The sequence below is a fragment of the Canis lupus genome, chromosome 12, assembly GCF_011100685.1.
Source record: "Canis lupus familiaris isolate Mischka breed German Shepherd chromosome 12, alternate assembly UU_Cfam_GSD_1.0, whole genome shotgun sequence".
Classification (NCBI taxonomy): Eukaryota; Metazoa; Chordata; class Mammalia; order Carnivora; family Canidae; genus Canis; species Canis lupus.
Genome location: NC_049233.1, coordinates 41,459,776 through 41,531,864, shown reverse-complemented (window position 1 = coordinate 41,531,864; position 72,089 = coordinate 41,459,776). Strand labels below are relative to the sequence as shown.

General features: G+C 37.3%; 1 long non-coding RNA gene across 1 annotated transcript; it reads left to right on the top strand.

The window, feature by feature from the left end:
- Window positions 1-16,027: 16,027 nt before the first annotated feature.
- LOC102155357 lies at window positions 16,028-48,018 on the top strand. The gene is made up of 3 exons (XR_005367958.1): window positions 16,028-16,137; window positions 43,183-43,311; window positions 47,882-48,018. It is a non-coding gene; the product is annotated as an uncharacterized LOC102155357 (long non-coding RNA).
- Window positions 48,019-72,089: the final 24,071 nt, after the last annotated feature.

The following is a 72,089-nucleotide window of genomic DNA, read 5'->3' as shown; positions in this document are numbered from 1 at the left end:
CACGTGGAGTCCCCATGTGGACAGCCGAGAAACCCGTGCTGGGATGGGCTTTTGCACTGGCTTTGACTCTGCCTCGAGGGGGCAGGGCATCCGAGCTACCGAGCTACCTTCGGCGAGCAGCATCATTTATTAATGCTTCGCGCTTGAAGCCATCCTTTTGCTATAGTGCCTGGGAACACTGCAGTTGAGCTCATTTCTAAAGAAAAAGGAAGGAGGCCATTGGAAAAATGTTTCCTCTCGGACAGACATGCTGATGAAAAGTTGCTTGGTGCCCGTCCAGATTGCTGTCTTTTGCTGAATTTTTAATCTTGTTTCTCTTGGATGAGCCCCCACTTCTCTGGGTTTGACCACTGATACATGCGCCGGGGTTATTCTATTCTGAAACTATAGATTTTTGTTTGAGAGGGGCAGACGCTGCACCTGGAAAAACTGGCTAGGGAAGGAGCCGTATTGTTTTATTAACTCCCTAAGCACAGTTTCAATTCTTTACAGCTTTCTTGAGAAATTGTACTAATAATAAAACACGTTTTCAGTGAGCAATTATAGTTCACAGAGTTTTCCTTACTTTGCTGAAAAGGCATTACCTTCGAATGGATGCCAAAAAGCAAAGCTGTGCATTCAAATAGGGAAGGGGAGTTATGTGTTTGAGAACTACCTAAATCACTCCTGTAATTTGCAATGCCAAAGAGGGAGTAAATGTCCTCATGTAAAATTCAAAAGAAATACAGGGACGATATCTCCCATAGCAACAGCTGTTTTAGAAGTTCCAGCATGATTAACAAGCGTCTGTTTCATCTTTTCCTTTGTTTAAAATCAGACCACAGCCTGCTCAATCCCCAGGTCAAAATAGTACTAAGACTTGACAAAAGAAAAATGTGGTTACTATGGATTTTTTTTTTTTTTTTAGTTTTTCTGATCGTTCAATTATTTGCCATATTGGCCATCTGCTTTTAATTAATTACTAGCTAACCATGATTAAGAAGCTGATTGTTTTAGAGAATCAGAAACTATTAGTAAAATCAAGATACTCTATCTTCATTACCACATCGATTAAGGGACAGAATACATGTCAGTGTAGTAATAGCTGCTGGAATTTACTGTCAATTTGCAATGTCATCAAGGCATTCAACTTCTAAGTCTTCAATGGGCATATCTCACACCTTGGTTCCCTCAGATAGCATACTCTGAGATGGAAGTTTATGTGGGAAAGCTCTTGGAATCAACACCCGTGGAAGAAAGAGGACTTAGCAGAGAAGTTGAGCTGCACTACAGTCCCAGCACCACCAGTTGGCCCAACAGGGAGCTATGGCATCAGAAAGGGTTCAGAGACCAGTGGGCCTACATACTATATGTTGATAGGCCATTGGATGTGGGCTGCTCAGGGCAGGGAATCCAACAGGATCCCAAAGAGGACTGAGAGCTAATGACCTTCTAACAGCACTCCCACCACCAAGAGAATAATTTCTGTAATCCAGAGAGGGATGAAGGGGGCAGTGCATCACATAGCCTACCATGGTACATATGCATAAAATGCAACATTCATTATCTTTTCAATAGGAGACATGGAAACAGAGAGAATAGAACATCTAACCTAAGCCAACTCAATCAATATTATACAAAAATGATGAAACATTTTGGGACTGGGAATAAAGCATCAGCTCAGAGTCACAATATCTACTAGTTCTTTAATATATCTGGAAAAAGGACAAATTTAAATGCATTGAATTCTCATTAAAAATAACCACTTCTGAGAAGAGAAAGATATTAAAATACAATTACTCAAAGCATATGAAAATTAAAATATTCCCGTGTCAGTTTCTAAAGTAAACTCCCAGGCAGAAGTTATTTTAATGATCCAGCATCCACATGTGCTATAAGTGTGCTTAATTTGATAGATGTAACTTTTAGAAGTGCCCTGTGTAAATGCAAATGCCAGCTATATTAATTATCCTTTTAGAGTCCACCTGTGATTATAGTGTGTGGATTTAAAATACAGTTTGTATACACAAACATTCTGTCTCCTTTATAAATGTTTATAGACAACATTATTTAATAATTAGTTGTATCTTTATTTGATAGCAATAAAATGTAAATGGTCAAGAACACTGGGAGTTAATATACAGATTTTTTTCCCATAAAGAAGCATTTCATAAAAGCTAGGCATAAAATAATCCAATTAAAAAATAAGCAGAGGATCTGAATAGACATTTTTCTAAAGAAGGCATACAAATGGCCAATAAGTATATGGGAAGGTACTCAACATCACTCATCATCAGGGAAATGCAAATCAAAACCACAATAAGATATCACCCACCCCTGTTAGAATGGCTATCATCAAAAAGACAAGAAAAAAAAAAAGAATTATCGAGGATGTAGAGAAAAGGGAACTTGTGTGCACTGTCGGTGGGAACCTAAGTTGGTGCAGCCACTGTGGAAAAACAGTATGGAGATTCCTCAGAAGATTAAAGATAGAATTATCTTATGATCTAGTAATTCCATTTCTTGGTATTTATCTGAAGAAAATGAAAATGCTAATTTGAAAAGATACATGTATTCCTATGTTCACTGCAACATTATTTACAATAGCCAATATATGGATACAACATAAATGTCTATTGATAGGTGAGTGGATAAGGAAGATGTGAGATATATATTTATGTGAGATATATAAAATGGAATATTATTCAGCCTTGAAAAGGAGGTAATCTTGCCATTTGCAACAACATGGATAAATCTTGAGGGCATTATGCTAAGTGACATAAGTCAGCCAGAGAAAGGAAAGACAAATGCTGTATGATCTCACTTCTATGTGGAAACAAATAAACAACAAGAAAAAAAAAAAAACATTTTAAATGACAAATTTGAACTTACAAATTCAGGTTGATGTAGTCTTTTTTTTTTTTTTTTTTCTGTATAGTTCCCCATGCTGGGACAGATTCTCCTTTCCCTTAGAAGTTAAATACTTATATCCATTGCAAGAATATCAAAATGAAATCCAATTGCAATTTTAATAGCATGTTACCTAGTGAACATAATAAACAGCAAACACTAAATGTCCTGGAGAAAGAGGAGCTAAACTTTCATCAGCAGGTTTAATAAAAACAACATTGAGAAGTTTTACATATTTGCTCTACACCTGTTCACTCTTAAATTTCCCAGAATGTTCCTAGAACCCAAATGAATCTCTCCAAAAATAAGTAGAGAAAATTTGAAGGAAAAAATATAGAATGTATATACAAAGAGAATTGCCAAAGGCCAGCCATGTTATTACAAAGCACCAAGATAAACACAGAATGAACATGACCCTAAAAAGTTGCAAATGAGTATGTTTTGCCGATTTGGATGTACCACCTCCGAGTCTTCAGTACATATAGTTACTACTCTTTTCTCTAGAAATAGAAACATAGCCACTCTATATTTATGTTCTATTAGTGGCTGAGTTTTGGAAGCCATGCCAAGAGGATTCCAGAAATGAAAAAAAAAAACATTTTGTACGAATCATCTGTTATAATCCTCCATAAATCTACATCATTACCAAAATATGACCAAAATTGCTATATAAATACCAAAGAATTGGAACAGAGGAGAGGAAGGGAGTATTATGTCAGAATTCAATTAGTTCTAATATGGAAGGAAAGCCACATTCATCTGGGAGTCCATGAAAAGTTCTTCTGTTGCTTTTGATGTTTTACTTGTTGTTATTGTTCTTTTTAATGATACGCTCACTTGAACATAAGGCTGATTCAGGAAAAGTTCCATGGCACAGGTTTGCACCCCATATTGTGACCACATCATTGTGCGGTGATGTGCTCCATCTTTCCCCCAACCCTTGCATTTCAAGGCTTAATTTTAAATGGTCTTAATACTTTTAGAATATATGTAGGACATACATAATGAAGAATATCATTCATTTCAATCATAATCCTCAAAATAATAGCTTTTCATTAATTTGTAATATATGTTGACTTAATTTTCCTCTAGAAACTTTTCAGCCAAGTTATGTACTCATTCCTAAAGTTTTAGATACAAATAAATATCTCATTTCCTTGAGTTTAAACATAACTGAAAGTCTCTTGGAAAAAGATATAATTCAACATTTTTTCTAATATTTTACTTCTAATTGTATTAGTTTCAAAGGTTTTACTGAAAAATCTTTTAGAAAAAAAAACTACTCTAGATATTCAGATAGTGATATTTTAGATCATCCCCATTAACTTGTTACCCAGTACTTAGGTCATCTCCTAAAAACCTAACGCTGCACACACATGCACACACATACATACATATATACACACACTCCCTATCATAGCATTGGCACCTATTAGGGGCCTGGTAAGTGCTACATCAGAATGTAGTGCAATTCTTTCTAGCAGCATGAATTCAAACCAACAGAGGGGGGCCTAAGGGGGAATGGAAGTTATTTTTTTTAATTGATCATCTACATGGGTCACTCTGAAATAATTTTCTGAGGGACAAGCATTCAAACACAATTCAGTAGCTCAATTCTAAGACCAGAACAATGTTAGTGAAATGTGATCAAACCACATATGAAGAATAGTTTTGCAATAGAGTCGAATAAGATTGAAAATCTTCAGCAAAATAAAAAGCTCTGAGTACCTACACATACATAAATTCTGCCATAACCTCTATTTTAAAGATGGTAAAATTAAAGCTTAAATGAGTTAGTTGGATAAATTGCCCATGACTCCACTACTTATAAAATAGTAGCCTCAATCCAAATCATGCTGTCTGACTCTAGAGTCCACATTCTTGTATGATGATTATGTAACACAGAGAATAACACACACATGCATACTGTCAACCATTTTTATTCAATGGTATTTCCTTTATTCTGGGATTTAAAAATAATAATAAATGAAACTGTCTTTCCATTGGCACATGCAATTTTTTAGAAAGCAGACATTACAAATATGTAGAGCAGTTAAATAATATGAAGCACTGTATGATTAATGTCTATGCCAAGTATGATGGACTAAGAATTGTACAGAGGTCAAAATACAGCAGTAATGTGGCCTGGAATTATTATGAAAAGGCTTCATAAAGACAGTGGACTTGAATTGGATCCTGAAATTAAATAAGAATTGGACAGTTTAGTTGAGATATGAGGATATTCCCACCTGGAAGAAAATTACCCAAGTAGCTTTGGCACATTAAATAAAATTAAATGAACCACCTTAGTTGAATAAAACATAGAGAGAGCACATAAAGTCAATAGCACCATATAGAGGCAATTAACATCAACTATAGTAGCCACACCTGGGTGGTTCAGTTAGTTAAGAATCTGACTTTGGGGCAGCCTGGGTGGCTCAGCAGTTTAGTGCTGCCTTCAGTCCAGGGCGTGATCCTAGAGACCCGGGATCGAGTCCCACATCAGGCTCCCTGCATGAGCCTGCTTCTCCCTCTGCCTGTGTCTCTGCCTCTCTCTCTCTCTCTCTCTCTGTCGCTCATGAATAAATAATAAAATCTTAAAAAAAAAGAAAAAGGAATCTGACTTTGGCTCAGGTCATGATCTGAGTCCTGGGATGGAGCCCAGGAGTCTGCTTCTCTCCCTCCCTCCCTTTCTGTCCCTCCCCCAGCTCATTCTCTGTCTCTGTCTCAGTCTCTGTCTCTGTCTCTCAGAAGGAACAAAATCTTTTTAAAAAATCAACTATAGCTAAGGTCATCTATTTTGAATAACACCAGTTAAATAATGATATTTTAAATACTGTACGATTTGAGGTGCCTGGGTGACTAAGTCATGTCTGATTCCTGATTTCAGCTCAGGTCATGATCTCAGGGTCATGAGAGGTAGCCCTGTGTTGGGCTCTATGCTCATCGGGGAGTCTGCTGAAGATTCTTTCTCTCCCTCTCCCTCTGTCCCTCCCCCCACTTGCATGCTCTCTCTCTCTTTCTAAAATAAATAAATAAATCTTTTTAAACAATTAAACATAAATCAATGCTGTACAATCCTATGTTTATTAAATTCAAAAACAGGCAAATTTAATCTACTGAAGTAGATATCAGATTAGGTGATTACCTGTAGGCAAAAGGATATTTACAGGGAAAGGATGCATGAGAACCTTCTCAGGTGCTGGAAATAGTCTGTCTTGATTTGGATGGTGATTACCATTACATTTAAAAAGTCACTGAGCTCTACATGTAAGAATTGTACATGTACAAACTTCCTACTTGTGAGTTACACCTAATTTAATAAATGAATAAGGGCTAGTGTCTGTGATAGGACACAAGTTTTTTTAGTGTAAGCTGTATTTAGCATTAGAAAAATTTTCAAGGTAACCTACCTCAACTCTGTCCTTCACAGATGAGGGAACTGGCATCAAACAGATACAGAGATTTATTTGCCCTATGTCACACACATATTCAGAGGCTGAGATGCGTAATTGTTATTGAAAGGATTTCCATGGTTTGGTCATGCCTCCAAAATATATTTCATGTGCCACATATTCCAAAAAGAAGATCCAAATGTACCATTGAATTCTTAGTGATATTTATTTACTAGTTTCCTTTTTTTTTTTTTTCTCACATTGATCACATTTATTTTTCCTCTTTATTCTTGGAATCTCTAGACTAAACATTCCAATCTTTTCTTTCATACCTATTAATAGGAATACATGTTTTCCCTAGAGGTGTTATTTCACATGTACTCACTTAATCTTACCCATTTCCTAAAAATTCAATAATGGTACCTGTTCAAACTTCAAAGAGACTCCCTCCATTCCCCTGAAAGACTCTTTACCTAAGTCATCTTATACTCATCGCATCACCGTATTTTAACATTTAAACTCTTTGCTCTTTTTGCTCAATAAAGAAGAAAATAATGTAGATACTAATATGGATGGCTTTGCTTTAGGCAAATGTGTCCTCTCTGATTTTTTCACCTAATTTACCTGCCATTGGTATCTCCCTGAAAAGTAATTCAGAGGTATTTCCCATGCTGCTCCCAACAAACACCCTCTATTCTCAACTACTTCTGAGACCTTGACAGTAAAATCTGCCCATGAGAAAACTGCTAAGTGTCTTTTATTTGGATGTTTTTTCATTTAAATAGAATAGATTGTTTCTCAGTTCAAATCTGCATTCTCTAAATTTTATACTTGGTGCCCGACTATCTCTGTTTTTTATAGGGGTCTTAATTTACCCAGATACATTAAGGTAAGGCTTATTGAAAAAGTTTAAAGAAGACTACATGTCATGATACAAGTGAATTACTTGTGGAACAATCCTTTGGCAGATTCATAAACTACTGTAAAGTGATCCAAATACAAATATTTCAGAGTTAACTAAATGGAAGGTGTGGGTACACTTGTAATCATATTCACAGATGACTGCAGTCCAAGTGCCTGTTTTTTACAATCAATTATTTTACCTGTAACTGGAGACATTGCAATCTGGTAAAAAACCATTCCAATAATCTTCAGAAGAATAGTTTATGATCAAATGCAGCAGGTGCCAGAACATTGCTAGGCACCGCACACCTTCCCTTGAGTTGATTTGGTTCATATTCTTCTATGTTGATGTAAGTATGACAATCCACATGACATCAAATTCAGAGGCTTCTTGGGCAGCCCAGGTGGCTCAGTGGTTTAGCGCCGACTTCGGCCCAGGACATGATCCTGGAGACCCGGGATCAAGTGCCACATCAGGCTCCCTGCATGGAACCTCCTCTCTCACTCTCTCTCTCTCTCTCTCTCTCTCTCTCTGTGTGTGTCATGAATAAATAAATAAAATCTTTTAAAAAAATGGATCCCTTGAGCTTAAAAAAAAAAAATTCAGAGGCTTCTCGATGAGCTGTGCCAGATTCCTTCCATCTGGCCCTTCCAATTCACTTTCCACTCCAATCCGCCCTGTTCTGTGTCCAGGAGGCTGATTTTAATGGACTTTATCAAAGAGCTCCCTGCTTGCTGCCTTCCCATTGTGTCGGTCAGTGGTCACCAGTAAGATAGTGGAGAAAGAAGTCTAGGCACTTTTCTTCAGGTCCTTCAAAGGAGGATCTATCCATCTTACAGAATCCCTTGAATGAAGGTCACTTTCCTGTTAGTCTGCTGTGTCCTAGATTACCTATGTGGTTTCTCTGTACCGTCTCCACATCTTTTTAAACGGCCCCTTTATACACTCTCTTGAAATAATGCAATTTGAGTATGCCATCTGTTTTGTGTGGAGAACTTGACGGAGTTTCACTGAGCACATAAGAGTCACTTTGGAAATCTGGCCTATCTTAAAAGAAGAAACATTTCGTGTGCACCCTCCCCAAGTTCCAAGAAAGCACAGTGGCACTTCAAGTGAGTACGAGGCTGTTGCATCCACAAGACTGTCAATCCCAACCTTCTACCCCAAACCTCTCATATAAACTAGAGTGTTGTACCTACACCCAATCAAGTAACTGTGATATATCATAAGCTTGTCTGTATCTCTGTTTTAGGGGAAATTATTTTAAACCATAAACCCCTGAAAGTAAGTAATATGTGACTTTTTCAGTCTTCCCTATATGGTAAGATTTATGGACTAACTCACAATGGTGATGATTGGTTAGAAGGTAGAAGTCACCCCTGCTAATAACTGAACCAGGATGTTTCCTAACAGGATATCAATAGTGTTTCCAGTTAGACGTGGACAAGGCCAACAGAAAACAGTGTTTCTTTTTTTTAAATATTTTATTTATGTACCCATGAGAGACACAGAGAGAGAGAGAGGCAGAGACACAGGCAGAGGGAGAAGCAGGCTCCATGCAGGGACCCGGACACCAGACTGATCCTGGGACCTTGGAATCTCAACCTGAGCCAAAGGCAGAGCTCAACCACTGAGCCATCCAGGCATCCCAGGAAACAGCATTTCCAAAATGGTATCTCCAAGGCCACATGGTAGCTGCACAACGAATAACACCTTCCTCTGAGTTGAGCATCCCCCAATGACTTTCTGCAGCCCGGCTTCACTCTTCTTGCCTCCTGCACAAAGACCACAGGAATACCCGCTGCTACACTGCCCCTCCCCTTGACAGCATCAGTAGAAGTGATGGCCATTTCCTTTGATCCCTCCAGAGAATCCCACAGCACTAGCCTGACCCCTGTGAAGAGCACTCCCCACCCTCTCTTACTGAGATGCACCCAAGTTCCTCTGCGCTGTCTATTCTCCGTGCTGCAGTAAGCTAAATAAACCTCACTTTTTGGATAGAATGGTACTGTGGGACTGCCGGAATGGAATCCAAGAGTAGATGCTCTATCTCTACTCCTCAATCCCTTTTCCATTTTTATGCACACTCTCTTAGAGTGTCTTTTACTTAAAATGGCAACCCTTGCTTGGTTATTTATAGAGTGCTTAAAATACCCGGGAATTTACATTCTACTAGAGAACCCTCACCAATGGCTGAAAGATGCAGAATTAGAACTACTCCTTCCCCCTAACACCGATCAAGACAACTCTGAGGTTTACCTAAGCTCTTTCCAGAGCTCCCCTGTGAGAAAGTGCCAAAGTTACTCTTAATAGGACTTTGCATGATAACACAGCTTTATCTATCTGCTTCCTTTCCCTTCCTGGTCTCACTTCCCCACTACCCTGTTGACAATTCCTGGGAAGTTTTCTAAACATTTTCACATGAATTCTCCTCTCAGGGTCTGCTTCTGGAGAACCTAAATTAGGGCAAATCCAACCTAAATGTTCGATGAGGCCTTTGGGGAGAAATGATCTTCTCACCTAATAGTTAGAGAATGTATAAGAGCTAGGCAAGTAGAAAGGTAAGGAATAGCATAAAAGACTAAAGAGACAATTCAAAAACAAACAGAAAAGGACACAGAAAAAGAGGTCATCCATAGTCTGCAGGGATCCATTCGCCTCTCCACATTGTGGGAGCAAACAAGTGTGAACAGTGAGTGTCCAGTCAGGGCCAGATCATGAAAGGTTTTTTATGTCACCTTAAAAGTTTGAGCTCTGTCTCATGACTGGGAGAAAAATGATCAAATTTACATTCTGACCCACCATGTGGTAGCTGTATGGAAGATAGAACTAGCCAGAAGTCTACTGCAAAAATTGCAAAAATAAATAAATTAATAACAATAACAACAACAGCAGCGGTGGCATGCACTGATCTAGGATATGAGTCGGAAGAGAGAACTTCAAGAAATGAATCGAAAGTCAAATTGTCAGTCCTAGTGGGTGTGGGTGCTGAAGGGAAGGAAGGACCCACAGATGACTCCCAGGTTTCTAGGCTGGGAACTAGGTGGATAGTAAGAGAATCTGCTAATGGCAGGAAGAAGAGCTGGTTGCGTTGGTTCCACAAAGGTTTTACTTTGACATGTGCTGAAATTGAACAGCCCTCAAAATTCACAGATGAAAATACCCAGCCAGCAGCATGAACTAAGAATATGAGTGTCAGGGTAATGTCTGAAAGGAAAAACAAGTGGTCATCCAGACCCCAAGAGTAGATGAGCTCACTCAAGAGTGTGTGTAGTGAGAAGAGCACTAGCATGAGGAAGGAACCTCAGTGTGCTGGAAATCTCAGCATTTAATGTGCAAGGAGAAGAATGGGCTGATAAAGGAGAAGGGGCCCTAAGAGTTAAAGAGATTTGAGGAGAACCAGAAAAACATCTCTCCACTTTCCCAATCATCAGTCTGCCCATTTTTCCCCTTCCTGCAATGTCCAGACATTGGGACACTGGCTCAGGATAACAGCAAAGTTCCTTTAATATTTTGTGCCCTCAAATATTCTCATGGCCTGCAAGGCCTCTACCCAAAGAATAGCTAGGTAAACAAATTGGGAGGACACTCCATGATTCTCTGTAGATGGATCCAAAGTGCTGAGAGAATAAGCAGTGTCATTTACATACTGATGTTCATGCACTGAAGCTAATCCATCTCCTAAACTTTTCATACTCAGTTGTCAAAACCCAGCTTTCCCTTTAGTGCCCCTTTAAAACAAAGTAGGAACCAGTTCTGCAGAAGAGCCATGTATTCTGGGAAGACTTAGAAACTGCCTTTCTCCCTAGCCATCATCAAATTAGTCACTTGTCAAATTGAGTCATGGAAGAAATACATCAGAAGCCTGGAAAAATAAATATAGAAAGAAAGAAGTAGGGTAGTGTGAGAATGGTTCTGACCACAACAGATGTTAATAATATAAATTAAAACAATACTGCCGCTGAATCAGGTAACTTATATCCAACTGAGACCTATTCTATATCAAGTGCATGCTCTATACCAGTCATTATGCTTGATGTTTTACCCGTATTTGCTTGTTCAATATTCAAAAGAACACCTTGAATAGGAAATCATATAATCCCATTTTTAAGAATAAAGCACATGATGGGTGGCTGGGTGGCTCAGTTGGTTAAGTATCCAACTTGGTTTCAGCTTAGATCATGATCTCACAGTGGTGAGATCAAGCCCAGGTCAGGCTTGCACCCAACATTGAGTCTACTTGAGATTCTGTCTTTCCCTCTCCTTTTGCCCCTGTGCCCTCTCACACGCTCTCGCTTGCTCTCTCTCAGAATAAATAGATAAATCTTTGGAGAAAAAAAATAAAGCGATTGAGGGTAAATAAGAATCCAAGGGTCACAAAGCTAAGGAGCAAAAGAACATGGATTTGAAACAATGTTCTGTCTGGCACTATAACCCATGCTCTTAACCACCAAGCTACATTGCTTGTTCAACTTTTCTACCCTGGGGCCCTTAATGCCAGGATTAAGTTTGGAGATAATAACAAAGCACCAGAAGAGCACATAGGAAAGCCTCAAGTCTAGTTTAGTTTTTCATACTGCAAGGACAAAATATTCACCTCTACATCTCTACATCCCTACCATAGTTCTGTGGTAGAACTTATTAAAATGCAGACTTTTTTAATGTATATAAAATGTTTTAATATATGATGAAGTACCAAGTCAAAACAACAAATGACTATTGCATCAAGAAGACAATGTGAATTTATTTTAAAGTTAATGAAGACAAAGAAATTTCAATGTTAAACTTCAGTAGTATGACGTAAAATTTTAACAAAGTAAACTGTACACAAAGGAGGTGTTTCATAAAATATTATCAGAATGATAAAGAGGAAAAATACTTAAAAACATTTAAAAAGTGATTATTTTTTCAAGCAATTAGTCTTGAATTTTGGGCATGCCAATGATGAATTAAAAAAAAAAAAAAAAGAGTCACTCACTGCCCCATGAGACCAAGAGGAAGGCAAGTTAAGCTATTGGAAACTAATATTCAGCTTTAATGGTGAGCCTTGTGCTTTCAGCATCTATATTCAAACTATAAAACCTTTGCAAGGCAAGCAGGGACCTTGCATATAAAGGGCAATCACACATTTATAGTCCAGAAAGATCTTTCTTGTGAGAACACATTCTACACCCTCACTACTCTAGAAACCCTTTGTTCTCATACAATTTGAAGATGCAGTTTTACAGCCTAAAATTCAAGCCCTTATGTGAAGAGAGGTGCTTTTTAAAGAATACATCCTCAGTCTGTTGTTTGCCTCCTGCATGCTGACCCTTCTTGGGTTTAGGATGACCATTTTCCGAGAATAGAAAATTTGGTCTAAATGAGAAATACTCTTTAAAATTGCATTATTGCTATGTTGGTTTTTCTTTGTAATTATGGTTGAGTTATTCCATAAAATTTACTGCTATGACAGTCTTGTAATGGCAATACAGTCCAACCAATTTGTTATTCACTGGAGAAGATGGTAAATAGGCTATGGAATCTAAAACTAAACCAGTGTCTTTTGCTGAAGACACTGGTTAGGTTTTTCCAGAAGCTTTTGGTTGGGTTTTCCATAGGAATTGGCCTACAGGCAAAGCTGAATTTGAGGTGTCCTAGAAATAGCATGAGAAAATGCTTTTCTAGCCTTATTTCCATCTTAAATTATGAGCAGAACTGTGTGTTGAAAGGGAACCGTTTGTGTTGGACTTGAGCAATGAAGGAGGGGATAAGAAAAAAAGATGGAAAGACCCGAACAAAAGTAGGCAGAATGCCTGGAAATAAATATGAAAAAAATATATATATATACACACTTTAAAACTATAGACTTAAAAAATGTATAGCTCCCAAACTCTGAAAATGGGAGTCACCAACTGGCATAGTTTTGTTTCACAGGTGGTATTACAAAAGGCATGGGTCCATTGCTACCTAATTTGAATCTGAAATATAAGATACTACCATATTAAAAATCCTAAAATTCTTCTTAGTTCATTAAGGCATTCATTCTTCATGAAGAATGCTTTAATTTGCCTGCATATCCACACCCTATTATAGTCTCTTCATTTCCCTCTGTCCTCCTTGTTGAAAACAAATGAAATAATGAAGTTAATAAGTGTCCAGCTTAAGCTATTTCATTAACATTAAATAAAAGTCAGTTCACTTCCAATCCCCAAATGCCTTTTGCTTCAACCTCTGAAATCCAAGTCCAATTGAACATGTGACACCAGACCAAATACCACTGTGTCTAAAATAAGTAATAAAAATGTCATCCACGCCCTCTCTGAAACTTGGATTCTGTGTATTATTATCTATTTAAGACTTTTATTCAGTTTATAGACAATGTCTCATTCATGAATGAAGAAATAATGAAACTGCCTAGATCAGACATAAATATAGCACCTACTGTAAATAGTGGAGGAAATAATACATAGAACAAAACTCCTCCTTCCAAAATAAAACATGATCAAACAGAGTATTAGAATAATCCCACCTATCAAAGAAAGGATACCAGAAAACTGGTATCAGAAGAGAATTCCCTTTTGTTCTTTCTTGTCACATCATTTAGGTTAGCTTGGGTAACTTACTTAATCCTCTGAGCCTCAGTGTGCACTGTATAAAATGAGAATAATAATACCTGTTGGTCAGGGTTGTGGTAAGATAATCTTGGAGGGGGAAATCACCAAATTTACCAACAACCAGTGTTTGTAAAGTGTGGTCTTGCACCAGCAGTTTTAGCAACATCTTGTTAGGAATGCAAATCTCAGGTCTCACCCAAGACCTACTGAATCAGAAAATCTGAGGATGGGGCCCAGCAATCTGTCTGAAAAGTCCTCCAGGTGTAAAAATCACTGATTTCTTTTTAAAATATGATCTGTACTATTTTCATCATAATGAATCCATGTGTGAAACAAATCCGCATATGTATCCATACAATCCAGTTATTAAAATATTCAAATATGTAAGGACTTTTATTATTTTATAAATATGAGAACTGTAATGTTCAAGCGATTTGTACTTTTTATACAGGTTTACAGTTTTTCAAAATAGATCATATTATAAAATTATATGCACACATACAAACACAAACATATATAATTTTCTCATTGCTTTGCTTTGTGAATTTGGAGATGCAGGCCTATTCGAAGCAAAAAGTTCTTCAGTCTGCTCTGGATTGAAAAACTTTCAGTGTCATAGCCTTCCAGACTGTATGATCCTTAAACTCACAGGTGTCATCTGGAAGACATAGACCTCTACCATTCATGCTTTGTTTTGCTGGAGTTTCCAAATTCTGGAGTCCCTTCTCTTTCAAGAGTCCCACTTTCCCTCAATTGATATGTTTTTTTTCTTGTTCTTATTGATTTCTGTGTTTTACCTTTTAACCTCTTTTTGAATGTCCTATAGAAAGAAACTAGAGAAGCACACTAATGATGCCACCTTTTAATACAGCCTGAATATTACTGAAAAGAAAGTTTCAGGTCAAGTAAATAACATCCACACTTCTCGATACTGTAAGTTTATCAGACTAAGTTCCCATTCAGCAAAGATTTATTCATTGAATGTTGGATAGGTTGGTATTTCCAAAAAATGGCCTTTTCCATCCACTTTTTCTCATTCTTTTTCAACACATATAAACAAATTTGAAGGTTCTTTCTAATGTAACCTAGCAGTCATAACACAGACTTGGCAAATAGCAATCTGAGTTCTAGATATTGGAATTGAAGTTAGATAGGGTTGAATTCTGTCTCCAAAATCAGTCAAGGAGCAGAAAGGATATGAACAGCAAGGGAAAAATCAGAATTCGGATTCATTTCTCAAGTTTATGCTGCATTCTCTATTGGTATAACAGAGTGAACTTCCAAATCTCTATCTATGCAAGTTGAGAAAGTGAGAAAATAGGAGGTGAATTCAGAATCACTATATTATAACAGGGTTTCTCAGCCTCAGAACTATTGAAATTTTGAGCCAGATAATTATTTGTTGCTGGAGTTATTCTGTGCATTGTAGAATGTTTAGCAGTATCCTTGGTCTCCACCCACTAGATGCCACTAGCATTCCCTTCAGTTGTGAAAAATAGAAATGTCTCCAGACATTGCCAAATGTCCCCTCGGGAAACAGCACTGCCCCCAATTGAGAACCATTTTGTTATATTCAAATGTCTATATCTATATTTAGATGGAAAGAAAAAGAAAGAAGAAAGAAAGAAAGAAAGAAAGAAAGAAAGAAAGAAAGAAAGAAACAAACCTTCTTCTAGAAGATAAAGATCAAGAAGTTAAAGAAAGTTTACAAAAAAGGGTAATATAGAAAATATACCACATACTGTTGCCTTTACAGTGTATAATACAAACTATATGAAATGGATAAGGGGCAATTAGTTGAATATAAACCTGTCATTTGTTTCAAGGAAATGGGCACAACCCAGGTGGATGAGAAATGTGATTTCAGCAGTTTCTCTATAATCAGTGTCTCAGAAGCACAGTTGAGGACTGAATTAACCATATCTATTCTCTGTATTCTGATACTTTGACATCTGGGGCCTTGCTGACCCTAGAGGGACTGACTGTCCCTCAAATTCCTAGAGATAGTCAACTACTTGCCCATGAATGTGTTTTTCAAATGCAAATCCATCTAGAGTTCACATCTAAACTATCTTGCTTATTTGGCTCTCACACTCCAGGCCACTACACATCTTCCATAATTACCAGGGCCACATACCAGACAACTAGAGACAGGCCTTGTACTCTAGAGTATGTTGAAATTATTCAAATTATCCAATCCTAAACCTGCTTACTCTGCCTTGTCATTCTTCATTCTTCCCACAGAAGCCACAATAAAGATTCTTGCCCACAGCTCTCTCTCTCTCTATGCCTCATAACCAACCCCAACACCTCTTCAAGCAACCCCACTGGAATGGCATGCCTATTGGAAACTGTGAGTAAACAACTGTCTTTTCAATAGGAATTGTTTCCTAATCTGTTAGCCTTACTATACCTCACATTTTCTATTCATATACTCTATTTTCAAATAAGGAGCATAAGTCACAAGATGGCATCAATTACTGGTTTTGACACATCCAAAGGAACAAGACTTGATCTGATACCCAAAGAGAAATGACACTTTTTAAAAAGGGACCATGCCTTTCTGCTCTTTCTATTCTTAAGTTTGTGGTTTTATCATTCTTATTTGCTAATGTTGTATTTTACCAGCTTAGTTTCAAAGGTGTTCTGGGGAGAGAATATTAGTGTAGATATAAGAAAGTGCATGGGCTGTGGGTATAAATAAAACTAACTTTGAATCCAAAGTTTATTCTAGATCTTTGGGGTCCTTTTCTGTTTTCACCCACCTGCTTTTACTTTCCTGTTTGTAAAACAAAGATAATATTAAAATAACTATTATGATATAGGATTATTTTAAGGATTATATGGAGTTGTATTAAACATGTATTCACTTAATAAAATGTAGCCTATTAGGTACCAGGCACTGTACTGCTTTTTTATGTTATACAGCGTAATGTTAGGGATATAAAAGCAAATAAGCAAATGAATAAATAAATGAAAATTTCAGTTGAAAGATACAGAACAGAGCAAAGTGTCCTGGAGGTATGGGCCTGATTGGGATGTGCTTTAGATATGATGGTCATGTAGACTATCTCTGAGGTCACTGACTGGCCAAGTGATGCCTGAAAAGCTCCTTCTCCTTTCTGAGTTTCCATTTAAATACCTGTAAATGAACTAAATATATGGAATTGCTGCTAGCAAACAATATTTAGTAAGTATTTAGCTATTATGACAAAGTATTGACTATTATAATGGCATTTGTTAAAGTTTATATCATTCTTAATGTAGACTTTGTGTTTCATCACTCTCAACAACTTCTGTTGATAATTTCATAAAGTCCCAATCTGAATGAACACCAATAAAAAATAAATTTATTTTAAAAAAAGTCCCAATCTGAAGAACTTCTCTCTGGACTAAACCAGAATTCCATCTCTAATTCCATCTTTAGTAAGACTTATTTTGATAGAGTGTGCTAGATGTCACAGCAATATTTAGCATAAGGAGTTGTTATCCAGAAATAGACACCTTGAGGATAAGAAGTAGTGTTTATAATTCATTTCCTAAACAGTGTTTTTAAAAATATTGGTTAAGTGAACAAAGAAGGAACCACTAATGGAGAAATTTTCAGCCATATTTTCTTTAAAGCCACTTCCATTTTTCTCCAAATTTCTCTATTCGTCTCTTTTTCTTTTCCACCTTGCTAGATGTTGTAGGTGAAAATAGTCTCTATATTTAAGGAGATTAAGTAATTCTCATTATCTTAACTTTAAAAAAGAACTTTAGTAAGAAAACACATATTTGCTAAGTTTCCAGTTACTTCCAAAATATAGTGTCATCGGAAAAGGAAAAAGAAACTTAAATAGTGCAGAAATTATCAAATAAATACATATTCTCAGTAGAAAATTTAATTTTTGACCTCATTCTTATGAAAGAAACATTCACTAGGAAAACCATTCCATAATCCGTATGTAGGATAAGGGTCCTTCTAGGGAAATCCAAATTTTATAGTAATAACTTAAAAATTAATAGTATTGAACACATATAATATGTGTCAAGAACTCTTCTAAATGTATTACCTTCGTTATCGTGAAATAGATGCTATTATTACCTTAGTCTTGTTGTGGAGAAAAGTGACAGAGATAGTAAATTAATGCCTATACAGTCAAAAAGCAGAAAAGATTGACTTGAACTCAGGCAGTTTGGTTCTCAAGTCAATGAATTTAGCTCCTATCCTATTCTTTCTCTTAAAAGCAAATAACCGAAGACTATACTTTCAGGGATCATTTCTATAGTTTGTTAAAAGCAAATAACCTCAATATCAATTTCAAGTCCCAGGGCTATACAAATCATAGGATTTCTACAACTAGTATTAATATTTAGGTTTTAGTCTAAAAAAAATAACCCCACAAAAGCAACTGACATCAATTTGTTACTTTCATGGACAATAGAGCAAGTATTTAAAAATAAACACTTCCAGTTTCTCAAAAAGACCTTCATATGTTACTTTAGTTTTGCCTTTTGGCATATGTGTAAACAAATTACACAGCATTATAAATTAATTGCCTTGGGATTGTTTTAGGGTGGCCTTATTAAAAACATCAAATAACTACTATAGTGTTTCTGTGAGCTGCTTGTACTTGGGATTGTACTTGGGGAGAGAAGAAAGAAGATATGAGGTCAAAAGAAATACCACAAAGGAGAAATTCAACATTTACCAGTGAAGTACAAAACCAGACACTTCCTTCAAGACACATAAGGAGGAAAAAGCTATTTATGGCAAAGAGAGTATGAGGAAAGAAGTATAAAGAAAGAGTACACAGAAATAATAGAAACTGAGATATTATTGAGAAATAATCAGAAAATGCGTTGCTTTTTATTCCAGAATTTGCTGTTTAATCCCAAAGAGCTTCAAGGCACTACAGATCTACATAAAGGTCTGAGAAATGTTTGGTATTCTCTGCTGCAGTCCTCTACTCAGTTATTATGTTTTACAAACTTTGGGAATATAAAGTAGGATTGAAATGACAGTGCATCGTTTTAACAAATCCTTTTCAGTATTTCTGGGAAAAGCAGATATACTGGCACACTTTGTTAAAATGATAAATTCTTTATATAAGTATTTTAGGAGCAGGAATAAAAACTGGCCCATGTGAAAAATATTTCTGCATAAAACAGCAAATTTTTATGTTATGTAAATATCACTGAAAGGAAAGATTTCTGCTGAAAGTGGACCAATTCCAGTGACTCTGGAGAAATTACCTTTGAGAAAGTTACTATGAAGTTAACTATTGGGAATCTCGCTGTTATTTGAGATGCTAGCATCCAAACGGTTTGAAGAAATTGCAAGGTTGAAGGAAACTGTGATGAAAGTTCCAATTCAGGGAGGAGGGGGAGGAGGAGGAGGAGGGGGGCGGGAGGAGAAGGAGAAAAATATGAAGCACAGAAGGGGAAATAGCAAATATTTTAAAAGAAGAATATTTCCTTCCCAGCTTAGTAGCCAAAACTAACTTAGCTCTGGACATCACTCAGGCATGTGACCTGTGGCCTGTGAGACACCCACCCAGACTACTTACACTTCTACAGGGTGGTTGAACATGTTTTAATGCCATGTTAACTTGTGACAACCTACCGATGTCTAGTTTCCTAACGTACATCTTCAAGTAATTTTTCAAGAGGGTATTCCTATTACATTTTTTGAGCCCTTGAGTATCTGACAGTGTTTCTCTGCTCCCTTCCTACATGAATGACTCCAAGGAGATTGTCCCATGGCTCCCTGATAGCCACTGTTGGAATGGGAGATTTTATTGCCAGCCTGAGTTTTATACCAAGGTGCCTGAAGGGGCTTTTATGTAGTTATTTGTTAGGTCTTTGCCACTTCACAATATTGCAAAAATGGGACAAGGTCTATCTTCAGTGACCATTCTTCCTGGAAGCCAGCAGTCCTTTTGATTTGCACCTCTAGGTATTTTTACACTTAAAAAAAAAAAAAGTCTGCTTCAGCTGTATCTTCCATCATATTCTGGCCACATTCATGATTTCTTCTTCAAAAGAACATTAATTGTCAGGCTGGATGTCTACCATTTGTTCTCTGCATCATTCCTCAGTCCCCATCATATTGTATCTTTTTGTTTTGCAGTAATAGTTTCAGGGGGCTCTCCACGCCAATGATTCAAATGTTTAGCATTATTGAGTCCTTCTTTATGACCTCCAGTGCAAGTGTTAATTCACAAAACTGAATTCCAGTCTTGCTTTTTCTCCTTATCTTTTCAGTGTTTCAGGGCTCTTCCTTACTTCACCAACTTCGCTATACTGAACATGCATGTAGGTTCTACAATCACACTACATGTGTTCTTCTCCCAACTACCACTTCTTTGCTGTGTAATTGTAGGAAAAGTGTGTTATAGTTCCCAACAATTATTGAAAAGAGGGAAGCAGACACATATCTAAGCTTATCCTCCCTTCTCTTCTCCCACCCCCTGATTCTCTGTTATCACTGGGCTGTTGTACCTGGTGTCGCAAACACATACAAATCCCTTCCCAACAAATAAAAGAAAGAGCAAAAGAAGATAATGACAGTAACTTCCTAACAAATTTGTTGTGACCATTAAATGAAATGATCTATGGGAAATGCTTAACTTAGTGCTTGGTAGAGAATAAGAAGTTAGCAAATACTAGTTCTCATTTTCATCATCACTATCATCATCTAACGGCGCCTTCATATCTCCTCCTCACAGTTTGCTCCTATTTCTGCTCACAACACAGTGATTCTACAGTGTTCTCATTCTTGTTCTTATTCTTCTTGTTTCAAGTCTGTTTGGGTTGCAAAATCCAAACAAAGAGATTGATTTATAGCCTGAAATCTGAAGCGCCTCCACCTCGTCATCTCAGTTTGCCAGGTTTTGAGAGTTCACCTGATTTGGTCCACATCTCGAGTTCATTCCAGAGGAAACATGTTCCCATAGCCACCAGCCACCACCACAAATGCTATGTGAACACACAGAGTTTTAAATAAATTATAATCACATCCTTCTACCAAAATACAGTCACCAGCAATATACATAATTTCTTAAAAGTTTTCCCAGCACTTTTTATCAGAGAGTGGACTAAAAAAATGTATATTGTGTTATTTATTTCAATCAACTCATATTTACTGAGCACTATGTACCAACCTGTTAAATGAACTTTCTGCTTTCATTCATGTTTTAAGAGACATTTCATTTTTGTTCTCAACCCTTCCTGGAATATAAACTTTCTGAGTGGCTTTAAATAATGCGGCTGGCCACCGTAATACTAAGAGTCATTTATGTTTTCCTAAACTTTGTTTCTCCTGATTCAATCAGTGATGTGCACTACTTTTTAGGGAGGGAAGAATCTCATTATTCAGTTGATTTATTAATGATACCACTTCAAAGAAAAGCAGTAACCAGAAATTAATAAAACAAACTACACTTCTGAAGCTAAGCAAGTGTACATATCCTTACTTTTGAATGACAGAGAAGTCAACTTGAAAAGTGATGAGATATCAGAGAAACAGACCAAACAGAAAGATGACAATATTTTTTTAAGATTTTATTTATTTATTCATGAAAGACACACAGAGAGAGGCAGAGACATAGGCAGAGGGAAAAGCAGGCTCCCTGAGGGGAACCCAGTGGGAGACTCAATCCCAGAACCCCAGGCTCATGACCTGAGTCAAAGGCAGACGCTCAACCACTGAGCCACCTAGATGCTCTAGAAAGATGACAATCTTGAAAAGAAGTTGACAAAGTAATGGCTGCTTCAACAATGATAAAAAAAAAAAAAAAAAAAAAAAAAAAAACTAGAATAAGCCAGAAGACAACACTTATTTTCAAAACATCAAAACCCTAAAATCCCTGTAAGTTTAATGACTGTTTAGGATCCAAAAATAGGTTAGATTTGAATTAATTCTGCCTTAACTTTCATGGGGAACAAAACAGGAAATCTCATAAGCACCTTATAAAATACGTTGAGGTTATCTCCTATGGCCTTCTCTTTTCCCTCAGGTCAGAGTTAAATTTGTAAATAACTTTTCTCAATGAGAGAAGACCTGTGAGTAAAGCACACAAAGAACAATTACTAACATAGGCAAAGAAAATGCTAAATGGAAAATCCGAATTAGGCATGTTCACAATTTAAAATGTTCCATGTAGGAATCAAGGTAAAAACCATATAATCGTGGAATGTGAGAACCAAGGTGTCTTTTTATTTTTATTTTTTTCCATGGTGTCTTTTGAAAAGTCATTTAGTTTAATCCTTTTTTTTTTATATGGAGATTCAGAAGTAGCAGGTTAATAAAGTCCCGTGCTTATGGTTACTGCCATTTGAGGTAGACTAGAAAACCGCACAGTGTTTCTAAGACTGCAAAATGTAGACTACACCTCAAGCCACAACACAATTGTACATTTAATATCTGAGGGTATATTTACCCCAATATGTCTGAATGACCTGTGTTCAAAGCCCTTGGCTAAATTACCAGAAGTAGTTCTAGAACAAATTGTGACTGGCAGAGAAAGAGCCTCTGTAAATAAATATGAAATTCTTAAAAACAGAGGATACTCTAATAAGTTTCTCCAAATGGATTTGTGTGAGCTATCTCTAGCTCCCACCTCTCCTCTGTAATCATATTAATCCCTCCTCCACAATTTCACTTGAATATGTCTTCCCCGTCTTTAGATGTTAGCTCAGTTGGCATCCTCCCTGGCAATCTCTTTAAAAATTGCAGCATAGTCCTTGACTCTCCATCTTCCTCCTCAAATTTATTTTCCTCCAAGTTACTCATCACCATCTAACATACAGTCTATTTTACTTACTTAGTTTGTACATTATCTCTTCATCAACCTATATTCCTGCACCTTGTATAGGTCCATTGTCAGCATGAAATATTTTTGAATAAGTATATGGATGATTGAATGAATGAATGAATGAATTTCCTAGAGTCTTACAAGCAGATTCTATTAATCCGTTATATCTTAAAATAGTCTTCATGAATATTAGTTGATCTGATTCTTTAAGTATAACTGAATCATTTCTTTCTTGATTAACATCATTATATATAATGATATCTCTGTATAAATTGAACTATCATACATAACTATACTATGATCACATCATGAATTGAGCCCTTAAAGGGAAGGGGGAAAAAAATCTCTTCTTGATACAGAATATATTACTAAAAAGACAGTTCTAGTTCTTTCCAAATTTGATGTCAGTCTAAATAAACAATCATCTTTGAGTTAAGATAGATACTCCCATCCAACCCAGGTCTTTATTCTTTATTCATATACCACATCTAGGATTATCCTCAGAGTATCAGAATGTATTAGAAGAGGTGGGACGTGTAGATGTGATTATGTCCCATGACAACATACGAGGTTTCTGTCATTGCTTTACCCACTGAAATCCACAAGGAGACAACAGGAAGAAAAAGCCACTTTCTAAAAAGAACATCATTCAGTCCAAATGTCCATTCATTCTCTTTATTCATGTTAGAATTTATTTCAAAGCACACTTTAATTCTGATCCACAGGAACTCTAAGATGTTGTAACTCCAGAGATTAAATTTAACTTTTTATAGTACTCCACTCCTTGCTTCAAGGTTTTGGCTCAACTGGCCAAGCTAAACTACTGGTTAAACTCCTGACATGAAATAAGATTGTTGCTTTCAGGCTGGTCCTAAGTGAGCAGCACCACAATGCAAACCGCTGGAGCTGTCATTACTTTATTTTTTATTCTGAAAGAAAGATTTGTACAAGATTTTTCTCAGTAATGAAAAAGAACCAAGAGAGCCCTAACTATTGATGATTTTTTTTTCCTCTAGCACAACTCACTATTTCTGAATTTTTTATTATGAAAAAGTATCCCTTCTCTTATTTGAGGGGGATAATCTAATGTTTCATTCCCTCAAATTTGGTTTGAAATTGAAAAATTTTCAAATATATGCTGTTTTTAAAAATATGGAAAACCCTTAACTGGTTTATACCTGGGATCATAAGGAAAGACCTGAACAAGATCTCTTCACCTGAGTGAAGAGAATTAGAATCAGTTCTTTGTGAATATATATGAGTATATATACAGATATTGAGTGTGTTTCTATATGTGTGTATGTGTGTGTGTGCACGCACATGCACTAAAGTGATCCAAGACCATCACAGAGATAACAATCAAATCCAGTAAGATAACATTTATTGAGTACTTATTCTGGACCCTGGACCAGAAAAAGCAAAGTAATTTACATATATGATCCTCACATTATATATTTGACTGGGTATTTTACAGATGAGGTTTGTATTAGTTTCCTAGGGTTGCTATAACAAAGCATCACAAATGTCCTGGCTTAAAAATAACAGAGATTTGTTCTTTCACAGTTCTAGAAGTTAAACATCTGAATCAAGTTGTCAGCAGGGTTGTGTCTCTCTAAAAGGCTGTTGCAGAGGGTCTGTTCCATGACTCTCTGGAGTCATGTTCTGGCTTCTGGTGGTTGCCAGAAATCCTTGGCATTCATTTATTTATCAATGCATCATTTCAACCTCTGCCTCTGTCTCCACATGGCCTTCTCCTCCTGTGTCTATATTCACATCTCTTCTCTTTGCATATGTGCCTATATTTTCTTCTCTTATAAAGATACCAGTTATATTTACTACTCCAGTTTGAGCTCATCTAAGTAATTACATATGCAAAGACTATTTCCAAATAAGATCATACCCTGAGGTTTCAGGAAGCACATTTTTAAGGGGGGCTGGGTCAGGGAGGGGGACACAATTCAGCCTAATAAAAGCTTACAAAGACCCACAAAGACCTCAGGTACTAAAATTATCAATTAAAAAATACAACAAATATGCTTGATATGTTTAAATAAATAAACTATGGGGCTTAATACATAACTAGCGCAAAAGAGATTATTAAAAATGGTAGAAGGGCAGCTGGGTGGCTCAGTGGCTGAGCATCTGCCTTTGGCTCAGGTCATGATCTCAGGGTCCTCGGATCAAGTCCCACATCAGGCTCCCCACAGGGAGCCTGCTTCTCCCTCTGCCTATGTCTCTGCCTCTCTCTCTGTCTCTCATGAATAAATAAATAAACTTTAATAAATAAATAAATAAATAAATAAATAAATAAATAAATAGCCTATCTTGAAAAATAAAAACATCTTTAGAAATAAAACTATTAAAATTTATATAAACTATTTAATTTTATATGTTAGACATTAGACACTGGCTATTCATGGCCAAAAAATGAAATTAAGTAACAGGAATGTTTATCTGCAATTTTCTAGAATATAACACATACAAGTAGATAAATAGAAAATAAGTCAAAATTGTTAAGAGACATGGCAAATAAGTAGGAAGATCCAACCAATATCCATTTAAATATAAATGGAAAAGGAGATAGAAAATTAAGCAGAAGAAGTATTTGAAAGGATAATGGGTAAGAAATCTACACAACTAATAATGAGTTAATGAATCTCAAGTGAGATAAAATGAAAGCCACATCTAGGTACACTATAGCAAAACCTTGTAACACCAAAGACAAAAATCTTAAAATCAGCCAGAGAAGGGGCACCTGGATGGCACAGGCGACTGAGCATTTGACTCTTGGTTTGGGCTCAGGTAGTGTGATCTCCAGGTCATGAGATCAAGCCCCAAGTCAGGCTCCATGCCCGCACAGAAGCTGCTTGGGATTCGCTCTCTCTTTGCCCCTCCCCATCACTCTCCCTTTCACTCTAAAATAAATACATAAATCTTTTTTTAAAAAATCAGCCGGAGTATACAGATTAGCTTCAAATGAATGATAAGTATATTAACATCTGATTTCTCAAAAGCAATAGTGAAAGTTGGAAAAGAATAAAATAGTAACTTCATTGTGCTGACAGAAACTAAATATCAATTTAGAATCATTGGTGTTTGCATGTTAATGTTTTTTTCCATCCTTCCATCTTTAACCTTTTTGTTTTCACATTTAAGGCATATCTTTTTAAAACAGCAAAGAGTTGAGTTTTCATTTTTTTCTCCAGTATAATACTACTCATCTAATCATTGGAGTATTTTTTTAAAGATTTATTTATTTGTTTGAGAGAGAACACTAATGAGCAGGGGGAAGGAACAACACCATGCATCAGACCATGCTAGCTTACAACGCCAAATCAAGGGAACCTTAAAGTCTCAGTGACTTAACGCAATGGAAGCCTGTTTCTCCTTATATCACAGTCACTAAGGGTTCAAGGATTATGACACTATCAGTTATGTGACATTTTCATCTTTGAGAGCGCCTTGGAATCCCATTGGGTCTACAGGGTCCTCTTCATTTAATGGCCAAAAAGAAATGAGCGAGAAGGAAGAACTTTCATGACATTGCAAGGGCCAAGACAAAAGTGCCTTATATTACTTCTGCCCATTTTTCTCATGTTAACTCAACTAGGCACTCACCCTAAGATGTAGAAGACTAACAGAATTTCCCTCCCAAATATAATGAAGAAAAAAATAAAGATATGTGCACATATTACTGAATTAACAAACATGTACAATATAAAGATTCGACAAAGTCAAAAGTTGGTTCTTCAAACGTGAAAAAAAAGGAAAGACACAAAAAAATATGCCCTTTGCAATCTATCCAGAGAGGGGTCTATACCACATTGTCCTGGGTTCCCATCATAACTGAAAGGGAAAGTTTCATGATGTCTGACATACTTGTTGTTCTATAGATGAAGAAGAATGTCCTCACATTCTTCACAGTAATCACTCACTTGGGTGGCATCAAACTTGACTTTCCAGCGGAACCGTACATCTACCAAAGGAAAAGAGATGGCATCTGCATCATAATTCTGAGAAGAATGTGGGAAGAGGCTATGCTGGCTGCTCCTGCCATTGTTCCTATTGGAAATATTGCTGCTTTGTGAAAGGCAAACTTATAGTCTAGTACATTTAGAAAACATGTTTCCACCTCTATAGTCTTTGAAACCATGTAAAACTTTAAAACACTTTTAGGGCTGAAAACGTATGTCTTAAAATTATAAAGCTATGCTTGTGAATGATTTACAGAAAGTTTTCAGAGCATGATAACCAGAAAACTGGGGAGAAGAATGCAGTTGGGAAGGACAAGGTGTTCTACCAGTACTGTCCTATTTCTAAAGCTGACCGGTTGGGTCCACCAGGTTTCATAGTACTGTTATTTGTATACCCTATATGTAGATATATATTTTTCTATTTAATTATATCCATTCAAATATTAAGCATTTATAGTTCTATAGAATAAGCTTTGTTAATGTATACAGATATGAATATATATAAAATGCCAAACCATGGGGCACCTGGGTAGTTCAGTCAGTTAAATGTCTGCCTTCAGCTCAGATATGATTACAGGGTCCTGGGAGCAAGCCCTGTGTCTGTGCTCAGTGGGAAGTTTGCTTCTTCCTCTGCCCCTCCCAACCCCATTTATGTGCGATCTCATGCACATGCTCTCTTTCTCTCTCTTTCAAATAAATAAATAAAATCTTAAAAAAGAAAAGTCAATCCAGTGAACTTCTAAATGTGGAGAATGATTAACTCTATAGAGGAAAGTGAGAGGGTAGTAGATGAAGCAACCCAAATATATTAATTTGTATATTATAAGCATTTCTTATGCTTATAATACATTCGTATTGAGGTAAAAATGTATAATACAATCATATAATGGAATACTCATAGTTATTTAAATTGTACTGTAGGAAATTATTTAATGATATGGAAAAATACCAAAGATATATTTTCAGAGAATAAAGATTGCAATTGTATTACAGTGTTATGCCATTTAGATTTCTTTATAATAAGAAACAATAAAGCAATAGAATTCCAAAACTCAACAGGATGGTGATAGTTTACTGGGGTGGCCAAGGATAAGAAAGGAAAATGTATCCATTCATTGCAGCATTAATGTACCCGTGGCTTCCATGTAGCCTCGCCTCGGGTAAACAAACTCATCTGGATCCTCAAGAGACCTCGGAGATGACTAAGCAGGGATTTTCCCTTGGCAGATTCCTTTAGGCCCAACTGAGAAATAAGAGAAAAAAAGAAAAAAGAAAAAATATATATATCTCACCTCTTTTGCCTGACCCCTGGGGGGAGCATTCACTTTCTGAACCTATTGTATGAAATTTGAGGTCTTAGGGAAAAAACTTCAGATCTGTGCGACTCTTGCCCAATATTAGCAAATATTTGTGGTCTCCCTACCTACATAGGGACTGTATGGCTCTACTAAAAAATAAACAAATAAATAGATGACATCATTTGGCCTCAAGGAGGTGATAGCCTGGTTCCAGAAGAAATATTAATGCAAATTTAACTCTGTATAAAGTGATGCATCTAAATTAGGGCAATTGCAGGTTACTTTGAATCACAGTTGGTTAGGGTATCTGGATAGGAAATTAGGACAACTTAAACAGATTTGAAGGCACATGGAAAATGTAAGCAAAAACATCATTACCTTCTGCCAAGCAAGGTGGCATATTTCAGATTCTCTCTCAGAACTTTCTGATAATGGAGACTAACTTGCTTCCTAAATAATGCATATGCAGTAAAATGTAGGCTTTATTTTATTCAGTTCTCTGTGAAAGGCTTCCAGGGTTTTTCTCAAGCCTGTGAATCTGTCCATCCTTCAAGACCCAGAGCAAATACTGCCTTATTTATGAAGTCCTAATTCCAATCCACATGCATGTAGCTACTCTATCCTGTGAACACCCACTATGCATCATCTGCTCCTCATTCACAGCCTGTTACTTTATATTAGGTTCCATATTCAACACTTGAAAGAATTTGTACCATGTACCACTATATCTCCAGAGCCTACCTCAATAGACAAAACATTTTCAGAAAGTGTTTGTTGAATGAATAGACAATCCATAGATAAGTCTTAGCATCCTTGAGAGTAAAACCCATTGGCACAGTTATCTGTAATTTGTAGAGTTCATGGACTGGACCCAAGTACTGAATAAATGAATAGAGTCCAGTTTCCCTCCTTTTGATTCTGAAGAAACAACTTGGCTTGCCCTAAAATCTCTACAGGAACAGTTGTGCTCAGTTCTAGTGCTCGTAATTGCCATACATTTTTTATTCCCTTAACTCGTCCTAATTTCACTAACAAGTCCCTCATAAGTAACCAGTTAGGCATCTTGCTACAAAAGGAAAAAATTAAGGCATCAAGTCTACTTGATGACAGGTTCACTGGGAACATACATTTGGATGAGGTAATGCTCATACAAAGTACAATTTCCATGAGAGATCAGAAGTCTAACACCTTCCTGGTAGAGAAAATTAGATTTTAACAGGAAGTGAATATGTTACATATAAAAATTGTGGTGCAAACCTAACTCTAAAATGCCCTGATCATTAAAACCTGAGCAAGAAAAAAAAAATCTGAGCAAGACATATTTAAAGACAGCCCTCGCTCCCAAAATCATTTCTTGGTTCATTAGTCGATAAGTCCATTTGAAGTACATAAGTATGCACATTTCTGAAAATGATCCAAGATAGGAAATTAGAATTTCCATGACTAGAGTGAGTTCACCAAGGAGATGAAAAGACCATTAGAGATGTTGTTGGCAAAATATCACTTCTGGAATCTAATTTTTTTAACCAGAGGCAGTTTTCCTAAACAGGGGAGATTCAATAATGAGGCGAAGGAAATCCCTCAGACTGGATCCCCTATGAGTAAGTTTTGATAGTTGGACTGGAGAGCCCTACCTGCAAGGTAATAGCTGTCCTAACCATTTCTGACATGTCTACAACTTCCAAACTCCCAAATCTGACATGATCTTTCTCATAAAATTCCAAATGCATACATGCCTTATCCCTATAATCTTCTAAAGTGCCCTTGTTAATACTGTATGTGAAGAGGACTAACAGAAGGTGAGCTTTATGAGAAACATACTTGGCTTCCTCCTAGATCTTGTCCCCTGCTTTATCAGAGAAGACAGAAATTACTTAGCAAGAACATAACAAAATTTTGTAAGACCTCAATGCTAAACCAAAGGTCCAAGGCCATCAGCATAAGTACCTCTAAGATTCTCAAATCAAAAGCAGGTAATTATGACAAATACACTTAGTATCTTTTTTCAAAAAAACTCTCTTTTGAAGACCACCCAGTTCATGTCCCTATATGCCTACAGTTCCAACCACAGTGGCTGGCAATGGCATGACAGCAGCAATAAGCAATGGAGACCTACTAGACCTGAGCGGAGTCCCAACCTCTCAACAAAAGCTTATAACTGTGCTGGATGAGACTGGTTTGTTGCAAAACTGTACCTGGTTTATTGCGTTCTCTATTTCCTCTCTCCTTACCAGTAAATAGCATTTCCTGCACAACCGAAAAGCAAAGACATCTGGTCATTTGATTCATACCTTATTGAGTGTCTAATTTGTGCCAGAGTGTCCTTGTCTCTGCTGGGGAGTTCTCATATGTTTATATTACAGACTTTGCCTGTATGAGGAAGGAGGAATGGAATTCACAGAGAACTCCGAATTTTCAACCTGATTGACTATATGTATTAGTGTTACCGTGAAGAGAAATGGGGAAGAGCTGGAAAGGAAACTATTTTGACAGAAAAGGATTACATGAACTTTGTTTTATACATGTGCTGTGCTTGAGTTGTGAACATATTGTCTACATAGAAGACATCTGGACTAGATACAACATAATTTGGGAAGGTAATAGGTTCATGACAAAAACTGCATAAAGAGAGAAATGAATTGGATGTACAAGGTGGAAATACACCTGCCTAAGACTTACAAGCTCTTCTGAGTCTCTCAGCCCTTCCAGGTCTGGAACCTTCAGCTGTTTACCCACTTCATCAACAATGCAGCAGAGGTCTGCATGCAGGCTCTGGTAGTCAGTCTCTTAAAAGCAAACACTTTATGCCTGCAGTCTGGCTTCTCCCATCTCTTCTCGATTTGGGAAAATGCCACCCTAGAGAGTATACCTAGCTTCCCAAGAGAGTGCCAAGGACTTCTACGACACAGTTTGGCATGCAAGGAAGTTGACTCACAGCACTGTCTGGGCCAAAGGGAGCAGGAGAAAACTGGACAGATCAAGTTTTCTCTTCCTCCCTGAAACCAGCCTGGTTGAAAATGTCCTGTGTGACCAAGTGTAGGCACCTGCCAAGCAACAGGAAATGCCTCTTTGCAGCTCACCATAAAGAAGTAACCAAAGTGGTAATGCTTCCCATTCTCCGGCTTCCCATCCTCCCTTAAGTGGCTTCCCTTTCCTCTCACTCTCACTGACCTGAGATTCAACTTACAAAAAAATACTAGCACTAAATCCTTATCTGAGGCTCTACCTCCTCTGTCCTAGACTTTAGAACCCAGACATAATGCAAATGTGGAGGAGCAGCACGATAAATAGTATAGCCTTTCCTCTGAAGTGCAATTTAGTGATTATTTTGAAAGAGCAGGAAAGTAGTGTGGGGAACAGGGAGCAAATGGTCTTTTCCCATTCTTTCAGAGAATGGCCTCTACTGGACAGAGCCAGAAGAATTTTTATTAGATGTTGGTGGTTGTTTTTTTTTTAAGATAAGACAATGGAGTGATTATTTACAGAAATCCTAAGGGAGTTAGTAATTTACTTATTTATTTTCAGACTCCACAGAAATAAATTGTTTTTTAGGGCTAAGTGAATCACTGAAGATACACACGTGGCATTGTACCACCTGTGAACTTGGGCTGACAGTCCAGACGACAGTCCAGTCAAGACCAAAGAGAGACTAAGTATACCTGTAATAAATGTTTACAGAGGTAGGCTCACAAACTGACAGACCCCAAGAGGGCAACCATCTGGAGGGTGGGGTGCTGAGTAGCAAAGGTTCCTGAAAGAGCTGAGCTTCAAAAGACATAGGAGTTGTCCAACTAAAGTAGGGTATGTAGGACAGTCCATGGGAGAAAATGAGCCTGAAGGGGTACTGGGCAGAGCATTCCAGGCACAGAGAATATCAGCTGGAAAGGGCTAGAGGCTTACTAACCAGGTATGTGAGCAGGCACCTCACTTACCTGTCTGAGCCTCGCTGTTTCCAATGGCCAAGTGTGAGAAATAGTACTGTCATGTGGAGATGTCAACATTAAATGAGACACCATATGCTCTATTTTATGGCATTATAACAGGTGCTAATAGATAGTAGTATTTCTTTTAAGCCTGACAATAGCCAAACCACTTACTTTCTACTATTTATGGAGAGGAGCCTGAAACAAACAGCAAAGGCTGAGAAAATCCAGTAAATTTCAGAATTTAAAAAAAATATTGAAAAACAAAATATAAGAAGTTCAAAATTCCAAAGATTTTGATTCAAAACAATTCCTTCTTCTCTCTTAAAATCCTCCCATATGTATGAGTCAAACTTGGCTCTCATCTGTTGGTTTCCCCATCTATATCACCGGGACTGCAGCTTATGTGTGAGACTGTTTGAGGTCTACCAAGTCATAAGAATCAAACATACTTTTCATTGCCAAAGAAAAATATGTTGCCAAACCCAAACACAGCTTGAATTCAAATGGAGTATCCTTTAAATTCTGAGCAATTTTTCTATTTGGCTAAAAAGACTAGTATCTCCTCAAAATTCAATACTTACCAAAGAGAAAAATCCAGCAAAGAAAGTCTTTTTTTACTTTACATATAAGTACAAAGCAAAATGGGGTAGTTAAATAACAAAACCATAATTCATACCAGATCATTCAAAGTATGTTTGCATGTATTTAAAGCTTACAGATAAATCTAATTTAGAAAAATATGTGATTCTCAGTTCCTCACTTACTCATCCTTCTTTTTTGTTTTAATTGTGGGTGTGTATCATTCCAAACCCTCTAAACAGTCCCATAGAATTCAGAAAATCCAGCTCTGTTACATGTTTGCTGAGTTCCATTTCTCATGCAATGGCAGCAAGATGGAGACCTGAGAGCATGTTCATGGTGGTTTGTTCCCAGCGAATCAGTGCCTGAAGAGGCCCCTGGCAGCACTATAGACAAATAATCCCAAGGTTCATTTGGAAGAAGAAAACTCTATGGAAATATCAAGCTCTCTTGGCAGTCTGTAGCCACTGACAACCTTGATTTGATTCCCACAAACTCGTGGAGCATCAGGTCCAACATTCTGGATTCCACATGAGTTCCCAAAGCCATGAATGTGGAGTTAAATATTTTCCTGGTTTCAGAAACCATAGGGCACATAATGCCTTCAAGAACAACAAAAGATTTCTCTTTTGCCTCCTCAGAAGAACACACAGAAGACTCTTGGAATTCTGGTTATAGACTCTCAAAACCCAACTCATGGCTACTAAAGCCTCAGTTCAGTTGTCAACTCTCTCTGTTGTTCTCATGTCTAGAATGTGAGTGGAAGGTACACCAACCGGCTATGGAAAGCTGCTCAGAGCCTTATCTGATGCTTGGTCATTTCAAAATAAGGCATCATGAATCACATCCTTCTTCTTGGGTGGTAATTCAACAACTGAGTAGTTACTTCTAAAGTCTATCAATTGAGTGCCTACTGTGTACCAAGTACTGGGCAAGGCATTAGAGATATAGTGTTGAAAAGATATATAGCTCCTGACCTCAATAGCTCTTGGAAGAGATAGATAAATAAATAGGCATTGGCAGTATTTTTTGTAAGTGCCATGAAAAGTAAACATATCAGGTATTATAGAGGTAACAAGGAGGAGCATCTAACTCAGATCTGGAATTAGAAAGAGATCAAGAAAGGCTTCCCAGATGAAATGCCCTCTTGGTTAAAGGGCAAACAAAGATTATTCCAGGCAGAGGGGAAAACATGCAGAAGCCTAGAGGAAACGTAAAATGGCCCATTTGAGCACTTTGATTTGGCTATAGGGTATGGTAAGAAAGGAGAAATATCTAGAGCTGAAACCAAAAAGGTTTAAAGACAAGAGAATCAGAGCAAACATGATATTTTATGCCAATATTTACAAGTTTGAGTTTTATCATAAGGAGGATAGCAAATTTTTAAAGGATTTTAATCAAATGAGAGAAATCATTGAATGTAACGCTTGATGAAAGCCTGGATCATGGAGGAAGGAGTCAGGGAAAACCAGTTAGGAGTCTGAGGCAATGATCAAGGAACCAATGCTAGGAACCTGAACTGAGACACCAGCAGAAAACAGGGACAGAAACGGGCAAACCTGAGAGCTGAGTAGATTAAGATATAGCAGGTCTCGGAGGTTGATTGTGGGGAATAATGGAGGCAGAGAAGTCAAAGACAACATCTAGGTTTTTTAATTAAGCAACTAGGTGATATTGTTCACTGAGAAAGGAAGAACAGAAGCAGCAGGGCAGAGCAAAAAATGATTTCAGGGAAGTCTGGGTGGCTCAGCGATTGAGTGTCTGCCTTCAGCCCAGGGTGTGATCCTGGAGACCCAGGATTGAGTCCCACTTCGGGCTCCCTGCATGGAGCCTTCTTCTCTCTCTGCCTATGTCTCTGCCTCTCTCTGTGTGTCTCGCATGAATAAATAAAATCTTGAAAAAAATAAAAATAAAATAAATTGAAAAAAAAAAGATTTCAGGAGCACCTTAGTGGCTCAGTCAGCTAACCATCTGCCTTCAGCTCAGGTCAGATCCCAGCATCCTGAGATCAGCCCACATCGGTTTTCACTCTCAGCAGGAGTCTGCTTCTCCCTCTCCTTTTGCCCCTCCTCCCGCTCATGCTCTCTCTCTCTCTCTTTCTCACACACATAAATAAATAAATAAATAAATAAATAAATAAATAAATAAATAAATAAAATCATTAAAAAAATATTCCAGTTTGGAGATGTTAAATTTGGGGTATCAGAAGAACATGCAAATGAAAAAAATTCTAGCAAGGCAGTGGGAATATAGATTTCAATCTTAGGAAATAATAAATTTTTTTATTCTCTATCTTTATATATGGTGGGTAATGTTGTAAACGAATGACCTCACCAGACACTGTGTATGTGGTACAAGATATAACAAGATCATAACAAATATCATAGGAAGACCAGCTATTAAGGGATCAGCTAAGAAAAAAGAGCCATCGCTGGGTAAAGTGTGGAGAATCTCCCTGAGAGGGGATAATCACAAAAGCCAAGAAATAGTGTTTCATGGATGAGAGGCCAAAGAACAAACAAATATTACAGAGCAGTCAAGCAAGATAGAGCCTGAAAAGTGTCCATGTGACTCTGTAATTTCAAGCCAAGAAGATGAGTTTTGGTCCAAAAATAGTATCTCAGCAGAGTTTTGATTTACCCTGGCCGAGAGCTCTCGGACTTTTTACAATAGCAACCAATTCTTCATATTTCTTATTATGCACCACTGAAATATACCACAAAGCCACAGACTCCCAAGTCCCTTCAGTTTCAATGTATTGAGGATGAACCTGAAAACTGCACTTTCCCTAAACAAAAAGGGCTAGGAGTATTTTTGTTTTTCTTCTTCTATCAAGCAGTGAGCCAATACTTGGGCAGTCTTTACTCTGGGATGTAGTAAATTCATCCTTTGTTTAGGGTGGGGTATTCCAGACAGCTTTTCTGTTGTGTGTCCTTGAAGTGAAGGTTAAACAGAGTTCATGGGAAATATAACTTAAGCAAGTACTTCTACATTAGCATTTGTTTTGTTCCAGAAATATCAATTTTTAATGAAGAAAATATCTCTCTCGGTTTGCATTAAAAGGATAGTGTGGGCAATTTCATTGTTCTTTAAAATATGTCATCTTTTTAAAGTTGTATAAAACATACTCGGTAATATTCATATCTCAGTTGGAAAAATAAAATGTTATTTTCCCAGAAAATTCAAAGCTTCTTGCTCTACATATCTCCTTGCAATTTCCCTAATTTTAAAGATTTAAAATGCACGAGTGGTGAGTGTATTTCTTTTATCTATTCTAATACAGAAGCCACTGGGGTAAAATCAATACTTTCTGATAGTTTGGTATAAAGCAGCCCTCGAGAACGGTGGAAGCACATAAACAACATATCTTCTGCCACCAATTTTTTTTTTAAACTTAAATCTCGGTTCCATTGACAGTAAGTGATCTTTATCTATTTGGGATGGCTTGGGAAATGGCTCGTGGGTCCAAGCTGTCACGATGAATTGGAATCACTCAGATCACCAAGTAATTCCGTGCAGTTACACAAGCTTGAAATTCAACCTTTAAAAGAGTCACTAACAACACTAGCTACATATTTGGGAGTAAAAATGATGGAACAATTCTGTCTTCCACAAAGTCCCTCCGGCAGCCAGATTTCCACAAGGTAAAGCATTAACGATAGGCCAATGAGAGTGCACCAAACACTTCTCTTTCATTTACTTCAGTTTAGTTTTGTTTTTCCTGACCGTTAAGTTTTGCCTTTTTTCTCAAAGTGAACTACTTAGACATTTACAACAAACCAAAACATAAATATCAGCCTTAACTGTTCCATCTCTCGAAGCCTGTATTTAATCAGATGCCATTAATAATAATAGCTATTGTTTATTGGGTGTTTATTGATCATATTGGTTACTTGGCTAGGCATTTGATGTCAATAATCTCATTCAATTTGAAGCACAGCTCCACGAGGGGACTTTTATTACACACATTTGATAAATGAAGCACTCAGTGATTTAAAGTGATTAAAGAGGTTGACTGATGCCACACATATTCATTCTGCTGGGATGAGGCCTAGCCAGGATTCAACCGCAGACCCCAGAGCCCAAGAGTCCTGCTCCCTCTTCCATTCACTAAACACTAAATATCACTAAAGTTAGATATTCATACACATGTACACATTTACAAATCACATAAAATACTCAGCCTCTGTTGTGTGCCTACAAACACTTAAAAAAAAACAAAAAACAAAAAACTCCATTCTGGCTATTTGCTTGACCCATGAGGTGATATTAGGTTACAGCAGACTGATTTATTATGCATTTTTTCCTATCCAAGAATAAGAGAAGCTTTCCTTTGATGGTGTAGAAAGTGTGTGGAAAAAATTAACATGACTGGCGAAACAGCCCTTCCTTCAACATACTTGGCTTTTCCATGGGAGTTTGCCCCATTCATTCTTTCAGCAAGCCTAGTTTCTAAGGCTGCATTGAACTAGAAGAAATGAGGTTCTCGGCCAGTCACAGAAGTTGGAGACCAAATCCCTGTTCCTAATGAAGACAGTAACTTAGCTGGGAAGATAATTAACTTCCATGAGATCTATGTCCATACACAAGTTCCAGATAATGCACTCCAAACTACCTATAAATGCCAAGGATAGCAGAGAAGGAAGGAAAATTGCCCATACTTCCAGATTTACAAGCCCTTCATTTTTCATCTTAAAACACAGATGAAAGGGGATACATTTGCCTTTGATTTCCTGACCACTGGCACTTTTGTGCTTTGGTAGTTTGTGAGGTTTCTGCACACTGAAAAGCCATAAGAGGGGCACAGATAGGATTAGTAAGTAGCAACAGGTAGAAAGTGGTAGAGATCCGTGTCTGATGTTCCGACATATGTGACAGATTCCAGCCTTCAGCCTCATGGTGAATAGTTTCATGCTTTTCTTCAGGACTCTCCACAATTGCACATCAGTTCAAGCAACTGCATTAGCACAGGAGTGCTGAGTCTTTCCAAAAAGAGAGTGAGTGAGCCAATAGCTACAGCTGGCAGCCAGGGAAGGGAAAATGTGCTCTGAACATTCAGTGAGTCACTTGAACAGACAGGAGGGAGTGTGAGCCAATTTAGTCTGGATACTGTGCCAGAGCTCACACACTCAGCAGGGGCCGCATTTGCATAGGGTCTGAGTTCTCAAAAGTCAGGCAGTAGCTATAGGTGACTGGGTGGGTAGGATTTTTCCCCACCTGTGCCAGCAATAATTTCCCATGGTTCTGAGGGTCTAGTGGCTTGCTTCCAAAGAAGGCATAAGGCTGAAAGCCAGAAGAGGTAGCTGGCCACTGAAGGCCCTACCTACATGTCCGAAGCTCACATCAGGTATACAATATTCGAAACTTCTGTTTGCAAGCCACACTACAGCTGAGGTTACTTCTTCTTGGTTCATTTCCACCTATGGTTTAAAATGCCACCAAATTCATCCATATACTTCATGTTTGCTCTCTAGATACTTATTTGAAATACAAGTATGTTGGATAAGTTTACAACACAAGAGGTTGTGTCCAGTAATCTGTTTGTGATGAACAAGTCTAACTGAATTATTCTCAAGGAAAAATAATAGGTCATTGTGGCCAACATGGAAACAAAAGAGGAAAGTGTATGGCTGTCAACACAACATGATGAACCTATCCTTTCCCCCCATCAGAAGGCAGGTAGGTCATGATAGAGGATGCACTCGTCCTCATAAGGGAGGAATTATTTTCTCTCCAAATGCGGATGAGAAAAGAATGCATCTATGCTACAGGTTTCACACGTTTAAGCATGAGAATCCCCCAGGTAAATAAGAAGGTGCTAAGAACCTTCAAAATTAGATTCAATAAGATTGAATGTATTTTTAACAAGCACCCAAAGTGATTTGGATACATGCCTGAGTATACACTTGAAAAAATGCTCTCTTATAATATACAGGACCATATAGGAAGTGACATTTGAGGGACATTTGGCAGGAGCCTTTACCCAAACAGTATCTTCATACTTATGCACTCAACTGATTTACTTTAGATGCTTAAGACTTTTCTGTTTTATGGTGGGTGATTGAGAAATGGAAGGGAGTGGTAGACATGCTTTAAGCCACTACAAGATAATTTTTAAGAGACTAAACTTTATTGTTCTGTTTTGTTTTTAAGTAGGCTCCACACTCAATGTGGAGCCCAATGAGGGGCTCAAACTCATGACCCTGAGATTAAGACCTAAACTGAGATCAAGAGTCAAACACTTAACCAACTGAGCCACCCAGGCATCCTAAGAGATTAAACCTTTAAGTCTTTTAAGTAAAAGATAAAAGTGACAAGCAGCTAGCAGGTTGCAGACAAGAATCTGGAGGCTAGGGGACAGATGAGGGAGGTTAGAGAGACTGGAAACTTTGTTCAGAGCCACAACCTTTTCCTTGAGCAGGGAAGTATCTTGGATTTCATTGTTGTTTGGCTGCTCATTCGTTCATCATTTTAGATGTGAATTTCTGCTTTGTGGAAAGCTCTATGCATGGTGCTACAAAAGAATGCCAAAACAAAACAAAAGTTTGATATAAATATACCAGAAAGACTAGAAAACTTGCTATTTAAAACAACAACTCAAGCTGCTCCTGCCCATGATGGAGTAAGTAGCATACCTGCTTACCAGCGTAGACAGCCTTCCTTTTAGCTAGCCACCTGGACCAGCCACTTTGCTCTGTGACAGTTGAGGTACCTAGCATGTGGTTGGAAATACACTAGTAAGAAAGAGAGGACTACATTAGTTTGATAAGAAATTAAGAATTTCTGGGGTGGGGATTTTTGTGTTATTGGAGGTATGCAGAGAAGAAAGGGATGTAGGTTGTAGGGCTCATCCCATTGTATAAATTAGGCCTTAAGGAGAAATGTTAGCTAGGGAGAAATTCTTTCTGAAGGATGCTAAAATGACACTGAGAAAAAGCAATTTTAAGATTCCTATTTTTAGTATGTGGAGCCAAAAAGAGTCCGAGGACTACTATCGCTTCAATATAGTCTTCTACTACAAATGCCTAACATGAGCAAGATTATCAGGGAAATTGAAGAAAGGGAGCAATTTCTTTTTTTTCTTTTTAAATTTTTATTTATTTTATTTTTTTAAATTTATTTATGATAGTCACAGAGAGAGAGAGAGAGAGAGAGGCAGAGACATAGGCAGAGGGAGAAGCAGGCTCCATGCACCGGGAGCCCGATGTGGGATTCGATCCCGGGTCTCCAGGATCGCGCCCTGGGCCAAAGGCAGGCGCTAAACCGCTGCACCACCCAGGGATCCCAGGGAGCAATTTCTAAAACCAGGTTAGTGCAGAGCTAATAAGTTAAAGTCTTTAAGAGATGAGCCATGGGTGAGATTCAGACAAATAGGAAATGGGGAAGATGGTAATTAATTATGGGAATGAGGCTAAAAACCTCCCAAAACTTACAGAAATCGTTTTTTCTAAAGATGTATTTATTTATTTTAGAGAAAGGGAGGGAGCAGGGGGAGGGACAGAGGTTGAGGGTGAGGGAGAGTCTTAAGCAGACTCCCTGCTGAGTGCTGAGCCCAACACAGTACTTGATCTCACAACCCTGAGATCATGACCCGAGCCAAAATCAAGAGTTGGATGCTCAACCGACTGAGCCACCCAGGTGGCCTGAACTTATGGAAATCTTAGGAGAGGCCCTGAATTTCCCAGACGATGAGAGACCATTTTATTTAAGTTTCAGTACACAGTACACAGAGTGACCTCAGCTGACAACCAAGATGCATAAAAGAATGTAAGATGCCTTTGCATCTCCTCATTTTCCCTCCTACTTCCCACAGTGATAGCCCTGGTCTTTACGGACATTACTCTTGAGAGTACTCATTTACAATCTTAAATGTAAGATGGTTTTATGTATATGAGATAAAGGAGGGTTAAGGGAAATGAGAGTTCTGGTCTATGCAAAAAATCAGAAAAAAGAGGCAAGACCCCTTCCAGGAGGAGGAATTAGGGAGGACTCATAGACAAAGTGAGGTTTGAACTCAATTCTCAAAAATAATTAGTACCAGGATGGTCTATTGAATTTTAGGGGCAGTGTCTGAACAATGCAGGAGAACTCAAACTCTAGTCAAGGGTCATGAAGGAGGACAATTTAGGCACAAATGAGAAAGGACAAGCCAGAGCCAAGCTGAAGAATGGACAGCAAATGCCTTTGAAAAGCATGGAAAGGTCTGAGTCAACCTTGGAGGACCTGGTTAAACAGGACTGGAGACATGCAGAGTGAGGCTGTTGACACTGTGTGTGGTCTTGCAGACGGATCCATACACATACTCCAAGGGTCTTCTGGGCCTTAATCTCCTGAGGACCCAGCTGGAAACAGAATTATGCATCCAATGCCTTGCAAACAATATTCAGCTCCATCCAGGTCTCTGTGGAAGATCAGAGGCCACAAGGTCTGCAGTCCTGACTTGTATTATTTAAAAGAGTTACCAACATTCATTCTTTTATTCCATAAATGTTCCATGCCTGAGATTCCCACAACCTCATTGCCTCATTAAACAGAAAGTGTAGATCCTCAAGAGTGTGGATCGTGTCTGTGAGCAGTAGTGCCTCCCAGCTCTGTAAGTTCACATACCACAGTAATGTGTGGCCAATACTTCTCTCCATCAGGCCACCAAGGAAAAAAGTGACTAATTGCAGTTGGGAAGAACAATGACCCAGAAACACCCTGTGCAGGAGGACCAGAGATGATTGTGAGGTTTCACTCTCAAGAGACAGAGCATATTTCCAGTCTCCTCATTGTGCTGTGTTTCCAGAAAATTGTGGGCCTACTACCAGGGGCTCTGCTTTGTGAATTCTCATCTTTGCTTACAGAACTGTTCCTTCCCCTTCCTATGTTTACAGTATTTGCTTCCAGGACATCCCCGCACCTAATTCTGATTTCAGAGTTACCCTTCCCAAAGTTAAAGGGACACTGATTAGGTACACTGTGGGAAGTAGACTTCTGTAGGGACCTGTGCCATGTAAATTCATGTCCATCTAACCAGACCCCAAACCATCACATGACAGAGCTCAACAGAAAGAAAAGATGAAATGCTAAAGAGAACCTTTCTCAGACTTCTGCTGGTGGGAAAACCAGGCATTGGGATGGAGCAGAGGATGGGGAGCCAGCTGACCCAGACCGTATTGAAAGAGGAAAATTAGAAAAGAAAAAAGAAAGAGGAAAATTAAAATGATGTTGAAGGAGACTATGAGGAGCCTGCAGAATGTCTAAGTAAAGCAGGAAGAACAGAAAGAAGTTTAGAAAAGATTTTAACACGCTAAAATCTTCAATACTTTGGGGTATTTGCTCCCTGCCCAAGACTGAGGATCGGGCTTTCCCAACTGCACCGCCCTACACTAACTTCTTTTTTTCTGTTATGTCCCATCAAACCTCACCAGCTTAGTGTCCCATTTCCTTGGAGCCTTGTACCTTCCTCAGACTCAGGCAGGCTGTCCAACTAAGTTGTTCTGGATTCTCAGTAGTCCACATGGGAGTACCTTGTGTTGGTCATTAACACCATTCATGAAATATTTTTAATTCTTCCCTTTGGGCTTATGGTAAAATTGCATTTCCCTGCCCTTGAAGGGTCCTGTGTTTTTTCTTAACCACCCCTTTTCTGAAAATGCTCCTGTGATTTACTTTGGCCCCAGATGAGAAGTGACATGTAGCTCTTCTAGACAGAAGTTTCAAAAGCCTGAGCATGCATGATTCACTACTTTCCATTTTGTTCCTCCAGTCAGAGTAAAACATGTGTTCAGATGGAGCCTCCATTAGCTGAAGCCTTGAGTAACTGTGAAGAGCGAACCACCCTCTTTACTTACCCACATTGGAAATGAAGCATGAAAAGGAAATGTTTGGGTTTTTTGTCCACCAAATTTTTGGTGTTGTTACTGTGTCATAACTTAGTCTGTCCAAACTGATATCATATGCGCTGTAATGGTGATTTTCCTGAAAACAGGAGCTAACTGCATGTGATTTTCATGTATCAGAGACAACAGGTGCATGTTTGTGTGTATGTCTGTGTATGGTCCTTGTGGGGAAGAGAATGTACTTAGAGACAAAATAAGAGCACTGACAGTAAAGGAAATGGCTCGTTGAATGCCAAAGGGCATTAAGTTGTAGAAAATTGTGTCCAAGTCATCCCAAATAGCTCTGGTTCCTGAGATTTCATTTGTTCTTGATTTAGTTATTCCTATGACTTCCTTTGCCATCAACCATCCCTCTTTCCTTTTGTCATTGTTTCCCTTCAGAGGACCCCGTGTCCACCATAATCTACAACTTTCTGCTCCTAACCTGCTTCTTAAAATTGTGAGTGAATTAAGAACGATCAGATTTTGAGTGAGGTACTAAAGGATACCTCTGTGAGTGAAGAAGTTCAGATGTCACAAAATTAGCGTATTTACATTTCATAATCCTTTATGGTATATTAAGCACTTTTACATTTGTGACCACTTCCTCCATCCCCTGTCTCTCTTTTGATTGTTTAGAAAATGAGTTTGCACAATCCCATACTCAAGTCTATTTCTATTATGGAGTTACCAGATAATGGCAATCTGTGATAGATTGCATTCTTTTTCTGAATTATTTGTCCCTCACTCCCCACAGAGGGAAAATTTTAATTCCCTGCCTTCACAGTATGATTTACAGGATTTCATATTGGAGAAATATACATCCCTACTCTGTTGAAACCAGGCTTGGCCATAGGACATGCTTTCATCAATGGAATGTGAGCAGATGTGCAATAAACCACGTCTGGAAGATATAGGAGACATCATCATTTTCCTCCAGCTCTCTCGTTCTTTCAGCTTCACCACCAGACTGCACCAAATTTAGAGACTACTCCTGCAGCCTGGGCTCCAGAGGGAGAGGACACATGGAGTGGAGCTAGGCAGATGTCCAGAAGCCACAGCCAAGTCATAGGCAAAGACCATATTGTGAGTAAGAAATAAACATTTGTTGTTTTGGTCCACTGAGATTTGGAGATTGGTTGTAATCACAGAAAAAGCTGATTAGTATATGTTCTAAGTAGGATATTACCGAAGAGTTATATGCTTAACTTTAAAGTACTTTCACATTTCTCTCCAAAAGGGATTGGGTATAATGGCGGGCACAATGGCTTGGGACCTGCCAACCTGATCAACTGCTTCACTTTGGCAAACATGAAACACCCTCCAAGTGACATTTTTCCTCTGCCACTCCTTCTGTCAGAGGTGATTTTTTCCCCCTCACACCCCACTCAGAACAGGGAACCCTGTTCATACTCAAAAGTGACCAACTGCAATAGTTGAAATACACTATTATACTAAAATTCATGAGTTCATTATAATACTCAAAAAAAGAAAAGCCAAAAATAAACTAATTAGTCACCACTGAGATAGGATTGGCACCAGCTGGCAAGCTTACTGGAAACTAATGGGAAAAGTTAAGTGCTTAAATATTTCAACATGAACTGTATGAGCAGTTTTCAGTAAAACAAATATACTGGTTGATGAGGGAAAATTCTCTTTACATAAAAATTCCAGGTAATAAATATCGAATAAATAGTAACACTTACACAAACACAATTTTACAACCCCTAATAAAGTAATAGTGTCAGGGATTGATTATCAGTGGATTTTAAAACTATTTGGTGAAAGGTTGATAGGGATCTGGGTATTTGCAGGATGCCAACGATTACTGTATGGATTGATCTCTAGTCATAAAGGCACACTACAAATTTACCCTGGGGGGGGGCGGTCAGGCTACCTCTATCATCATCTTTAAAGGAGGGACAACTAGACATGATGAGCCCCTAATATGATGTAATATGAAGCTCACACAACTCCCTGATGGATTTTTGTCAGGAAAGATGCTCCCGAGTCTAATTCAGCCTTTAGATCTAACTTGAACTTTATAGAAAACATGGAAAATAGAGACGAGGGACATTCCATTTGACATAACCTTGCCTTATTTTTCTGTATCAAGTGATTAATGAATTAATTAATCTGCCCTGTGGAATATAAGCTCCGATAGCACAGTGACCATGACAGCCAATTCACAACTCTATCCTGGGGATCTATGACCATGTTTGGCACATGTTTAGTGTTTGATATAAATATGTTAAACACACAAAGGAACAAGCACCTTTAACCTTGTCAAACTTGTTTCCACATCTAGGACATGGAGAGGCACTGCCCTAAAGGGCTGTTGTAAGAGTTAAATGGGGTAATTAACAGAGGGCTGGTCCAGTTCTTCCTGCATTATAGATGGTCAATAAATGGCATCTATTTCTTCCATATACATCATGCACCTAATGCTTACACTAACAGTATGTTATAGAACAGGAACCATTGCCCCCATTTGGCAGATGAGAACATTGAAGCACAGGGAGACAGTGCAGGGAGAGGACTCACACCTGGACTGCACAGCCAATCACACCCAGAAAAACTTGGCTTTTATTCTTGAACACCTGCAAAGATCCTCTCCCAAGTTTGCAACATTCACCTTCACCCTAATTCCCACCCCTCCTCCCTACTCGGGACCTGCCTATTCCAGGATGGGAGATTCTGGGCCTATTGACACTGTGGACTACCCCTTAGGAAAGAATTGGTTCTCTGGGTTCTGAGCACCAGCTGAGTCCTGCCTACCATGCTGCGGCTCTAAACAGGGCAAGTCTGTTGTCCCTTTGCCAATAAGCCGCTTTACAAACATAGAAAATCACGTCATTGTGTTCTCTACCTTCTCAGGAAGGGCTGTGGTGGAGTAGCCCAATTATCCCACCACATCAGACAATACAGTCAGGCTGTGGAGCTGAGTACTCTCACTCACACGTTGAAAGTCTATGTAATCCATCTTTCCAACAAATCTCACTCTTTGGCTCTCTAGGCATGTTATACACCAGTCTTGCTGAACCACTCACTGTTTCCTGAACATTCTCCTGAGAATTCTCTTTCCCAAATCCTTGCTTCCATGAATAATAATACAGCACAGAGATGGCTCGTGGTACTTATTTACTTACATGCCCCACCTCGGACCTAAAGTTTTGATGCGGCTGGTCTGCCAAAGAAGGCAATAAAATTAATGCATGTACAATTTTAAAGAGCATATTTTTCTCAAAGAGACGTGAAAAGTTGAGGTGTTTCATTTTGTGGACCTCATCTCCAAGGAAAAGCTGCAGGGGGAGAAGGACCCATAGACCCAGATTCTATGGTCTCTGATATCAAGATACGTCTGCTACAAGTCCCTGTGGTCTTATGATATTTCAGATGTGGTCTTCCTAAAATCAGCCACACCAGCTCATGCATTCATTCTTTGGAGTATTGAAAAACCCTTAAAATAACTAGAGATGCACATGTGTTTACAGCTGTGCTTGCTTCCTCTGTCCCTGCCTTATAAGCCATTCTTCCCTGCTTCATTGATAGGGGCCCCACTCCACTCACCCACAGCTTTGGAAATGAAACCTCAGAGGTCTTTTCCTTTAGGAAAAAAAAAAACAGCAGGACACCTGAGTGGCTCAGTCAGTAGGGTGTCTGCCTTTGGTTCAGGTCATGATCGCAGGATTCTGGGATCCAGCCGCATATCAGGCTCCCTGCTCAGCAGTGAGTCTGCTTCTCCCTCTGCCCCTGCACTCACTCATTCTCACACTCTATCACTCTCTCTCTCAAATAAATAAATAAAATCTTTTTAAAAAACTTAGCAACAATAAACACAGCTTAGGCAATGGTTTGCTATACTTTTGATGAACGACAGGTAGTTAAATGTTTTAATATTGGCAATTAGATCTCAACAAGAGGCAAGGGGTGCTTGTCTCACACAAAGGTGGCTACTGCTTGAAAATAAAAATTACAGTTTAGAAGGTCTCTGAAGATTGTATTAATCTGTTCTTTTCTATATATAACCATGACATTGAGAATTTGAGGTCATCTGATACTAAGAAATTCTATAGCAATTAGGAAAGGAAAATGTAAGCAATATGATAACTTGTCATATTTCTTAGTGTACTACAATATGAGAACACAGGGGGTGCCGGGATGGCTCAGTCAGTAGAGGGAGAGACTCTTGATTTCAGTTCAGGTCATGAACTCAGGGTCTTGAGATTGAGCCCTGTGTCAGGCTAGGCTCCATGCTGGACATGGCACCTGCTTAAGATTCTCTCTCTCCCTCTCCTTTTGCCCCTCTCCCTCCTCACATAAATAAATAAATCCTTTAAAAATATATGTGAACACAGACTTACATTTCTGAAATAAAAATTGAGATGCATGATTTGACAAGGATAAGTGTGCTTATGAGAGAGAGCAATAGAACACAGTATTAGAAGCTGGTATTTGTCTCAAAATCTGAGTGTTGTGGTGCATATCTCTAGGTAAGAGGCAAAAGTCATTGGCAAATGCAATGTATATCATAGGCACTTAGTAAAAAGTTGTTGAATTCAATTTAGCCTGTCCATCATGAACCAGTTATTTTGCACCTTCCAGGATAAAAGACAATAAATGCAATTTCACAAAAATTGCAATTTGAAAATCTAACAGTAGTATGGTTGTATTTAGTTATGATAAAGAAGTGTTACTAGCAAATAGTTTGACTCTATTGTAATAGTTTTAAAAAAAGCCTTAAATCTCCAGTTTTTACCAGTATCTGATACTATGTTGACAACTTTAGGCAAAGCCAAAACCAAAGGTTGAATTCTTTTAACAAGTGTCAATAATCATATCTCAGGGACAGAGTAATGTAACTGCATTAGCTTCTTTATCATTTTCATTGTCCCTGTTCTCCTCCATCCCCATTCTTCCTTCTTCCTTCTACATAGTTACCAAAACAATCTTCCTAAAATGTTAACTTGATATTAATCTATTTTAAACTCTTCCATGGCTCCAACAACCACAACAACAAGTCAAAATCCATTTTTAAATCATGATATTGAAGGAACTTGTATGGCTACCACTTAACCTTTCTGTTTCTTTTTTCTCTACCCCAACCCCTCCCACCAAAACACCGATCTTTTCAGTTCACTAAAACTCATAACTCCTAAACATTTTGTGATAGGATTATCAATTTACCCAAATCACAATCTGGAGAATAGAAAGAAATGCTATTTCTTTAGGTAGAAGGGAAAAAATTTAAACCTATAGCTTGGTTCCATCATTCTTAGATCATTGAACTTGGTTTATTTTTTTTTTTTTTGAACTTGGTTTAAATGACTCCAGTAAACACATTTATTTTTCAGATATCTAAATATATGGGATTAAGTAGGATCTTACACAATTACCTGTTAGACTCTCAATAAACTTACATGACGGTCAGATGCACAAACAGTAAAAATTCTGATGAATGAATAAAAGGCTGAATACTATAGAAAACATGATTAACTGTGACGTAAATTGGAGCTTGTTTGTTTTTATGTAACAAAAAAAATTTAAAGATAAGCAGGTTTTGCTAATTTGCCTGCTAGGTGACAATATAAATAAGTTCCTTCTGGTTTTCACTCCACATCCTCAGCATATTGGCTTTTTGTCTTCCTGCTTCTAGCTTCACGGACAAAGGAAGGATGCCTCAGGAACATATTCACATTTAAAGAAAGAAGAGAGGGGGCACCTGAGCGGCTCAGTGGTTGAGTGTCTGCCTTTGGCTCAGGGTGTGTCCCAGGTCCTGGGATCAAATTGCACATCAGGCTCCCTACAGGGAGCCTGCTTCTTCCTCTGCCTACGTCTCTACCTCTCTGTGTGTCTCTCATGAATAAATGAATAAAATCTTTAAGGACAAACATTATATGTTCTCATTCATTTGGGGAATATAAATAATAGTGAAAGGGAATAGAAGGGAAGGGAGAAGAAATGTGTGGGAAATATCAGAAAGGGAGACAGAACATAAAGACTCCTAACTCTGGGAAACTAACTAGGGGTGGTGGAAGGGAGGAGGGCAGGGGGTGGGGTGAATGGGTGACGGGCACTGACGGGGGCACTTGACGGGATGAGCACTGGGTATTATTCTGTATGTTGGCAAATTGAACACCAATAAAAAATAAATTTATTATTAAAAAAATAGGTGGTCCCAGCTATATCCCTATGTTATGAAGATAGGAAATCACTACGCAAATGCCCCACTAGGCAAGTTCTCTTATATATCATTGACTGATACTTATCAAATATTCATCGTAGTCTGTAAGAGAGATATAGAAAGACAATATCTGGCTTTTGCAGCCTCATTAATGGAAAAGATAAAGGGAGTTAGCAATGGATGCTGGTGTCTTTCTTAATGTTCTTTAGGAGTTGAGAAAAGGGATCCTAGACTCATATGGTGTCCTTAGTAATGTCTTTTGTCTACTTGAACTCTCTTAACTTTATAAACTTTCTTGGATGACTTAAGCTCAATGACCTCTGACCATCTTTAGACTCCAACCATACACTGAGATCTGACTATATTATCCACTTGTTTCCTGCCCAGATGGCACAACCCAACATATTTGCCATACAGTTCCTCATTCTTACTGCAACAGCTTCCTCTACCCACAACACACAGGAAGGGAGTGTTCTATAAAGCTGAATATCACAGCCTCCTCCATGGCCAATCATATTCTGATATCATGTTTATTTGTAATATGGAAATGTCCCTCAATTGATCTGGAGGCAGTTGCAATTATCTCCTTCTAGAATTGACCAAATTTCCCTGGTTCTTAAAGATCCATATCTTCTCCAGCATTTCAAAGAGATTCTTTTCCCATCATCTCACCCTTGAGTGCGTGTAGTGAGGAGTATGGTAGAAGGACCCTACTATCTTCCCGCCTTTTCATCTTTCTCTATCCTCTCATTACTTACTGGAGTGCCTCCTATAATAAAAAAATTAAAATACATTTCTCTTTCCTCCAGACCATACCTTTCATCTTCTAAACTCCATTCTCATGACTAAGCTTAAATAATGGTCAGGTTCTCTGTTCTACACAAAGAAAAAGTTGTAATATCCATCAGGCTGAGCCCTTGATGTTAGTGAGAATTAGAAGAATATAAAAATCCTTATTCTCTCAAACCTACTGCCTGCCAACAAAATCCTATTTTGAATGTCCAAAGCTAAATATGAATATATTTGATTCTTTCTGAAACAATCTCATTTTTCAAAATGCTACGCTGTTAGAAGCTCTGTATTTAATACAAGCTATATGCACATGCTGTTGCCTTTACTTCACTAATCCCTTTCCATATTTGGAAACAATCCTAGGCATCCTTAAAGATTCTTTTAAGTGTTGCCTTCTCTTTGAAATCATTAACAACTTAAAGAAGGTTTTTTGCCCATATTTTGGATCTGAAGAGTTTTGATAGTATAATTTATAATGCATTCACATTACATTTATTTGATTAATACTCTTTTTCCCTTTGAGGGAAATCTATAGTTTATTTAACTTTCTTTTCCTAAATCCATGTATGGATCCAGGAATATGGGTTGAATGAATGCCTAGTAGCATGGTTGTTTTTTCTAAGAATATACTTTACTTTTAAGTACTGAGACAACCAAAATTGCAGTTTGTCACTATGCTACTGAATGCTTTGGCAGGACAGTCCAGAACCACTCATGCCAAGCAATGGTATTTTCCAGAGTAGTCTGTGGAATAACCTTTGGATGTAAGCTTCATTTAGTTGATTCAAATTATTTTAACATACCCACCCATAATACTGCTAGAGGAGAAAAGGAAGATTTGCATATTGTTTTATTTCACTTAGTGGTTAAGAGCATATAAAATAACATTTAATTTGATATAACCAAGTTTGAATTTCTACAACTTCTGAATCCTACTGTCCCAGAGGTTGAGACCTATCCAAGCATTCACATTATAACTGGCCCCAGATAAAATGTTTAAAACTATCACAAAGTTCAGAGGGGGAAAATATCCCTAAGCAGTTAAAGCAATGGTCCAAGGTGTTGTTATATTTCAATTTTGTTTCTGGAAAGGAAGCTTCAGAATATTATTATTCATCCTAAAGAATACTCATTTATCTATTCTCTGAAAACCTAACAGTTGGATGTGTATCCTGCTTCACTTTTTTGCAAAAGGCCTTGCTCTTTTAAACCACATGTAGAGATATTGCCGGCTCGTTAATCTGCTGTTGTCTTCAACTTTCTTTGGAACAACAATCTCCCAGCTGCAGTTGCACATCCAGCCTAGAAGCCCACAGCCTTCAAGGCTTCATCCATTATTCCCAAATTTACCAGTAAGGAAGCTTCAGTGTTCTCACAGAGAAGGCCAAAAGTTGTTTGAAGTGTTCCAGTATAAGTCATATTTTCCATTTTTATTTTAATTTCTTTCTGACCCAGAGTCCTCCTTTTAGATCAAGGCTAATTTCTTTGAAGCCCTTGGTTTTGAGATATTAAATCTCACCACAGCATTAGCATCTGACACTCTTAAAAAGCTCTTATGGTGCATAAATTTTCACCAAACACTTTAAATACTTTGTGGTTCTTAATGTTATGCTATATTTGAGTTGAGGAGTCCTGGGGCATATTTGAAAAATCAAAGACTAGAGAAGCATATAGAATGGAAAAGTGATAGTCCCGCGTTGCATTCCAATATATGCTGCAAATCCCCTCTGCCTTGCCAGAAGTAACTTTGATGCATTGTCTTCCTATGCTTTTCCTGTGCAATTCACAAATGTATTTATTCATGTGGATGCAGCCTTTTACACTTTGGATGATAGGAAGGATGAAGCTCGTTATATCTGGGTCAACATCTGGTTTCCATTATATGTTGGGCATTGTAGAAAATGAAGGAGCTCAAAGGCAAAGTGCACTCTTATCTCAGCCCCAATTTCTTCCTCTGATCACTCCCTCACTCAGAAACACACACATGCACACACACACACACACATTCAGGCAGTTTTATTAAAGTGGTGTCATAACATGCACAGTATTCTGTGACACATTTTCTTGTTACTACTTCCTAGTCATCTTCCCATGTCAGAATATATGATCATTCTTCATCTTTATTAATGAGGATCTTAGAGTCTGGATTTTCCCATAATTTATGTAATCATTCTTATATTCATAGATGCTTAAGTGATTTATAGTTTTTTCTATTACAAAAAAAATTCCTGAAACTCTTGTGTTTTTGCATGTATATGTTTGTGCACATGTGCAAACATTTCTGAAGACAGATTTTTAAGAAATGGAACCCAAAGGTGATGCATGTTTTTTTGACAGATACCAAGAGATAGCTACAAGAAGATCATTATAATTGCATTCCACACTGCATAAAAGTCCAATATTCCTCATACCCTCATCAACACTGGATAATAAAAGAGAAATCTTTATATTATACATGCACGAAAAATAAGTTTATGAAAAATATACATTGTTGTTTGTATTCTTAATTAGAGAAGAATCATGTTCAAAGTCTTTGTTCCTTAAATTTTAAAACCATGCATAAACTTTAACATAGCCATGCCAGCACACATCATTTTCCAATTAAATGGAATTATAATTGGGTTATAAGTTATATTAAAGGATGAGCTCCTCTAACAGAGATCCTAGAACACAAAATCAGCTAATCCCACTATATCCAGAAGGACTGTGGAGGAGTTTTGCCCAATGTTTTAATTTTGAGACCTAAATACATCATTTCTGATCACTTCTATTAATAAGAACTTGACCATCTAACTGCAAGGGAGGTTGGGAAATGTGGTCTAGTTAAGAATTTGGACTCAACCACAACTCTATCTTCATGGAAGAATGGGAGAACAAATTTGGTGAAATTATCTGCCTTGCCACAGTTACTAAACCCTCAAATATCATAATAATAACTTAAGTAAATTAAGGAGATAGCATTTCTTATAGTCAAATACAGGAGAAGATAGAATTGCTATGTTCAAAATTATGTTTTAATGTACATGTGTTTCAAATTACATAGAAATTTTCTTCCAATAATATTTTTTGAGAAGTGTTTATTACCTTCACCTCCTTGGTTAAGTTTATTTCAAGATGTTTTATTATTTTCAGTACAGTTATAAATAGGATTGTTCTCACAATTCCTCTTTCTGCTACTTCATTATCAGTGTATAGAAATGCAAGAGATTTCTGCACATCAATTTCATATTGTGTGATTTTACTGAATTCATTTACAATTCTAATAGTATTTTAGTGGACTCCTAAGGTGTTTCTATGGATAGTATCTTGTCATCTGGAAATAATCCAAGTTTTATTTCTTCCCTACAATTTGAATGTATTTCTTTTTCTTGCCTAATAGCTGTTGCTAGGACTTCCAGTACTATGCTGAAAAAAGGTGGTGAGTGTATTTTGTTCCTTGTCTTGTTCCTGATCTTATAGGAAAGGCTTTCAGTTTTTCACAATAGAGGATGATCTACTGAATAAGAGAAGATATTCCAAATGATATATCCAATACAGGGTTCATATTCAAAATATATAAAGAATTCATACAACTCACCTTAACACACACACAAAAAAAAATAATCTGATTAAAGATGGGCAGAGGACCTGAATAGACACTTTTCCAAAGAAGATATATAGATGACCAACAGATAAAAAAATGTTCAACATCACTAATTATCAGGAATATGCAAATCAAAACCATAATGAGATATCACTTTATACCTGTCAGAATGACTAAAATTTAAAAAATACAAGAAATAGAAAGTATTTACAAGGATATAAAGAAAAAGAAACACCTATGCATTGTAAGTGGGAGTGCAAATTGGTGCACCACTGTGAAAAACCATATGGAGGTTTCTCAAAATATTAAAAATAGAAGGGCAGCCCCAGTGGCCCAGTGGCCCAGTGGAGTAGAGCCACCTTCAACTTGGGGTGTGATCCTGGAGACCCAGGATCAAGTCCCACATCGGGCTCCCTGCATGGAGCCTGCTTCTCCCTCTGCCTGTGTCTCTGCCCCCACCCCTGTGTCTGTCATGAATAAATAAATTAAATATTTTAAAAAATAAAAAAATAGAAATATCATATGACCTAGTAATTCCATTATTGGATATATACCCAAAGAAAGCAAAAACACTAGTTTAAAAAGATATACATGCTCCTATATTTGTTACAGTATTAATTACAATAGCCAAGATATGGAAGCTGCCCAAGTGTCCGTAGAGAGATGAATGGATAAAGATAAAGTGGTATGGGGCACCCATACCACATTGGCTTAGTCAGTTAAGTGTCTGACTCTTGATCTTGGCTCAGTTCTTGATATCATGGTTATGAATTTGAGCCTTGCATTGGGCTGCACTGAGTGTGGAGCCTACTTAAAAATTTAAAAAGATTAATTTTAAAAAGATGATGTGGGATATATATATAATGGAATATTACTCAGACATAAAAAAGAATGAAATCTTGCTATTTGCAACAACATGGATGGATCTAGCAAATATAATGATAAGTGAAATAAGTCAAAGAAAGACAAATACCATATGATTTCGCTTATATGAGGAATTTAAGAAACAAAGAAAAAAGAGACAAACAAAAAACAGACTCAATATAGAGAACAAACTGGTGGTCAGCAGAAGGGAGAGGGAAGGGGAAAGGGTGAAATAAAGAGGATTAAAAGTACATTTATCTCGATGAGCACTGAGAAATTTATAGAACTGTTGAATCATATTGTACACCTGCAACTAATATAAAACTGTATGTTAGCTATAGTTCAGTTTTCAAAAAGTGTTTAGTACTATTTGGTCCATCCTGGACCATCTAAAGTAACTGGTCATTTCTCTCTTATCTTCAGAAGTTTCCTATAAATATTGCAATGACTTAGAACAAAGTGCCCAGGACACTCCACCTGTCACACTTTCTCTTCAATTTGTGACAGTCTCATCTCATGTCTAGTGGAATCTAGACTACTTTTCAAAAGTCTAAACAAAAATAAATTTGTAACTGCCTAACATTTTGCAAGCACACACAAATAAGCCTGAAAAGAATTTAGTGGCCAGGAATAAAATTCACCAAATATATGCTCTACAGCAAGAAGTCAATTCCAAAGCTGGGCCTGGGATAGAGAATAGAGGAAGCCATAATCCCCTCTAGTTGGACTTAAGCCTGCACTGGAAGACATGCCTAACTCCTGTCTTACTGGCACAATGAACACATTTAACTACAGGCACACAAAAGGGCCTTTATTGTTTTCTGGAAGATGATAAGACCAGCTGAATAGTTTAATGCCTTTTTTGGCAGTGAGAGATGGATTCAGAGAACTTGGCAACTGTAAGAGAGCAATAAAATGGCCATGTGAAAAGGGCACTTTGGAAATCTAGTAATGACAGCAATATAAGATGCATAAATGTGATCAAGATTTACTGCTGGAAATGTTACCATAGCTTCTGATGTGCTGTCACTCTCTTGAGCCTGGCAGCCGGTGGTGCAGAAGGAAGTCCGCAGCAAGTCCCAATAAAGGTAACTTCAGGACTTCAGCCTGCAACCCACTTCATTCTGACCTCATAAACAAGGTATTCTGTATAATGTATGCATGAGCCAAGGACTGGATAAAAAGTGATACAATGACTAAGTACTCAACATAAAACAGAGGGGCAGGTAGTTTACCATTAACTTTACCAGATGGCTTCTTCAAGCACTGTCATAAATAATAAGCAAAAGTCATATAAAAAAAGAATCAAAGGAAGAGGATGAATAGACAGCTTCTTTAGCATATTCATCTTATAAGAGCCTAATGTTTTAAAGAAGCTTTGCTCATTTTCTGGAGGTCATACCTCAATCCTGTGCCCTCCTTGATTATACTGGTAAATCTCTACCGTGCTCATAAATATCCTACATGCCTGTGTTTGTTACCTAAAGATATATTTTACTTCTGTTTTGAGCCTGGTACATTTCCCTTTCTGAAAATGTAAATCTAGGACTTGCTTCCATTAGTGGGTACTTGTTCTCCTTTCTGTTGAATGTCACTCACCCATGCCCAAGTGCCTACAGGGAAGCCCTGTATAGAAAGAAAACTGTGCCTTGGCCAGCTGCCAGCTCAAGAGCCTGACTTTAATTTTCTTGCCATTCCAACTCCAATCTTCCTTTAGGAGATTGACAACAGGGTTCCAAGTGGATTCTTTGGTTGATAGCTTTCTCATAGGGAGACAATTCCAATAGAGTCAGGATTGAGATGGCCAATCTCATGAACACGTGTGACCCAAGCCAAATTACAGTCCAAATGGCTGATGGTGAAAGGCAAACTGTCCCCTGCACTGACACACCCTTTCCTGAACTCAGAGGGTATGTTCCCTTTGAAATATTTGTGGCACTAAAACGAAAGGGCATTTGATTCTTGTCTTTAACTTCACATGATGATTAAAGCTGACATTAAAAATAATGAAATCATTTTCAAAAGCACAGGGTAAATATACAGAGATGTGTCCTTTCTGCCATGAGAGACGTAAAGGAAATGTACATGTAGGATCACAAAAGATAAATCTTCCCCAGATTTTAAGTGAGAGTTTTATTCGAATATCCAAATGACAGATTCTATAGAGCCCCTTCAATCAGTCCATAGTAACCAAACTGAACATATGCCTTACTCTATTATATCTATGTCCTCTTTACTGTCAGACTCTGAAGAACTCAAAACAAGTGTGCAAGTAAAACTGAAAGAGGTTAAAATCGCAAGAGAACCTGCCACTTATAATAAAGGTCCTCCATGTGCTGATTCCCAGAGACATATTAATGGTCAAATTAATAAAAATAATTTTGTGATTTCTCACCTGACACTTTAGATTTAAAATTCTTAAATTTTAAAAGAAAAATAATCAAGCATAAAAGGAATTTGTCATTTTGAAATAAAGTTGGTAACTTGGACTTTAGTTTCCTTTCTGTTTTCTTAGCACCTTCTGCAATATTGACTCACCTGTGGTCTTGTCTTTTCCCATCAATCCATTGAAACTGCTGTCAACATGTGTCTTAATGACTTCTTTGTTATTAAATCCAAGTGGCATTTTTCAGTTCTTAACCTCCTTTACCTCTTAGACATTCATCCAAATCATATTTACCAACTATTAACTAAGTGCCAGGCACTACATTAAGTACCAGGCATAAATGTTGCAGTAGAGTTTATTGTAGAATGAGGGAGTTTGATATTAAACCATTGCAGAAATGATTATTTGATTATAGCTATGACTAATGATAAAAAGAAAAATATACTATGCAGTAAGAGCATATAATTGGAAAATATAATTTAAGGATGCCAGCAAAATTTCCTCAAGAAAAGTATTTCTAAGCTGAAATTTAAAACTTTACTTATTTACTCAAAAATAGCTGAACACAACCATGTAGCCTACTTATCTTTCATTCAGTCAATAACATCTCAACTAAAAAAACAAACACAAAACAAACACAAAGACAAACAAAAACAAGTAAATCTCAATTAACCAATATATTCGTAGATACCACACAATGATAGTCAATTTTGATAATGATAGTTATGGATAAGAAAAGAGCCACCTTCTAGATCATCAAGGTTGATTAACATTTGGCTACTATAGTTTTAATACTTAGTGTATTTTAATGTTTTGAAAAAAAATATTCACATGTGGCCTATAGTCACATTATTCCTAGACCACTCTATTTCCTAACTGGGTTGTATAATAGTACACTAAACTGTCATACTAGGTTTTAGTTTATCTAAGAGTTGTTCCTATATGTGTATCGATAAAAGTTTATGTGTGTATATGATTGTGTGTGTGTGTGTGTGTGTGTGTGTGTGTGTCTTAGAGTTGAAGCTACACAGGTAAAGAATTCAGAATTAGAAAAGCATTCAGAAGTCTCAATTTCTACCCACCAATCTGACAAGCTAATCTCTGAGCATGATGTTAAAAACAGCAATTCTAAACATTTATTGAGTACCTATTCCATATCAGGCATTGTACTAGAAACTTTATCCTTATTACTTTTTAATCTATGTAGTGTATCTGTCAGCTTCTTCTGCATAACACACTAAACTAAAACAGTAAGGTTGCATAGTGACTTCAAACAATAGATATTAACTCTCAATTCTGCATGTTGATGTACAGGTCAGTCTTAAGTAGACATTTCTTGTGCTCTGAGTCTGGCACAGTAAATCTTAGCTGGGCTCACTTAAACTGATAAACCAAAGATAGAACATAGCACAGTGCCTGATTCATAATAGGTTGGTGGGTAGGCTGGGGCTGACCAGTTTACAATGGCCTTGACAGCATGGCTGGGATTAATTGACACCTCTTTCCACTTAGTCTCCTATTCTTTTGAATGCCAGCCTTGGCCTATTCATATAGTAGGCACAAATTTTTTAAGAAAGAGAGTGGAAACCTACAAAGTCTCTGAAGTTCCATGCTCAGAACCCCCACATATCATTTCTATCACAGTATATAGACCAAAATGAATCATAAGGCCAGTCCAGATTTAATAGGTAAATGAAAAGACTCTACTCCACTGAAGAGGCAGCAAGGTCACATTGCAAGATCATGAAAAGAAAGGTGGAAGAATTTGTGACCATTCTTTTTTTTGATCTACCATAGTGAGGTAGGTGTTATTTCTCCCTGTTTTATATTGACAAACTAAATCTGGAATATAGCACAGTGCCTAATACAAAATAGACATTCAGTGAATATTCTAAAAATAAAAAAAGTTATCTCCTGAATAAATTGAATAATTAAATTAATACATATTTAAATAGAGCTACAATTCAGGCCTGGATTGTCGGTCTCCATGGCTTAATTCTTTTCTCATTATTCTATATAGGCTCTTGAATAGAAAAAGTCAACTGAGAAATAAAATTTAGGAATGACGTGACAAATTTTTGCAGAATCAGACTGTGTTCAGTTGGAGACTCCCATTGGTGGCCATAAGAGAGTGACATATGAAGCAATAGTTTTAAAACATTGCATAATAGCACAGGACTGTGATCCCTGAGAGAAGAAAAACACAAGGGTAAGTATATAAGTGCTCCAACTTGCTGCCTGTAAGTGGTTTCCAGGCTGCAATGCAGAGGGGGTAAGGAGCCCAAGCAGAACCTGAAAGTCTTCCTAAGTTGGAAATTAGAGTTCCAGAGGGCCAAGATCACTAGAATTTATAGATTCTCTCTGGAGAGGAGAGAGCTGCACAGAGAATGTGCCAGAGATCTATAGAAAAATACCTGTGGGTCTCTGGCAAAGTTCAGATCTGTGACTGCAGAAGAAATTATCCAAAGCCAAGAAAAGAACCACTGAAAAGCAGTAGGCTGAACAGGTTGAAGAGCTCAAATAGGGCTGGAAATGGTTCATACTCCCCACGGGTCAGAGTAGAGAGATTTCATAATACACAGGAAATTGGGTAAAGTCCCCAGAAGGCCATTGCCTTAGTAGTATGCTGAATAAGCTTGAGGCAAAAGACTTATCTGGAGCTAAGAAAGCCTCAAAAGGTTAAACTGGTTTCAAGTAACTTAACCATACCTCAGAACAAAATTCAACACATTTTAAATAAAGTTTAAGAAAACAAACCCAGGACCTGACAATGAAAAGAATCACAATATCCAACATCCAATGAGAACTTATCAGCATGCAAGCATCTGGAAAATATTTGTCTCATAATCAACAGAAAAATCAATCAAGAGAAACAAACTCCTATGTGACAGAAGTAATGAAATCATGCAGTCTTTAAAACAACCATTATAAATATTATAAATGTGCTGCATGAATTCAAGACGTAGAGGAAAACCATTAAAATGATGAAGAGAGAAATGGAAGATATAAAAAAGACCCAAATGGAAGTTCATGAGATGAAAAAAAGCAATATTTGAAGTTGAAAAATACATTGGATGTGATTAAAAACCGATTATACAAGCTAGAAGAAAAGATCAGTAAACCCAAAACACAAGAATATAAACTATTTAAAATGAAGCACAGACAGATAAAAAGACTAAAAAGACCATCTCCTCCCTCCCAAAAAGAGTTTCAGTAACTCGTGAAACAATATCAAGTGATTTAGCATACATGCAATTGACATCTCAGAATGAAAATGTGAAGGGAAAGAAGAGAATATTTAAAGAAATAAGGCTGAAATTTTTCTCCATGTGATAAAACCCAACCCAGATATCCAAGGAACTTAAGGAATCTAAAACAAATGTAAGAAGGAAAAGTGGGGAGGATGCCTGAGTGCCTCAGTCAGTTATGTGTCTTTGGCTCAGGACATGATCTCAGGGGCCTGGGGAAGGAGCCCCACATTGGGCTCCACTTCTCCCTCTGCCCCTGACCCTGTTCATGCTCACTCCTCTCTCTCTCTCAAATAAATAAATAAAATCTTTAAAAAAGGAAAAAAAAAACCCACACAAAACTGTGCACTATGCAGTTACTGAAAACCAGTGATAAAGAAAAAAATGTTAAAATCAGCCATGGGGGTGGTGGCTAGAGCAGTGGGAGACACAAATTAAGCACAAAAGAATGAAATATGAATGACAGCAGACTTATTTGTCAACAAGTACACAAACCAAAACACAAAGACATAACATCTTTAAAGAACTGAGAGAAAATTATAAACCTACAATTCTATAGTTAGCAAAGAATCTTACAAAAATAAAAGTGTAATTTAAAGTTTTCAGATCAAAAGAAGAGAAAAGCTGAGAGAATTCATTGCCATTCGACATTCATAGAAACAAATATTAAAGGAAGTGATTAGGCACAGAGAAAATGAGAACAGATGGAAACCAAAATCTACAGAAAAGAATAAAGAATGCTGGAAATAGTAGACATGTGGGTAAAGTGAGACCTTTTTAACGTTGTTTTTCTCATTTATAAATCTCTTTAAACAATTATTTAAAGCAAAAATAATAATGTATTTTGAGGTTTATAACATGTAGGAGTAAAATGGATGACTGTGATAGCAAGAAGGCTGGGAAGAGGAATATGAAAGTATGCTATTGTCAGATTCTAACACTGTATGTATAGTCGCATAACATTATTATTTGAAAGTACACTGTGGTAAGTGAAAGATGTGTACTGTAAACCCGAAAGCAACCACTAAGAAAAATAAGGTAGACTTAATAAACTCATAAAGAAGACAAAATGAGAACATAAAAGTCCTTACTTTAAATGAAGGCAGAAAATAGGAATAAAGTACCAAAGAACAGATGCAGCAAATAGAAAATGAGTAACAAGATAGTAGATTTATTGAAAAATCCTATGTCAATGGCCAAATGCTCAATATTAAAGTCAGAGAATGTCAGACTGAGTTAAAAGAAAAACCCAACTTTATGCTGTCTATAAGAAAAGCTACTTAAAATAGGAAACTATAAATAAGAGTAAGAGAATGGAATAAAATATACTTTGCAGACACTAAACATAACATAACTAGAATGACTATATTAATTTCAGATGACGTAGATTTTAGAAAAAGGAATGTTACCAGGAATCAAGAACATTTCACAATCATAGAGGGATCAAGTGCTAGAGAACATATAATTCTTAATGTGTGTGCACCTAATAAGTATACAAATAAATTTTGAACTTTAATATGTATAAAGCATATACTGATTAAACTGAAGAAAAATAGGTAATTCACAATTACAGCCAAAAATTTCAATAATTTCTCAATAATGGAATTAGACAAAAAATCAATAGAATATAGAAAACATGAACAACACATGAACCAGATTGACCTACTTGATATTTATAGAATACTCTCCCCAACCACAGTACAATAGAAATTTTTTTAAAAGATTTTATTTATTTATTTGAGAAAGAGAGAGCACAGTGGGGAGGAGCAGAGGAAGAGGGAGAAGCAGACTCCCCACTGAGCAGGGAACCCTACGCAGGGCTGGATCCCAGGACTCCAGGATCATGACCTGAACCAATGGCAGACACTTACCCGCTTAATCAACTGAGCCACCCAAGTGCCCCTCAGAAGACACATTTTTAAAAATTAGGTGCACATAGAACATTTAGAAAATGAACTATACTCTGGGCCACAAAAACAAGTCTCAATAAATTTTTTAAAATTAGAATTCTTATAAACATGTTCTCTGGCCACAAGATAAAGTGAAAGTTAAAAACAGAAAGATAGTTTTTGAATCTCCCAACTCTTTGTAAATTTAAAAAATGTGTGAAAGTGAAATGAAATGGGGTCACTTATGTGAATGGAGTTAAAAAAGGAGTTGGGAGGCCATTAAGGAAATGGCCTAGCATATCCTTACTGGTAGAACCATGAACTTTTGAACTGGACCAAACCACAAATATTCCAAGGACTCAGCCTGAATACCTGCAACTTGCTATATAGAAGGACACTTTGCTTAGCAATAGTGTTAGCAACCAATCAAAATTATTTATAAATAATGTATATAAATGCTCTTCCTTGATAGAGGAAGAGCATTCCTCAGCAAAGCTATAAAACTAGGTGCGCTCTCCTGCTAGAACCTCCAAACAAGCTCTCAAGGTCCATATGTAGGAGAAGGTAGAGTAGTCAAGCTTCCAAGATTCCAGACACATCCAAATGAGGTGCTGCATGTGGCAGTCTACCTTTCTTTTAAATAATTTTTTAAATAAAAAGAGATTTTGTATTTAATAAAAATTAAAATACAACATATTAAAATGTACGAGGGATAGCTAAAGCAGTACCATAGAGGGAAATTTATAGCATCAATTATATTAGAAAAGTTCTCAAATCAATGATCTAAGCTTTTGCCTTAAACTAGAAGAGGAAAAGCAAATCAAACTCAAACAGAAGGAAGCAAATAATAAAGGTAAGATCAGAAGGAAATATAAATACAATAGATAAAATAAATGAAACTAAACTCTAGTCTTTAAGAAATGATTTGGCCAAGCCAAGGCGGCAAAGTGAATTCAACATATTGTAGGATGTGGTACCAAATCAATCACGTACAAACATTATCACTAGTACAGAGAAATCTTCAGCCCCAGGCAGACAACATTTTTACTATTTTTCCTTGTTACTAGAAAACACTTTTCTTCTTGTTTTCCAGAAAATCTGGCATAGACATAAGTAGCCTATTTTTACTTTGCCTGGTTGCAAAGTGGGGTGATTATGCATACGGGAGTAGTATTTAGATTACCACTCAACTAACATATAACCCAGGAGGAAAATATGAGTCTGAACCTGACCCATATCAATAATAAGTCTTTGCCAGGAAGCTTTGAAAGGAAACAGAAGTAGGTTTTGTTTTTCTTAGATACAAAGTTGAAAAAACAAAACAAAACATTATTTTCTGTGAACAGAAATCCCCTTGCTTTGAAAACAACGTGTATGTTACATTGTCTCATTTGATTTTTCAAGCCAGGAGAAAGATGTCTCAAGTTGCAACACTATCCTTTTTTCCACTTATAATGCATAGTATTGTGGATATTAAGAAAAGAAAAATTCACTGGAATGTGAACACGAGACGGTAAGTTGCAAGACCCTTGCAGAAGATCATGCTAAAGCAGTCCGCTTTCTGAGGATTCATTGTCATCAGCTACTGTGGTAACTAAGCATCTAAGACTTCTGAGGATAAAGTAACCTATCCCCAACACATGCTATTTTAAGCACTTCCATTTAATTCTGCTTTGGAAAGGACTTTTATTTTCAGACACTCCAGATGTAATCCCTTCACTGACCACACAATGGTTTACCCTGAAAAATGCTGTAAGGAGCAAATTCTTTGAATCCATATTTCCTCCTTGGACATCACCAAGCTATTACGATTTCTCGGTGACATGTGGCAGTTGCATTTGTAACAAGCCATAACCAGGGGAAACTCTGGAAGCTCAGTGGTTGCACAATTTATACTCAGCCATTGGAGGAATTAGGTATTTTGGTCTCGAATTCCAGTGTGGCCTAGGGAATGTTAGCAGTCTCTTTTTCCAAAGCTGTGGCATACATACAACCCAGTTAAGTCCCTTACACAGGGCTTAGTCATCATCCCCTGTATATTTGGAGAGTGTTTTGTGTGTGGCACATTAATGTAAACTCGTCTTTGTTTGGCATCTTCCAAGCTGTAATTCATTAAATTATCTATCAGTGAGTTGTTCTACTTCTTAAGTCTGGGAAAAGTCTTTTCCAGACAGTCATCTGTAATTTTGGCCATTCTTCCCCTTTGCCTAAGTACAATTTAATTTGTCATAAAACGCCACAGAGGGTCTATGGAGGCTCCCTCAGAGATTTCAAAACCAGGAAGATGATAAGCTTTCCCTGACTTCTTTCCACTCTCTGCTCCAGAGCTTGTGGCCCTAAGCTAGCGACTGAACCATGACATCAATTCCTGAGCCCTCCTGTCAACCTGAGAAATGCCCCCAAATATAGCCATTCTTAAGAAGCCTAATTGCTTCCAACAACCCAAGGCTTTTATTGAACTTACAAGAAAAATGTTAGTCATACCACTTCCAACCAAAGATATCTCCCTGTCTCAAGAAGGAAACCAGCCAGAATCAAAATGTAGTTTCCAAAGCAAATATTTCATACCAGCTATCAAGAAAAAAAGGCATTCAATACATAAATTATGATATTCCGGTAAATACAACTAAGACTTATAGTTTATAGTTCTACCTCTGTTGCTCACTCACCTGCTGGCTTTACATAAATCTCTCCATTTCTCGGGATCTAAGACCTTTCTGGCTCTCAGAGTTTATGGTTCTCATGAAATAAAAATTAAGGGATAGATGGGGCACCTGAGTGGCTCAGTGGCTGAGCATCTGCCTTCAGGTCGGGTCATGGTCCTGGGGTCCTGAGATTGAGTCCCTCATCAGTCTCCCCCTAGGGAGCCTGCTTCTCCCTCTGCCTGTGTCTCTGCCTCTCTCTGTGTGTTTCTCATGAATAAATAAAATCTTTTTTAAAAAAATAAGGGGTAGAGGAGTAAGGAGAATTTTAAAATATTTTTATGCATTTTACTTTTTAAATTATGGTCAAATATACATAACATTAGCCAAATTAATCATTTTAAGTGTATATTTCATTGGAATTAAGTACATCCATATGGTTGCGCAACCATCACCAACATCCATCTGCAGAACTTTTTTCATCTCCCCAAGCTAAAACTCTGTTCTCATTCAATGATCACTTTCTACTTCAGCCTGCCCCCCACCCCTGGCAACCACCTTTCTATGTTCTGTCTCTATGAATAGGGCTACTCTTATTTAAGTGAAAACGTGCAGTTCTTTTCTGACTGGTTTATTTTACTTAGCCTAATGGCCCCAAAGTTCATTCATGTTGTAGCATGTCTCAGCAATCTCTTCTTCTAAGGCTGAATAATATTCCATTTTATATACATACCATATTTTGTTTTTCCATTCATCTGCCAATGAAAACTTAGGTTATGAGAAAATTTATTTTTTAATTATTTGCCATAGAGTAAATTTCCTTCCAGATCAAGTATTTAGCTACAAGTCAAACTCAACTAGGAGTTTTTAAAAGTACAGATTCCTGGGTATAACTTTGGAATTGCTAAGTTGAAATTTCCATACAGGGCCTAGGAATCTGTGTTTTAATAAAACCAATGGTCCAAGTGCTTATTGAAAAGTAATTGTGCAGCTGTCCCTTCCTAAAGAGCGTTTAGGAGTCTTTAGGTGTTCTGAGCACCAGTCTCTATAGTCTCTATACCATATCCAATATACTCTTGGCCAGTTGTAATTACAGTTTAACCATGAATCAAGTCAAGAAGAAATACACTTGTGTGGAGGGAGTGGGTCAGTGACTAGTTCTTCTGAGGTAAAGTACTACGGCTGGAGCAGAAACATGAAACCCCTGGCAGCAGTGTATATTGGGAGACTGGTTTTTACTGCACTTTTTTGATTCGCAGTATTAAAGGACCAAATTGCGGGGGTAGTATAGAATTGCACCCTGATGCATCAAAGCAGCTCTTTGTAGACACCATTCAGATATTTAAAACCTTCTTATAGGTAAGGGTCATAGAAAGAGACTCCTCCATAAAAATAAGTATAGGGTTAACACAGCCAAACAAAAATCACAAAGCCTGTTTGTTGACAATCTCCATTTTGTAAAAATCATTACATTTTAAAGAATGAATAAAGAAACAAAAATGAACCTGGAACTTATAAACAAGACAAACAAGTGTAAAAGGCTCAGATGTTATCCAGAGAAAACTACAGAAGGCTGGCTATTCTCAAAAGTATGTTAAAGATAAATGCCTTTTACAAAAGATGGGCCAAAAAAAGCATAATATACAGGCTAAGAATATTAGTGGAGGTAATACTTACTGTTACAACAAATAACACCCCCTCCCCACACACAATTTTAGTAGGTTAAGAAAATGAAATTTTTTATTTTTCTGGTACATAAAATCCAAAATATTGGTTAGTAGATGGCTCTCCTCCAGTTGGCAATTTAGAAAACCAGGCTTTTCCAACCATTTGGCTCCACCATCTTTGACACATGACTTTTAAATTTGCCATGGTATGGGAAATAGCGTAGAGTATTGCATGTGTGAGATTTTTATGGGCCAGGTATGGAAGTGGTTTAGAGCAGTTCTTCATATACTCTATCAGTAAAATTTGATCACGTGGGCATACTTAACTTCAAGAGAGTCTGAGAAATGTGTAGTGGGTTTCCAGGAGAAAAGTCAATCAGATTAAGTGAACAACTAGTCAGTCTCTTGCACTATGGCTACAAAAGGCGTATAGAATGAAATGTACATATAATAACCTGGGGGGAATAGAGAAGATTAGGTGAGGGAAGATGAAAATAAAAGAGCAATAACAAAAATGAGTCCCACTCAGGAAGCAAAGAGCAAAACCGAAATGAAATAAGCCTATGAAGCCTGCCCAGAACACAGAAAAGGAAAAACATCTGAAAGTAGTTTTAGAAAATATGACAGATATGAAAAGCAGAGAAGTGAGAACAGAGATATTTATCTCAAACTTAGAGATGCTCCAAAAGAAGAAACCAGAAGAAAGAATAGACAGGAATAAAGACATAACTGAAGACAATTCTTCAAACAAGAGACTTAAATATGTAGATGTGAATGGTCAACCAGGTTCCAGGTAAATGCAGTGAAAAGATACCCATGCCAAATATATTGTAGAAGCATTTTGGAATTAGAAGGTTAAGAAAAAAGAAATGCTACAAGCATCCATGCAAGCAAATGATTCAATAATAGATTAGAAGCTAAGCAACAAAACCAGATTGGCAAAGTATTTTTCTCTGCAACTTGACATTCTAGGAGACAATGCTCCAACATCTTTTTATTCTGGGGGAAGGAGGTTTGATGAAAGGATTTTATATGGAGAATCAATGTATCACTCAAATATTAAAGCAACAGAATGAAATCTCAGATATTCAAGAATTCAGAAATATATAACTCAAGTAATCTTTTTTTTTTAAGATTTTATTTATTTATTCATGAGAGACACAGAGAGAGAGGCAGAGATACAGGCAGAGGGAGAAGCAGGCTCCAGGCAGGGAGCCTGATGTGGGACTCAATCCTGGGACTCCAGGATCACTCCCTGAGCCAAAGACTCAACTGCTGAGCCACCCAGGTGTCGCTCAAGTAATCTTTTAAAAAGAAAAAAAAATAATAATAATAAAGAAGGCCACCAAATTTTTTTACAAAATAGTATACCCTAAATGGTAATAAATAAAATTAAATATTTTGAGAATGAGAATCTTATGTTTAAAAGGCAGTATTGAATAGTATTAAAGTACATGAAACACAGACACCTGGCTGGCTCAATCAGAGGAGCATCCAACTCTTCATCTCTGAGTTGTGAGTTTGAATCCCATGTTGAATGTACAGATTACTAAAAAAATAAATAAACTTAGAGGAAAAACACATGAAACATAGCTTAAATTTTTTAAAACAAGTGTTTATAATATTAAATACAAATGTCCAAAATAATTATTAAAAGTAAATATGCAATATAAAACAATGGAGTTACACTAATCTGGTTTATATTACCAGAAACTAGAAAGGGATCATAAAGATGAGAGGTGGGTTTGGACAAGAATAAAAGTAATGTAACATTTTTAAAAATGTAACTTTCAGTCTTATAATTAGAAAGAATGTCAGAAAAAATAAAAAGAAAGAATGTTAGAGAACTATAGATTTAAAAAATGATTTTCTTTTATTTTAACGGATACTTTTTATTTCTTTAATTTATAATTAGTTAGCCAACATACAGTACATCATTAGTTTCAGATGTAGAGTTCAATAATTCTTCGGTTGTATATAACACCCAGTGCTCATCACATCACATGCCCCCCTTAATGCCCATCACCCAGTTACCACATCCCCCCACCCACCTCCCTTCTATCCTTATAAACTTTATAGTTAACCACAAGTATCATTTCAAATAGGGGAAGAACTCTGGCTCAAAGGGAATTTGGGTAACAATCCCCAATCATCCTCTTTCAACTTCTCAATAAATAGCCATTGAAAACAAAAATAGTTGAAAATTCCCAATTATGTTGAAAACAAAGACTGAAAGATGTTCAGAATCTGAGAAGAATTAGTGCTAGATGAAAGACAATTAGTGGAGCTATAGTTTCTGACACACTCTCACTTTGCTTCATGGAACAATATTCCTAACTATGGGTTTCATGCCTCAGCCACCATCTGTCCCAGGACCTATAACAACCAGGACACTGCAAATATCCATCTGTACCCATTGACAGATGCTCTCTAAATCAGAGTATCTGCTGCCTGAATTCAGATACTATAAACTCCTGGAAAACAATCAGGCACAAAGTAAAAGGAAATTTCTGGATTCAATGCATCTTCTGAGGCAAGTAGTCTGGAGGACAAAATACTTGGGTAGGAAAGAAGAGGGTGCAATGCATGCCCAAAATGTAATTTTTCAGACACTCTATTCAGTTCAAATGAACAATGAACTAATTAGTGGGGACAGGAGGAAGGGAAGGGAAACCTAAAACAGAGCAGAGATATACTCCATCAGAGTAAGTTATATAGGAACTGGTGACAAATTCAGGAATTGTGTAGATGAACATTGTATAAAGCTACAGATTTGAACAGTGATGAGAAGAGAGCGAGAGGACTATATAATCCAGTTACTTCCACCAAATCATACGAGTAGGAGAAGGAGGAGTAAGAAGGAAGCAACAATAAAGGGGCTATGAAAACATATTGCAGAAGAAAAAGGATAAAGAAATGCTTCGGACTTCAAGATGTATTAAAAACATACCTCTGCTTTGTCTTGACATTCCGGTCAAAGGATATAAGGGAATTTGAAACACACAACAAGCACACGTGCACAAGTGTGCACACACACACACAGCATTAACTTAAAAAGACAAAGAGAACAAGAGGAGATAAGAGTAGAAAAGCGATATGAACCAGTTTGAAAACTGCAAAGCAGATAGAAGGGAAGTACCTGACCCCACGAGGTGCTGGCACTTGAGGACAGGTGACCATATAAGCCAGCGGGCACCCAGAAATCAGAGAGGCCTCCACGTATCTTTGATAGGTGAGAATTAAGAGTGGAGGCATTGCTTAAAAGTATACAAAGGAAGCAGATAGACCTCCAGATGTCCTCCCAAAGTCTGCGAAGCCTGGCAAATACCCACCCCTATCTGATCAAAGGAAATTTTTCTAGACAAGCTGAATTACAGAGATTTTGGACTCAGGAATTCTGGGCACAGCTGAGAGTCAGGCTTGAGTTCTATCATTTCCATAAGCATTGGAATATCGAACCAAGAGATCCAACATACAATTGTGACACTCAGGTCCCTTTCCTCCCACTTGAAAACAAACTCAAAAAGCATGGGCAGCCACACTTACTCCCTATAGACAGGGACTAGAGTATTCCTCACTGGGGAAACACACCTGCCCAAGAGGCAAGACCAACAGGTACTGGCAATTGGGGATCCTCCAGAAAGACGTTAGGATGTGCACTCAAACTTCAGGGAAGCTCTTACTTGATAAGTCTCTCCAACACCAAACACAGAGCTTACAAGTGGCCGTTAAGTGGTCTAGGATCATCAGAAGTTGAGGAGAATCCCAAACATGAAAGAGAAGCAAAGGAACTCAGGAGAGGCAGGAACATCACTGGGAGAGGATGTAAATTTAAAAAGAAAGAAAAGAAAAAGAAATTAATGTCCTCAAAAGAGATGAGAGAAATACAGAATTTAAAAAGAAACAGAGTTCTATTTTTAAAAGACATGTTCGGGGAACACAAAGAAGCCTTTGGCTATTAAGGATGTTAAATCCTTATTAAAAGATAAATTCATAAAAAAGATAAATTCATAATTCAATTAACATGTCGAAAGAGGAAGTTAGAAAAATTTGCTGGAAAGCAGAAGGAAAAAGACAAAAAGATGGAAAACAGTAGAGAAAACCCAAGAATATTAGAGATACAAACTAGGATAGCCAATATCCAAATAACACAATGTCATGAAAGAAAGATTAGAGAAAATGTAAGGGAGAAAATATCAAATTAAAATGAAAATTTCCAGGACCAGACAGCATGATCTTCCAGATTGAAGGTCTACTTCACACAACTCAATAAATGAGAATAAACACTTCTCAAGCTACATGGTAGTGACATTTAAGAACCTCACAAATAAAAATCCTAAAAGCCTCCCAAGTTAGGGAAACAAAATCAGTGTACAAACAAACTAAGTAAACACACAGGAGTTTTCAAAAGTAACACTAAACTAACTATAAGTAAAAAGAGTGAGACATCAAATTATAAAAGAAAAATATTTATGAGCTGCAATTTTGTATCCTACCAAAATGTGTGGTGAGGTTTGTAAAACAAAGCAAAACAAAACAAAGTTCTCGACATGCAAGTCTCAAAATGTTACTCCATTTACTCTCTTCCCCAAGAAGCTCCTGGAAAATAAGGTCTATTGAAACAAGGAAAGAAAACAAGAAAGAATACAGTAGTCCAGGCTAGAAAGAGCTCAACAGAGAAAAGATGTGAACTCCCAGGATGATGGGGCTTAACATAACAGTGAAGCCAAAGCCCTAGATGATAGCTGTGCTCCAGGTAGCAATAAAAGTAGGAGGTTGAAGAACTCCAGAAAGGACACCTCCAAGAGAAAAACAAAACTGGTAAATTGACAGGAGTTTAGTAAAGATGGATATATCAAACTTAGTCAAATAATGAATAGGCAATTAGAGATTACAGGGAAAGCAAAACAATTGCATTTTTACTACATTATATGGCTGGAAAGGGAAATATACCTGTTGTAATGATGTAAACATTAAATACTGATTGATAGAAAAGTTACAAAAATATTCTGGGATATTGAGGAGGGATTATTAAAAAGATATTTATTAGAGATAATCTTCATATTCCGTAGCATGACAATGAATTCAAAACAATAAAATCAAGATATAGTAATATAACCATGTTATTTAGACTAACAGGGTAGTTACCAGAAGACACCAGGTCTGTCTTTGGACGGTGGGAATTAGAATGGTCAGGTAAAGCCAAGATGAGGCAGAGAAATTTTTTTTTTTTTTTAGTAGGCTTGTTATAGGCTACTTGTCATTTTATTTAGAATATTAAATGTATTTTAATAAGTATGTAATTGTATGAGAAAATATAATTTGGGTGACCCAGAGGAGGAAAATGACCTAGTAGGAGACCAAAATGCTCAGAATCCTCATTTAGGAAGATAAAACCTCTATAAACAAGAAGCCAAAAATCACAAGGAATAAAACAAGTTAGAAAAGACAACTCAAAGTTAGATGGACTGAAACCGAGGTAACAACATAATAGCAGAACGAAAATTGACATTGGAAGCTGTAAGGAATGTGAGAACTGTTGCAGAAAATGGAAAGGATATTAATGAGGACACACTTTAGCAGCCATCCAAGAAGACAAAGAAAGAGACAATAGGAGGAAAATGATAAACGAAAAAAAAATCATGAAAATTGAGGTCAGAGAAAAAGGACAATATAAAGCACAAGTGCTAATAAAGAAAGCTCAAAATAAATAATAATCAGAATCTGCAGTGGACTGAATTTTTGTGTTCCCCCAGAATTCCCATGGTAAAATCAAGCCTTCAACGTGATGGTGTTTGGAAGTGGGGGCCTTTGAAAAGGGATTAGGTCATGAGGGCAGAGCTGTAATAAATGGGATTTGTACCTTATAAAATTAGCCCAGGAGAACTCCCTGGTCCCTTCTACCACATGAGGTTATAGTGAAAAGATGGCTCACTATGAACCAGAACGTGTAGAAACAGAAAGACCTTGATGGTTCTGTCATTGAACCAGAAAAATGACTATCCATGAATCTTCCTCATCAGACACTAAATCCTGGCAGATCTTGGACTTTTCAGCCTCCACAACTGTGAGAAATAAATTCCTATTGTTTATAAGCTACTCAGTCCATGGTTTTTGTTATAGCTGCCTAAAGAGACTAATACAGAGCCTTAATAGAACAAAATATTTTGAGCTGAGGAAAATCACCTCTGTATGTATATTCAGAAGCTTATTCCATTTTAGAAGTTATCAATAAAAAGAGGTACATCCTTGATGAAGTTTTAACAACAATAACAACAAAACCAGAAAAAAAGATCCTACAAATAATCAGAAAAAAAATGTATGTTCTATTAAAAAGAATGATGGTCAAGAACAATGATCAGTATAACAGCATCCAAAGAATATTAATGGAATAAGGTTATAACCCCCGAATTTTATACCTTGCCAATTTATAGTAAAGGCAGAGAAAGACATTCTCTTTTATTATACCAGTGTTCATAAAATATCATCTTATTAGTTTCCCAGGACTTCCATAACGAATTACCACAACCTTGGTGTCATAAAACAAGAGAAATTTATTTTCTCACCTTTCTGGAGGCCAAAAGTTCAAAATCAAGACGGCAGCTAGGC